Genomic DNA, 71,932 nt, shown 5'->3' on the forward strand with positions numbered 1-71,932 from the left:
TGTGTTTATTATTAGAAGCCTAAATAACTTTGTGGGGTCAGACATTAGTCCTGATAATGGAAACACATTAATCTGTACCTAACCCTGTTTCTGTGAACAGTCTGGTTGTCAAAAAGAAAAAGAATGAAAACCAAAAATAATTCCGTAGTCTTTAAAAAAGGAAAGCAGGCAGAAAGCTTCCAGCAGTGGGGAAGATACCAGCTGAGTCCCTGGTGGGTGGCTTTCTGCGCAGCAGCTCACACTGTTGCAGATGCTTTTGCAGAGCGACCTACCCGAGGTGCCGCACTGGGCACAGAGGTGGCGGGCGGCCCTCCTCACCCTCTCAGCAAGGGGACCGTGCTGTAACTGCCTCATGAAGTGGCGAAACAGCAGCAATTCCAGGCAATGCCTCTTCCAGCTTTCTTAAGGCAAACAGCTGGAGCACCCTGGAGGCCCAACATCTCTGAAGGAGGTGTCTCTGGAATGCTGCAAACCCCACACTCCAACCCCGCAGTGGCTGCTGGAGAGTTCAAGGCTGGCTGTGCTTGTCCCTGTGCTCGGTGGGCAAACCACCACCTTGCCCAAATCCAGATTTATTGCTCACTGAGCAGCCCAGGAGCAGACTTAACAATCAGTTGGGACTGCATGTATATATTATACTACTTTTCTTTCATCCTTGCGTGAGAGGAACACCTCAGCACACACTGCTGCATGTGGTACTGATGAATGTGCTGGATAACTGAAGCAAAAGATGCTGGCCAGCATCTGGCAGTGCAAACAGCCAAGCTGGAAAGGAGTAGGAGGGACAGTGCCTGAAAGCCACTTCTCAAATCTCTGCAATTTTTCTCCTCAAGCTGAAGGGGAGAGGGCAGGGTTCAACACAACACTGGAATGAGTCTAAATTTGATTGATTTTGCTGTCTTGCTTACATAACCCACCTAATCCTGCCTTCCAGCTCAGTAAATCACAGCCCGCAGCCCTCTTAGGCATCAACCCAGAGGATTGTGATGAAAAGCAAATCTCATTACCCATCAGCAGTGCAAGTGATAGAGAATGGAAAGCAAAGAGAATTATAACATTGCCACCTAGATTAAATCAGGTTTATCTTCATTTTTATCCAGCATTAATTCTTAGAGACACAAAAAACATCATGTCAGGGTGGAGAATGAGGTAGGAATTGGACTACAGGATTTTCCGTGATTAGAGGAGCCTGGATCTCATGCTGAAGGCGTGGGATTAGGGAGTCAGGGGCCATGTTTATTCCAGCATCCCCAGTTAAACCCACAAATGAGTACTCAGGATTTACAAGGAGATATTGAACTCTCCGGAAGAGCGCTCTCACTGACATATCCTGGCCAGTAATAGCAATGTGAGGCACTGCTTAGAAATCTACTCTTACTTATTGACCTAAACAGGAGCTGAGCTCTTCTGACAATTTATCCCAGTTGGGAGACTGAGCATCTGGGACATCTGACCTTGCACACTCTCCCTTGGTATCAGGGAGGTGCAGTTTTGCCTTTGAACCTTTATATCCAAAAATGAGGGCAGTGCTACAAATATTCAGGAGGGGCAGTGGTGGCCCCTATTTCAGTCATTGGCACTTTGAAAAAGGTTAGGGTTTTACATGAGTAATGTTGGTCTTGTTTCTTCAGACAGTTGTTTTTTTCTTAAGGTAAATTTGGAGATGGGAATAAGGTATGGTCAATGGGCATGTGGGGAGGAAGGGGAAGGGTGAGCAGAAGGAGGCACTGGTGTGGTGGTTGCTTGCAGGAGCCTTTACACCTCAGAGTGTTTGGGGAAGCGGTGCTAGCTAGGATATCTGCTGTCCTCCAACTCCGTGCACCTGGAAAACTGCTCTCCTGGGGGAAGGGCTGAGCTAGGTGTTCAAACCAGCCCCACAGACTTCAAGGATGAAGTAAAGAAGGATATCCTATTGAGACAGCACCATCTTTCCTAGGCTACCCTTCCCCAAGAGCTTAATCCAGCCCTGGGCAGAGCAGGGACACAGGATCATTGCTCCAGCCTGCAAATGACAGATGGAGGCGATCCTGGCGGGGCGCGCACGGCCCCATCTCTCTTCAACCAGCTCTGATTAGGAACCTTGTGTTTTGCAGCAGTAGCAGAACAATCGCAATCAGGAAGGCCACATGAAATCAACTTCTATTTAATTATTCATTGCATATCTCTATGCTGTACTGAGGAAATCATTCCAAACCCTATAGTACCCATCTACTTTCAGCTGCCTTCCTGAAGGTAAGCATGTGACTCTGGTTTCGATTGCTACTGTAAATATACAATTATTTATAAACTACCTCACAGGGACCATATGGTCCCCTTTTGAATAAAAATGCACAGACAGAGCTGAAAAAAAATCTGTGAAAGAGATGCATAGTAAATTGATAACGTAGCGTACCATCTGCTTCCATGTGCGAGCGATGTTACAACAAACTGCAGGAGGCACAGCTAAGACAACTGTAGAGATCCAACTCCTTCGTGGTGTTTGCAGATCTGCTGCTGGTCTTCTGCCTAGTATCAATTTTGTGTTGTCGTTTGCTGCGGCAATATACCAGCAAAGCCATATTGGCTATCTTCTACATCCTTAGGACTAACAATCCTCTGTGATTTCCCCCGCATATGACTATGCAGTGAGCACCCCTGCATTTGATTTCAATTGCTTTGAGTTTTGCTAGGCTTATGAAACACATTGAGATTGACCAATCAACTGGGCTAAAGTTAAAATGCTTTTGACGAGGTTTATTCTGTAAACCAGCAAGAAAACTGAAGTAGAACTACTCATTTACTGAAATATTTTCCAAACAGAATTGAAACTTATTACAGATTTGCTTGGATGATGTCAGAGTAATGTTTGTGTTAATTCCCAGTTATTACAAAGGAACTGTGAAAGCTGCATAGATCTGGTTTTTATTATTGTAACTGCAATATTAGGGTGCCATAAGCACAGGTGTCAAAAGGGACTGTCGTTGATGCCACTCAGGTTATGGCACAGCAGCACAAACACTTAAATGGGTCACTTGCGCTGCAGGGAGAGGGTAGCTCAGTACCAGCAAACAGGCAGAGCAGGTCATTATGGGTGTGAGCATGTTGCCCCTGTGCTTTGCTCTGTTCAGCGTTACAGAAGCCAGGCTGCTGGACATCCCTTGAAAGCACAAAGGCAATGGCTGAAAAATTATGGGTTTATTATGGCAAGAAAAGGATGGGGTGGATGACCAGTGGGACAGCCAGTCCTAGCACCAACCCCGTGAGTTTTGGAACAGTTCAGCAAGCCTGCCTGGCACACGTGGTGAGCTACTTTTGCTCTCATGTGGTTTGGGAACTTGGCCAGGGGCCAAGAAGCCAGCTCTGCGCCTCCTGCCTGGCCCCTAAGAGCAGGCAAAAAGTGTGGGTCCCCGGGTCACCCTGGTGCATGCGGAAGGGGAGCCTCAGGTGTGAGCTGCCCCTGTGAAAATCCAGCTGTGGCTACACTGCCGGGACAAGGGCGAGAGGGAGGCATGTGAAAATGCTCAGGATCTTTGTAAGAGCTCGAGAAAGGTAGTTTTCAATAAAATGCAAGGGGAATGCACATTTTAAGAATATAAACAATGCACATTTTCTGAATTGCTGTAAAAATGTAACAATATTATTAATAATACTATTACTAATATTATTAAGATGCATACAAATTGCTCAGGTTTTGACGTTGAAATTCCAACCACAGGGCGGCAGCTGAGTCAAACAGAAAAGAACAGAACTGTTAAAAAGGGAGTAATAAAGAAACTGAGCTGCCTTATTCCTGTCCTCCTCAAGGCCCTCAAATGCAGAATGGCAGGGGAAGGGGCCTTCTGGCCAACATCTCCTTGCTAGCAAGCTCGGAGGAGGTGTTGGGTCGCTTGTGGGCACTTTCTTCCTTTGCAGCTTGTTTTGTGCCTCTCTGCAGAATACATTGAACAGAGACTTCACCATCTTGACTGGCTGTGCACTGGGGGCAGTGTGAGCCTTTCTCCTGAGAAACAGCAGTATAAAATGCTGAGAGAGTAGTCATTAGTAAAAATGAAAGCATGGCTCATCAAGGGGCCTGTATTTTCCCACAAAGCTTTCTGACCCTCTCTCAGTCTTTCCTTACCTCAAGCAGTATTAAGGTTATATGTGCAACCTTTTCCTCTTACTCCCTTTCTAGGCTTCCCAGGAGGCATGCAGCTCACTGGAGCATCTCTTTACAGGGTCTACCAAACTCCTTTGGGTTTAAAGTGGCCAAGATGGAAGAGAGTCCTTCCAAAACCACCAGGCACCCAGTGCCTTGCAGATTGGTTAAGGCTGTCACAAGAAATGTGAGCTGGGCTGCTCAGTGACACAGGCACATTAGTGTTGTAGTATGACTATTTTTTTTCAGATGTCAAAGCAAAACACGCAGTATATGTCTTGTGCCAGACCTAACCCTATGAAAAATGCTGTGAGTACCAGTGAGGCTTGTGGTTGCCTCTTGTTTCCTTGCTGGGTGAGGTAGATTTGTTCCACAGGTCATCGGGAGCTTGTACACTGGAGTAACACCTCAGTTTTTGCATGTTCAGATATAAAATGACGGTGCAGGAGGAAACGCTTTTGGTGACCCAGTTTCACCAGAGCTGAAAGCAGATGTATTTTCTATAGCAGGCAGTACTGATGCAAACCCTATTGGTTTAGTTCTAAACTGCTGGTGTCCATGCTGATTTGCCTCTTGATTTTGGATACAAATGATAAATTTGTGTCAGGGATTAGTATGCGTGTGTAGTCCACAAGGAGAAAATCATATAGCTAATGGTATTTTTGTGCAGCTGACAATTGAGATGAGGAAAAAGAGGAGCAATAGCGAAAGACACACTTAGAAACGTGAATGCATACGCAAAGTGATGTTTCCTCAAGAACAGAGGAGACTCAGGTGTCCAGTTGTGCAGTTCTCAGTAGCCATCACTAGCCATGTTGGCTACCTTATCACAGCTTGGGCCTCGTGTTAGATGGGGTTTCACTGAGCTTTACAGCTGCACTTGCCTTAAATGTTTGGGGGTTTTTTTGTGCTTAGTTGAGATTTACAGTAATATTGCCCTGAAAGACCTGGAGCTCCTACAACTCTTCCATTGCTGTAGTTTTCATTCCTTAAAATGTTTTCCTCAGCAGTGCAACATTGGCATCCTTTGCTATTTATTTTCATGGGTTTTTGTTGATTCTCCATATCTTTTACAGAGTTGTTTTAGATAATTTTTCATCTCCTACCAATGTTGGAACCAAGAAAATAGAAATCCTATATCAGCAATAAAAGATACAAAGGCTTGAAGCTTACCTAGCATTTCCCTTGCCCCCTCCATCCCCACAAAGCAATTCACATATAACTTAGTATCTTAGTAAAGACCCATTAAGGCAGTTCTTCAGATTATGAAAGTCTAAGACGTTTTATCAGATTATATAAACCTAAGGCTAATTGCATTGACCACAGTGGCCTCAACTGTTTCACAGCAGGCTGTGAACCTTGGAAAGTCTGTGGAAGTGATACCTGAGAATAGCTCTGTGTATCTGATAGTAGATTAGTCTGGCCCTTTTCAGTAGCGTTCCACCAGCAGTGGTGGCTGCTAGTGACTTTTGTGAAATAAGCTCTGTACCAGCCCAAGATCTTTGTGGCTAAATATCTCTGCTGGTAAAACTGAGCACTCTGACATCCTTGTTAGCAGCTATTTAGCTCTCAATTCTTCAAAAATGTACAGCGTTTGTAGGTGGGTGCTATGTAGCTGAGCTGGTCTATTGTAACTAGATGGTGAGTTTTTGGCCTTTGGCTCATCCAGATCTTCCTGCAAGGTCCCTGGGACCAAAAATTTGCTGGGCAGACCGGTGGCAAGGACACATGGAATCTCTTTTGCAGCTTTGAGCCATAGGACATCCCAAAGTTAGTACTTCCCCAGCAAGGTGACAGAGGTGTTACCAGCTGTCTGCTGGTACAATACTGCCTTTGGGAGAGCACTCATGGAGGTCCACTGGGCACCTATAAAGTAGTGGGGCTGGAAACACTGCATGTTCTTCTTGTGGGCAAATGCCCTTGCCATGTCTGTCCCCTTGTGAAAAGTGCACCTCTTGTTGCTGGCTTTAATGAATCCTGCTCTTTGTGGGTGTTGTTTTCATTGCTTAGCTGTGCTAACCGCAGCGTGTTCTCAGAGGTAGGTGGGTAGGGAAAGCGTGTTGCAAGAGGTGTTTTCTAGCAATTAGTTTTGACCTATTTTGTTTACTGGCATTTGGACTGTTTGTAAATACCAAAATAAAGAAAAAATCTTTCCAATTTTAGGCAACTGTCCTGAGCCCTGAGAGTGGTGTTCAGAGGAAGTATGGGTTATTTCTGCAGTAAACAGGACTAATGGTCTCTTGTGCTTGGTAGAGGGTTGTAATGTAAATATAGACATGTTCTTACTTGAATGAACTGATTTATAATTGTCCTGTCTTTTAGGATAGTGAGAGTGTCACCAGCGAAGTCAAGGTGTTGGTGATGAGTTTGCCTGGTGCGTTGTAGTGCCACCCGACTTGCTCAGTGCTTTAGTTGCCTGCCTGGGGTTTGCAAACTTTATGAGGTGCATCTTCTGCCTGGTGGGCTCATGCTCTGGTCAGCCATGAGAAGGAACTTCCTCCTCATGGCTGAACAGAGCATGAGTCCCACCAAGAGCTGAGTTTGCCCAGGTGTAATCTGGAGCAGGCAGAAACATGCTGGAGCACTGGATGAAAGCAGATAATTAGGTGGCACGTGTATGTCTGAGCACTCTTCCTGCTCCCTAGAGAGTATTCTCCATCTTAGTGGGCACTGGCAGCCCTGTACAGAAGATTTCAGGCCATTCTTTATTCCTTGGTCCCGAGCAGAGGTGAGAAAATCATCCCCTCTCTGGATTAGTTTGGTCCTAAACAGTGCCGTCTGTGATCATATTTTACACTAGGAAATCAGCATGCCATGTGAAGATGACACGTCTGCTTTTGTAGTGATACTGAGTGTGTGTTGAAACCCTCAGCACAGCTAGGACTCTTATTCAGGCGTTTTTGTCAACCCAGATTTATTGTTTTCACTACCAGAACTCTTTAAGAAAACAAACAATTTCTGCATCTCAGTACCCACAGTCCTGCATTTTATTCCATTAACTGCGGGGACTGTGGATTCTGGTTAAAATAATCTGCCTTGGGAAAGCGGAGAAGTTGACCCGGTTTGTTCTGCCCGGAAAGATGCCAATTAGTGCTCAACTCAAGTCAAAATTTAACAAAGGCTTGAATGTTCCTGTGGCTGTTGCTCAACAAGATTGTTTATCAATTTACAGGGAGGCCACGCTGCCTTTTCAAAGTGCTGCTGGAGGCCTGCCAGCAATAGTAACAGAGACTGTGCTCATTGTTTAAATGCCACTGGATGTGAGAATGGCAGACTGATGCCTGTTTTCCTTTCATTTTATGACGATCTAATTGCAAGAGATATATAAGCCCTCGTTATGTCAGGGAAGTTGTTTCTCCAGCATCTGGTACTTCTCTGATTATCTACAAATGGTATCTGAAAATTAATAGGAGATCCAGCTCGCACGTAAGAAATACTAGTGGGAACCATTGCCTGCACAAAGCCCGAGGAGACTTCAGAGTCTGCAAGAACTGGCTTTGTCAGTGAACGTATAATTTTCTCTTTTTTTTTCTTTTCTTTTTAACATCCTAGTAAATTACAGGCTTTGGTTATGGTTTGAAGAAATGTGTTCTACAAATGTTGTAGCATCTGTATGCTGCTGTTTTTACTGCAGCTGTTGTACAGGTCATTAATCTGATCTCACGTCGTAAAAATTTCTCCACCCTCTTCATGAGTTTCTTTGTTATCATAACACTTTCCAACACCTTGGCGCCTAACTCTGCTATGCTCCCTTATAATTATGCAGGGCAGAACAACTGCTTTTTTATCCTCGATGAGCTTGGCTCCTGCAGTGGTGTTGCCGAGCCCCGTGCTTGCCGCATCTCTGCGGTAGGCTGCACATCCAGGAACACTCAGGGAGCTCCAGAGGGCTGGTCCTGGTGGCTGAGGAGATATTTGGCCAACAAACCCTCTCCTCTCATCCTCTTCAGCCGCTCACCAGCACCAGCTCATGGCATGAGCCCACAGAGGGGAAGGGGCAGCTGCCAGTGGTCCCTCATCTAATACTTAGTTTTCACCTCTCTGATCACTGTCAGACATCTCTAGAGGCATAAAGGTTGTTGCCATCCAGTGCTGTAGAAGGGGACTGGTTGAGAAAACCCCTCCTAAGTGAGGTGCAGGGAGCTGGCAGCTCTGCCTGGGCTGTGAGACAGATCTGCAACAGGCAGTAATGGGGATGGTCCAGCTGTTGCAAAGCTTACATGGAGTGAGCACTGCTGGGAAAACAGTGGGTTTTGGGAAGAGTCGCTTTAGGGAACTTAGCTGAGCATGGGTCCCCAAAGGTGTCCAGGAAGAGCTCATGGGAGCATGTCATGGGCACGATCAGCACCTGGTACATTCAAGGGTGTAGTCTGAAGTAATGACCTCCACCAAAAACTAGGTGAATTTCACCCGCTTTTCATACCTGGCAAGAGGACAGTGCTTAAGGCTTGCTGAACACTGGGCAAACACTCTCCCGAGGGGACGTAGCAAGCAGGAGGAGGGAGATCTGGTTACCTCTGGGGAAAGGAGCTGAGGTTTTAAGCCATGTGGCATTTTCCAAGGAGGGTATGTGGTTCTTGGCTCCCGGGTACATTCTGGCTCCCACCAATAGTACAATTCCCTCTGTTTTTCCAGGGCAGCAGCCTCTGTGGGCCCATAGCACAGAGATCTCAAAGAGGGCAGCAGGCAGCCAGGCACCACCGTCAGCCTCACAAGGTGACTTTGCTCTGCAGATTGGCTCTCAGACAGGGCTGGCCAGTGCCACCCCAGCCTGTTACAGTCTGCTTTCCTAGCCCTATTGTCTAAGCCTTGGCCAAACTACACCTTTTTCCAAGAATCCCAATAACCTTATGTTTTTCAAGCAGTGAGCCATGGCAAGGCTGAGGCACACTAAGCCAGCAGCACCATCCCTTGCCAGTGCCATGGCATTTAGTAGTGTAACACCAACAACGTTAAAAGACTCCATTTTCTGTAACTGAAAGAGAAATGCATGGCACTTAATATTTCTAAAATACAGATGCAAGGCTGCCTGAAAACTTCTAACTGCACTGGGGGGTCTATGTTAAGGACTCAGTATTTCAGCCAGAGTTTGCTAACACATCTGACTGCAAAGTAAATGGTGCTGCTGTCCTGCGTGGGTCTGAGAACAAGGTGTAAGAAGTGACACCCATGTTCAGTTTATCAGGGGTCTGTGATTAGAAAGGTTTAGAAATGGACTTACCACTCATCCGTGCTCCTATGATCTCTACTTTCTCCACACATTGTAAAGTTGGTGTGAGTGCTTACTGCCAGCTCTTGGCACAGAGGGGAATGAGACATCTTAACAGTGGCCTGATTTGGGCTTCAGCCTGAAGACTAACTGCAATTTCACATAAACTTAAGTCAAACTAAGATCCCACTTGAACCAAATGGGGGGGTCCCTTCCCTCAGGCAGAGCTTGCCCTAGGTAATTTTCCTTTTTTTTCCACCCCCAAGTGGGGACTGGTCAGATGAACGCAGAGATCTGGCTACCCTTGGGGACACATGAAGACCAAGGTAGAAGTCTGTGCCTGGAAAGGCGGTTGGTGTTTCTTTGGCCGTGTGGCTTAAGGTGAGCTTCAGGTAAAGCTGTCAGACTGCACTGCAGAAGGCAACAGATGTTTGTTGTCTCTGCAAGCAAGGAAGAAAAGAAATACAGCTTCTCCTCTTTTTCTTCTGCTCCCTAGCCCATGTTCCTGTGTTTTAAGGTATGGCTCTGAGATGATTATGGCGTCTGAACTCAAACTCAACTCTAATAGCAGCCCTTAAAGCTAAACTGCCTGACTTGACTCTGAAACAGACTGGTGAGCACTTTGACAGTCTTCAGGGGCAGGCAGAAACAAGCACTGGGCTTGAGAAATGCAGTCATCTTCAGCAATGCCAGTCTGTGGTGACCATATGCCCCGGCTTCAGGTCCCTCTAAGACTCTATCAGAAACTTTACGTTAATGCTCCATAGCCATGTATTGATGTTTTACTCTATATACTCTACCGAGACTGATGTAGTTGGCCTTGCAAGAGCTGCATGCCCTGAGATCAGTGAAAATACTTGTGTAAGGGCAGGGAGCACATGCTGTTTAAGGCATTATAACGTTACACAGTCATCCATCTGAAAGAATGAGTATGGCCCCGATGTCAGTTTAGATTACAATTTTAATGTTTCAAAACTACAGAGGTAACAGATTATAGAACTTAATACATTTTTTAAATTTTTTTTTTATTTACACACAAAACTCGAAAAACTGCATCGTTTATTTGGATATGAGCAGCACAAAGTATGGTGATGTTAGGAGGAGCAAAATATTATCAATGACTCACTTCAACAATCTATTAGAGACAAGCTCGTATCAAGCTTACATCATTCAAACAGCATTATTTATATTGGATCTAGGTGACCCTGAACATACCTTGGGACACTAAAAACAGGCTTCTATAAACAAGTTAAAGTTCAAGTCTTGTGGAAAAATACCTTTACAGTTTATATTTTGTTGGCTATAACACTGAAAAGAAAACATACACTTGTATTAATTTGAAAAACTCTGTAGAAGTGACTGCATATAGGTTTTTTCCTCAAATTTGTGCTCACAGTGAAAGCAAACAGTATTTCAAGCTTCATTTTCATCCAAGACCATAAAGTAAACATGGAGAAAAACCCCCATTATTTTTAGATGCATTTCTCAACCTCTGTTTTTCAGCAATCCTCAAAAAAACATGTTTCCGTGCTTTACCAGGGAGAAAGTCTACACAAGGCTCTTGACGGAGGCACTCTTAGGACATACACAACCCTCCCCTCCCATCATCCTCATCCCTGGACACACAGTTATCCCACGACCAAAATACTGGCCTCTGCCAGCTCATGGGGTGGGATGTGCAAGCAGCCCCCGGCTGGGGATGTTCTCATCAGCCTCAGGTGCTAGTGTTTTGGTTGCACGATAGCAGCATGCCTGGGTCTGCGGCAGAGAAGCAGCCGCAGGACTCTGCAGGAAGGGAGCGGGCCAGGAACGGCATGCATTGCTCCGGTTGCTGCCCACTCCTGGCTTGCAGCACTTTTTTTTCTGAACTACAGGCATTTCTGGTGGCTGAAAATGGAAATGCAGAAGTCCTGCCCTGACTTCTGTTTGTACTAGTTGGGTAAACACATGCCCGGAAACAACATGGCATAATGCTGGGTCAAATTGCTGGCTGCAGTTTGCTCTGGTTTCTGTAAAATGCCTTTTCAGCACTGTACTACCACCTGACCTCAGCTGGGGAGGTAAGAGGTACCTGAGTACCCAAGGGGCCCTTTACAAGGGACATATTTTACCCAGCAGGAAGACTGGCTAACTTGCTGTTGAGAAAACAGGGAATTGTGCTGGAATTAATCCTAGTAATTTCATTGGATCTTTTATTTATTTTTCTCTTGTTACATTAGCTATATAATTATAATTTCCAGTTTAGGATTTAACTTGTGACCTCTTGGGAGAAAGGAAAGGATATACATTTTGCTAATTCAGAAGCGAAATTATTTGTATTTCTATTAAAATTATTCTTAATATGCAGAGTCTATCTCAACAGTTCTATATCATAGGGGATAAACAACTGCAAAAATATACAGCATCCTATTTATTTACAATATATGTACATTAAAAATGAAATTTCCTACAATACAACACAACTGCATAGTTTTGTCTTCAGAAACGTAGGCATGTGTACAATTTGAATTCTAGACCTTCCCAGCCCTGTACTTTTTATTAATTCATTATCTTTTTATTTTTCACAGTTTGCTACAGAAATCCTTACATTAAATACAAATAAAACATTCTTTGTGTAAGTTATAGGAAATAAGGATTTTCCTGATGCCAGTGGCATCAGGGAATTGTTTAAGAAAGCACCCTGACGCCAGGCGCTAAAGCCGACTCATGGAGCTGCTGATGGAGCTGAGTACATTCTGCTGTGCCTTTCTCCTACAGGCACTGGGGTGGGACTGCAGGACTGGAGGTGGGACACCACCACACGGAAAGAGTTTTGTTTTGACCAAGATGCTCTTTAGCCTTAATGTAAGGTTCAAGCAAAGAAATGTATTAGCTTAAAGATAAGCTAGATATACTATTAATTGTTACAGTTAATGTCAGAGAGATCTGTGGTGCTTGTGCATTGTAAGGCAGATGTACAGTCACAATCCATATATCACCCAATCTGCATTTGCACGTGTGACCTATTGCAAGCGGAGCCCAAGCTATGGGCCAGCGTGTGGCTCAGGAAAGCAGCCCTCGGGAGCGGATGGGCATCCCCATCCCTGAACTCGCAGGATGAGACCGGCTGTTCTGCCTGGGCCTGCACGTGGGCCGGGCACCACTTGATCTTTGTCAGCCCTACAGGAGGTCTGTGCTGGTGCACCGATTTGTCATTGGCCCTCTGGCCAGAAGCAAGCATCACCCAGAGAGGTCACTGCTCCCGAGGTACTGTTCCCAAATAACAATTTACTGTGTTGCATTTACTAGATGTGTTTGCCATCAGGCAGAGAAGGGCAGCTGTGTTCTGCAACCGTAAGGGTGCTTTAAGCTCATGACTATTTTCTTTGCAATGTGCTGTGGACTAGGAGAGGCAGCAAGGCCATCTTTTAAGTATAGGATTAACTTGTACAATCTTATTAGGAGCCCCTGCTTCTAATCAGTCCTTCCTTGTCCCTCACCACTCTATTGTTGCTATTACGCAAATGTAATTATTGTAGTAGTTATTAAGAGCAATTTTGCATCCAGACTATGACATTTGCAGTTCTCACAATAGTGATAAACTCTCTATGAAAAGAAAGCATGCTACCACCTACTAAGTAGATACGGTTCTCTGGATCCTATTAATTTAACAATAAACTCCTACAGCATTTCACTGTGCTCTTAAAATCCTAACTAAATGTGGGACTTGTACATCGTTGGCTACAAGTTCACTATTTCAAATGAACTGAATAACAGCAGTACATTTTACAGATAACCTCATACAAATATTGTCATCCATCACTGATGTTGACAGTTACAGCAGGGTCTATTGCATTCTGTTAAGAATGTATAAACCTGATGAGAAAACAAAAAGAACGTTATTTCACGTTCATTACCACAGACATCAATAAACACATGATTCTTTTCCATAAATATCTATAAATATGATGCCAGTACATCAATCTAAGCAGAATTCTGCCCCCCCCCCCTTTTTTTTCCTCCAGAGACACAGAAACAAAGTCTGTTTAAAGACTCAATATTTTGGGTATCTATTTTTCAGTAGCTAAGATATGCTTTGATGGTCCAGTACCTCCGAGTAATTTCCATGTAGTACCATGGAGTAATTTCACTCCATGCACACACCCAGCTCATTCTTCTCCCTATTTATCCAGTAAAACTCTAGTATACAAATAAACTGGGGAAAAGAAGGAGGCAGAATAGCAAAGAGGAGAGAGAGGGACAGTGATGGAGGAGATTTAGGAAGATGCAAGGAGCAATCAATCACCCAACAGTCCTTCAAGTCGAAGGAAGCTCGGTGCCAAAACTCAGTGGCTGGTATTTTAAACATTAGACTACAGGCTATTTGGGGGAGTGGGAGGGAGATGTCGCAGTTGTAACCTTGTGGGGACCCTGTGCAGCAGATCAGAACTCTAGCTCCTACCTGGGTATTTGAAAGTTTCTCCCAGGATCTCCTCTCTGTGAATCCCCTGATGCACAGAGCTGCTCTGCTCATAAATCAGTAGTAGAAGGATAAAGCGGGAAGGAAAGCAGGAGAGCCCTGGAGCATCTTGAGAATAACACTGTGCAGCATTCTCAGGTCTGAGTTAGGTTTTTTGGGATGAGATCCAGAGAGATTATAAGGCACCTCAGAACCTGAAATGTGACCCCAGCAAGCTGACTCAGAAAACAGAGTAAGATGCTGGGCTCCTGCTGCAGTGACCAGGGACAACTGGGTGCCTGTGAAAGGGGAACCACAAACTTACACCCCAGCTGGGAAGATGCCTGGAATGAGCTGTGAGGAGATAGGATCGAAGCATGGGTTTTTCTGTCCAGAGCTTGACTAACACCTGGGCTTGTAGGCTATGGTACGGACTTCCTCTCTGTGAATCAGGGCAGGGATGAGTCCCATAAAGAGATGTTGCAGAGAAAAATGGTGACCTGCACCATCACAGGCAAGGGTTTGAGACCAGCCGCCAGAAAGCATGAGGTACCTCAGCCCAGGGATCACAGGTAGCTCAGCAGTTCATGTGTTAAATGCTGTTTGGGAGACAGGACGCTACACCGGAGACCTTGCTGGGGGCCTGTGCTGCAAGGAGTAAAAGTCTGAAGGGCCAGGAGGAGGACAGACTAAGGGAACCCCACTCTGCACTCTAGCAGGTCACTTTGTCTGGAGGGAGGAGGCTTCCAATTTTGTTCTCGCTGCTAGGCTACTCCAAGGACTTGGGCAGCCTATGGAGTCTACTCTGCCTTATTTCTGGATCACAGTGGAGATTTGGCAGAGCCAGGTACCTCACTGCCTAGGCTGAGATACAGGTCTAGAAATCTGGATTTAGTAGGTGTAGTTTCTGCAGCGTGAACGCTCTGCATCTTGATGCCCAGTTTCCAAGGAAGGTCCCAAACTAACCTCTCTGGATATTACCCTTAGAAACCAGCTTTCAAGGTCCTGAGAAGCGCTCTGTGGTCTCAACTCTCAGTGACTTCTAGCCTTGTAGGACAAGGCAATGGCAACGGAGGCAATTCAATAGCTCACAGAAATCCCAAGATCCTGAATTCTCCACCCCTAAGCTTAAAAAGAGCAAACTGCAATGGCAGGTTCCCCACAGCTGATGACAGTCTCCTTCCACACTTACAACAGGAGTCGGCAATGAACCAGCTACTGGGAACAAGAGGGTCACCGCATACTGACAGGTACGGCTCGAGCACACCCAGGGCAACGTTCAGCCCTTGGGCGTGAAGCAGGGCTCCCTTTAGCCATCGTTTTTTTCAGTGGGATCTGGGTTCATATATTGAGACACTTTTTAGCTTACGTGGTGAATGACACAAAGCGGACATGTTTATGCTGCTGGCAGTGCACTAATAAAAGATGTCTGCTCAGGATGGTTAACAATCACCTGCTTAGTATTTGAGTCTCTACAAGTAGTTCTCTACACCAGCTATAAGGCATTAGGCAAATGCTTATTTTGTGGACAACAGATGCAAATTACAGTGTTTCTGCTAGTAGTAATTGAACGTCTTTAACTGATACGGAGAATGGATGAGAAATGTAAATGAAATGTTTTAAATATAAAAAGTGTTTCTGTTTGTTTAACAGAATATTGCAGATTTCAATTTCCGTTAGCAATCCAGTAGTTTGGCAGGGTGAGTCAAATCCTGCTCCCGCTGCTGTCAAAAACTCTGCTGACTTCAGTGGGAGGAGGGTAAGACAAAAGAGAGGAGTCAGTCCCTGCAAGGTATGTACAAATGAATCCCAGAATGCAAAAGGCGTGAGGTATGATTAAATGTGTAGGTTTTCATAAAACTGGAGCTTGCCATTTTTTTTTCTGAGAGAAGTGGGGCATTAGTAAACAGTTAATGCCAAGGAATATCCTGTGGATATCTCTGAACATCTGCCTCTGTTCAGGCTCCAGTACTCAAGGTTTGGGGTCAAGTCTAGTTCTGGTCAGGCTCCAGTTAAAGTGTGCCAGGGGAATGGTGGCTGGTGGTGGCAGCTGTCTTTCTTCTGCTCCCTGCACCCTATCACAAAGACACACAGGTCTGTTCCCCCAAGCCACAAAACGGCCAAGCCCCTACCAGAACATCAGAGAGAAGCAACAGATTTAGGACCTACACTTATACAATGCTCATTTACACTCCCATGGTGCCTTCTGTGCCTGTATCCAGAATGTTAGACTTAACCCAATGAGGCAAATGGTGCACAAAACAGCAACAGAAAAAACAAACAAACTGGATGCGTACAATTGGAGGGCAGAATTTTGGCTAAAAGGCAGGGAGGAAGGGTGTGAACTGACATCACTCCAGCTGGGATTGATAACAAGAGGCACCGCTGCCCTAAAGGAGCAGAGCTTATGGTTGAAGGGTTAAAGATATTAATGGAACAATGCAATTCATGGGTGGAAGAGGGGAAACAAATTAATTGTGATTAATTTCTATAAACAATGCTCTATATAGTCTCACAGACAATTAACACAGATCTGATCTGATAACTCAGTATCAGGAGACAGAGTGATATGCCTTTTGGAAAAATGGGTCTGTTTTCTGCAAGAAAATACACCCATAATAGTATTTTCAATACTGGATAATCATTATTTGGATTTGATTTGAGTAAACTCACAAAAGAAGGATTAGATAACAGAATGGATGGTTGCGATTTTGGTGTGTAGCAGACGGGGGTGTCTTCTTTTCAGAGGGAGGTGAACTTCAGTGGCCTTCAGCACTGCCTCCTGATTGTACCCAGTCATAGATGACCAAGGGAATGCTCACTAGGGAAAACATTATCCCCAGTGCCAAGAAAAGAGAAGCCTGGAACAAAAAGGAGAGAAATTAATGAATAAAAAGAAAGACAATTAATTCAAGTATGTTAACTTCTCCTCTTAAGGAGATTTACAAGGTGATGTATCAAAGTTATCAGCTAAAATGGGATAGCACTTCTGGTAAAGACAAGACCCATAGATAATTAAACAGATTAGCGTCACTAATAATTACTCACTGAACACCAAAACCAATTTTTTTCTCCTTTCAATTCACCACTTAAACACCAATCATCCCTAAAGAGGATTAAGTGAGTCTGTTTTTAGGACCAATTGGCTTTGCTCTTTTCAAAGCCTCATGGAAATAAGTATACTCTTCCCATCAGATACGTGCCCATCGAAGTTCAGCCCTTTCATCTCAGGGCCGATGGAAGGAGCCACAAGTGAAACACTGGCTTCTTGCCTGCCTGCTCAGAGCAGGCAGGTCTGACCTTACAATGCTTCCAGTGCATGCCCCGTTAGACTGTGAATACACAGAAGCCTCGTGTCTTTTCATCTGCAGCTCTTTCTGGGTCTCACAGGAAATCTTTCCAAGGCCCATGCCCCTCTGCTCATGCATGCCAAAGGGCTAACATTTTGGCTGGCTGCTTCTGGTGGAAGCACCCAAAGTCTGAACTGGGTCCATTAAAACCATGACGAATACTGCAAACGGAGCACGTTGCATGTTTTCTGGATCAACACACTGAAACAGAGAAAGCCTGATGGGCTGAAAGGGCTGCCAAAAAGGGGTGGAGGGGTACCCGCAACCTGCTGACAGCTATGGCTGCTGCAGAGCTGCCGCTTGCCAGCCAGGGGAAGAGCCCCTCGCCCCACAGAGAAGGGCCCCTCAGAACACAAGGTGCCCTGCGTGGTACAGGGCTTACTCTGGGAGACCCCCAAGGTAAGCAAAGGAGAAAGGCAAGCAGCTGCCAGCTGACTGAAGCAAGGATGGAAAGTAATGTAAAGCAGCTCACACATATGTTCAGATTAGGTATGCTTTCCACCTAGCACATTACGAGGAATGACAAGACGAAAGCGTTGCATTGACAGGAAAGGAATGCATACCCAAATCCTCTGAGTCAACTTTGATCCATCCTGCTGTGTAATTTTTAAATACAACGATGAAGGAAGAATGAAAATCAGCATATTGGCAGAAGTGACCCCTGCAAAATTAGAATAAATGAGTTTTGTTAGTTGGCAGCAACAGCTAATTATTGTGTTGCTGATTAGCAACAAGTCTTTTATTAGTAGTACAAAACCAGGATACTGTACCTACAACTCCAAAAATATCCTTCATGGTTGGGATAAAAATGACTAACAGGTTGATGATAACCAAAAGAACAAAGGTAACCAAAACATGATGGCATAAGTCAAATTTTGTTTTCCTAGCCAGTTCAAATAATGATGAACGCACCTGTAGAAAGAGAGAGAGAGTTCTCTGTCAGGGACATTGAGGATATGGTTTCGTGGTGGACTTGGCAGTGATAGGTTAGCGGTTGGACTCGATGATATTAAGGGTCTTTTCCAACCTTAATGATTCTATGATTCTATGAGACAATTCAAAGCTTCCCATGTTTATTTTAACCAGTTCTTCACGCAACAACAAGCATCGCATAGATCTGTCAGAAAGTTTGGGGTCTCTGGTTAATGCCCTTTGAAATAAATCTTAAAATTAATTTGACATTCCAAAGCCGTAGGTATACATGCATCTGCAGTAGGATATTCCTCCCTTTTTGACACGGCTTTGGGGGTCCTTCTGCACTTAAAAATGAACTTCTCTGAGCCTGCTCCAGTGAAGTCATGTGAAGTAAGAGAGGGCCCTTGTAGATTCAGTTTAAAACAGATTTAAGACCAAAAGTTAATAATCTATTTTCTGCAGCGAGAAGTTCTCCAGAAGTTAGTGGGAGGCTGGTGTGGGAAAAGACTGATCCAAGCTCAAGCTCCTTTTTGTAGCTGCAACACCACTGCCATGGCACCTCCTGTACTGTGGTTTGAAGAAACGTGTCATGTACAGCCATTAAGAACTTCCAAACTGTGGGGAGCTTTTTACTTACAGTGAAAAACAGCACTGGCACCGTGAGTATCACTGCAACGATCACAGCCAAGCGCACGGTCAGGATAAGGATGTCATCTTTGCTCTGGTACTTGTGAAGCAGATCTGACTGCACATTGTCTATGGAAAAGACAATAAGGTAAGTGTTCTGGCAAACGGGCAATCTGTTCACAAAAATCATTGCTTAACAGCCTTCTTGAACAACAAGTGATTTATCTGCAAACAAAAGAGTATGGAATGAAACATTCTTGAGTTAAAACAGCACTTTGAACCAAATCCTAATGATCCCATTATTCCAGATTAATCCTTTGGAGGCCTGATTTAGGAATGCATCCTAATTCAAGACAGCACATGCCTAAGTCTAAGGTAATTTTCACTGTAGAAAAGGCAACAGTGAGACACACAAAAGCTTGCTTACATATATACATATATATAAAAAAGTGAAGTGAAATAAGCTATTTCTAATTGGTTCCGTGGGCTTTTTTTTTTTAAAGTTTCAAGTGATATAAAAAACCCACATGCACTGCAACGGCTGAACTTAATATAAACTACAGGGTTTTGAGATTACTTAGTCTAAACAGCAAATAAACTTCCAGTGAAAAGCAGTGCCCTTGTTCTCAACCAAGAACAAAGCCTATCTTGGGTCAGCTCTCAGTGGGACGCTCTGACATTTGCACTCACATCTCTCGGCAGCTCCTCTGAGCCCTGCCCCGATGTTTTTTTCTCTTGAACCTGTCCCCCTGCCACCCCCAGCAGTGCCTGCATCTTGGCCCCGCGCCGACCGCAGCAGCCAAGACAAATTAGGGTGCCTAATGGGGGGGCGCTGGTGATATTTTAATACAACCTCCTGCAAAAATGTTTCCTTTAAGCTGTCCTAAATAGTGCACAGTGGCACTGCATGTGCTAACCAACAAGAAAGCCAAGTTGCTGAGGGACCTATGTGTTTTCTTTGTAACTTTTAAATATCTAGGAGCAATAACCTAAGGGGGTGGCTGTTAAACAAGCCACAAAACCATACTCACTGCCCCTGTTTAGGTTCATGTTTTGTTTCTGCCTGCATATCTTAGAAAGCTGGTGGTAAAACTTAACAGCCCTTAAATGAAGTCCTTAAAGGCAACTCAGCAGCCATGCCAAGTTTAACATCTTTTGCACTTGGTAAAATCTCATGTATTCCTAGAGACAGAGGGATCTGTCCTACAGCGAAATGCCTGCACTCCCCCCTGGACACCCTTCTGGGGAGAGACCACAGGTCAAGACCACCTATGCAGTACTTGAATCCCCACCAGGAGAAAGAAAACGCTCTCCCACCTCCCTGCAGATTAGGAGTGGGGTTTTCAAGCCGGGCACATGCACAGCTTCTGCAACACAGAGCTTACTCTGCTCCTGCAAGCACAGACTGCAACTTCTGTACCGCTCACGGACTGCAGCCAGGTAGGAAGTGAAGGGCAAGGCTTACAGTTGAAGGTCTGTTTTCCTTTCAGCTAGATACACCACAGAGCCCAACCACAGTGTGACCTTTTAGGGGAAGAAAAACACCTCTTTTCTGTAATTCTGCAATGTAAATATAGTCATCACTGCAACACTTTTGAGAATACAGCAAACAGACAAGTACTATCAGTGTAAAGAAGAAATGGTCACAATAAAAATGGTGTTCTTATCCAGGTAAGGGTAGAGAAGAGGGTTAGAAAACTGTAAATGAACACATGAAAGGTAAGGTCTTGTCGGTCTCAAGGGGAAGAAGGATCAAAGTGGAGCAATTTTATATTCCCTCGGTGTCTTTTCTGCTCTGTGTCATGGCACTGACCCTTGCAGAAGCCCCAGTGGAGCTGCACAGCTTCCACCCACGGGCTCTCGGTGCTGAGGAGCAGGGACGCCTGATGTGGGGAGAGGCACACAAGACACCCCAGGGATTCCTCCACCGTTCCCCCTCAGGAGGGCCAGAAGGACGCAGCCCCTACCTCCTCCATGGACTCCAGACCCTCGTCCTTGAGGGGCGTGGGAGATGCCCAGAGAGGAGCGCCACGGATCTGCCTCCTCAGATCCCTGGGGCAATCACATCAGAATCTCCTCCCTGCCAAAGTGAAGGGGTCCGTGCTGATTTACACCCACTTGCTCCCTGGGGCTGCTAATTTGATGCGTTTCTATGAAAATGTGTTAGATGGGAGCAGTTGGATGAGAACGGCTATGGCTGTTGTCACTTGCAGCATATTTGCAGTTTTATTGGGAAAATTAGAACAGATGGCCTCAAGTTACTTCAACGCATGCAGACTCAAGGCCTCATAATCAGAACGAGAGCCTGAGAAAACAAATACGAGATGGGTACACCTTTTAAAAAATGCCACGTTTCATATTTAGTTATTTTCTTTCTCTTGCAACACGTGGCTCACAAGGAACGGTACCATGAATAAGGAGATTGTAACAGAAAGGTCACTTGGAATAGGGTAGAGAAGACTGATGACCTTTTGTGGCTCTGAGGTAAAAAGCAAACATCAGTTTTGTCATCTGTCTTGTAACCTCTTAAAGGTCCACGGAAAAAATGCTACTTTTCAACATTCCCATTATACTGGAACATGGGAGTAGCTTCCTGAGCAACATTTGTATTTTATCCTACTTTACTTAATAATTGTGCCTTTAGAGCATACATGTTGTATTGTTAAAGGATACAACATAATTTTTTTTTTTCTTCTTTAAGTGAATTGATATGGATGAAAAGAGACAGGGTGCAAATCTCAAATGCTGAAATAACCATCCTTTGGTGGCGGAGCTGGGACAACACTCGAAGCTTCCCCACATTCGCTGCCAATTTGTTTAACCAAGACCTGATGGGGTCAGCTTTAGGGACACAGGGAAAACATTCAGCACTTCACCTCTATGATGAAAGCATCAGTAAGAAAATGCAAAAGCTGTGATGGCTGATTTGATACCCATTTCCTAGGACCTGCTTTCAAATCTGTTTCATTTTATACAGATATGCATACTTCAGTCATTACCAATGTATGCAACATCAGGTTGCATACATTTTTTGAATGAACATCAGGTTGCATACATTTTTGGAATGAAAAATCTTAGTGTGGACCAGCTAATCCCAATTCTGTTAAACAAATCTCTCCTTCATATTTGAATACACCTTGTGTAAAAACTACTTTCACTTGTGCTTTTCACCCACAGGGGAAAGGAGGAAAGGATGTGTACCTTCGATATGTAAATTTTAAGGAAAATGATTTGGAAAAGTATTTTAATATAAGTGGATGGGACTTTTCTTTCCAGCTGGGATACACTATTGATTTCGCATGTATTTCCTTTCTATTTTGATCAGTAAAGAACTGCATACTTACCGTAGAAAGTCAAATAGCCAAATATGGCAGTCAAAAAGTACATCAGAAACATGGCAAAAAATGAGATATTTGAAACCAACTGCATTTTTTTCTGTGAACGGCTGGAGAAAGAAGAAAAGAACACATAAAAATGGTTGGGCTGTATTTTTCAATAGCTGTTTAAAAATGTATTAAGTCTTTGCATAAACAGTAATTCTGGGGAGACTCATGAATGCATTTTAGTTTAAAACAGGAATTCATTGACAGCTGCACAAGGAAAAGAAGGACTGGGGAAACAGACCCTACTTGGGGCTTAAGTCAAGAAATGGTGGGACTGCCCGGTGGCTCTGCTCCCCGGCCATACCTGCCTAAACAGAGTAAAGGGTGAAGACAAGTGGAGAGGGATGGCCTTTAACACTTTAGTAATTAAATTTAAAGGCCAAAATAAAGAGAGAGTAAAATTATACACAGGGAAAAAAAACCATTTTGAATGTTTGCAGAGAAACATTTGTGTCCCTGTGGGTAGAAAATAATGAATCTATGCAGACCACTGTAGACCTGTAAAATAGGTTAAGTGTAAACACTTAAATTTACATATTTGTTCTGAAATATTGACAGGCTGGTACCTAAAGTTAGGCTTTTAAATCCACACGGGGATGCCCTATATAAGCACCTGGGAACCTGCTGGAGTCCCTTGACACTTAAAGCACCCAGCAAGTGACCGGGACCTGAGGGCGCCCATGGGTCTGACTGACCCCAACCTCTCCCCTGGGGCACCCCCCATGGCCTGGGACCCCATTGCAGCCCCCAAGGCCGCCAGCAATGCCGCAGCAGGGCTGGTCTCCAGCTCCCCACAGCCCTGCACAGCCAGAGGTGTCAGCGAGACAGCTGTACCGGCAAAGGTCTTTTAGTACAGGCAAGGCTGAAAGTATTTTTTTTTCCTGGTACTGCAACATATTTTTAGTTGCATTGGAACAAATGCCATTAGCTGAACACACGCCTCTCTCCTATGCCAAATAACAACCGGCACAACTTAGCTCTCCCCAGGCTGCCATGTACTTTCAGAGAAAACTCCCAAAGTATTGCATTATCCTCAGCCTCCCTCACCCCCACCCCAGCGGCATGCCTGGGAAGCCAGATTTCCTTAGCTGCCAGCCACGCTTGTTGGCTTGTTGGGTGTTACTAAAGCGCATCTCCTCCAAACAGCATGAATGACTCAGAGCGCCTCTGCGCTAACATTTTCCATGCAAAGCAGTTCAAAACAGTTAACTGAGGAAAAAAAAAGAGAAAGGCTTACTCTTTAAGTTCGCTGTAAATTGGGAGGACTGACGGGTGGCACACAAACGCAAAAGCAATGGTGGGCAAAGCGTAAACGGTCTGTTCGGAGAGAATTTTAGAAAAGAAGTTAAGAAGAAGTATTTGCCCCAGCAGTGTGAAGAAACAATCCATGTTCAACTACCTCAGTTCGCAACTCTCTGGACTCTTCAGCTGAATATTGAGAGCCTTCAAAGAAGGCAGAAGACCTGTCAGCACATATTTAATGAAATATGGAGAGCAGTGCTCTTCCAATGGGAGGACAAAGTCTTCGTGTTGGTCATGTGAGTACAGTCCCGACTCTGCTCACAGAGCGCAGCGCTGAACACCACATGGCTACTGGTTTTGCTCTCTGGGATGAGTTTCCCTGCCCAGCTACTGCCACCATTACTAGCACACCATCACACATAAAAGGGATGTATGGTGGGGTCACCGCTACGCTACCCTGCCTTGGCATGGAGAGGGGTGCGCACCCGTGGTGCTAAGGCTGAAGTCCTGAAGAGGAAGCCCATATCCAGACTGTAAGAAAAGAGAAGAGGAATGCAGAACTTACAAATAAATGGATATTTCAAGGTACCAGACTGAGTCCCTTCATCTCCCAGACCAACAAAAGGGCTAGGAGGGCTGTGGAGGGATCGTGCTTTTCCTTGGGGAAAGAGAGAGACCGTTACGTCACCAGGAAGCGCAGGAGGCCTCTGGGGGGGGACCTCACCCCTTCTTCACCAAAAACTGAGGTTTCAGTCCTCAGCATACAGCCAAAGTTCACAAATTATCTCAGAGCCCAAGCGCTTCCATTCTCCCCAGGGAATGGTTATGAGCAGAGATCACATGAAAAACAAGTCCTCCTGCAAGGACAAAATGAGTCTATCCCTACATGTGGCTCTCCCTGGCCCTCTGAGATCTGCTTGCACTGGCCACAGGCATCCCCTTCGCACCGAAGCCATCCTTCGGTATGCCCAGGCCCGACAGATTCAGTAAATAGACTTGTTGCTCTCCATCGGTCCTTCCTCACCCAGGCCTGTGCTGCCTCCTCTCCCTCACTCACAGCATGCTACCGTTGTGGAGTCTCCATCTGTGGAGATGTTCAGAAGTTGCCTGGGCATGATGCTGGGCAACTGGCTCTAGGTGGCCCTGCTTGAGCAGAGGGGTTGGACCAGATGACTTCCAGAGGTCCCTTCCAATCTCAGCCATCCTCTGATTCTGTGAAACTGTCTGTCCTCTCATCTACCAAAGTTGCTAAACTGATTGGCAAACTGCGGGCCCCGAGGGCAAATCTCTAGAGTTCAGCTCAGCCTGCCTAGTTCAGCTGGATCGATCCTTCTGATGTGCCTCCATCAGCTCTGTGTCAGCAAGTGCTGACACTTTCTGCAGGAAAAAAAGACTGCCCTTCCATGCTGTCTAAAATACACCTACATCTAAGCTGCTATCACCCACCAAGTTAGTTAAATCTTTGTTAGTTGCATGGGATCTGGGCTGATGGCTACTCCCAACTAAAGAAAAGTGCTTGGATTAGTTTCTTCAGCTGAAGCTGGTAGGATGAATTTTAAAAAAATTTAATTTTTGCATGCGTATGCTATACATGCGCATTCCCTGTGAATGCAACTGTGACACCCTGAGGACCCTGCCCTGCTGGATAAGATGCTGTTTAAGAGCACTGTGCCCCAGCACAGCTGACAGGAGCAATCCTCCTGCACCCACAGCTACAGCCAGTTGCTCTTTTGCATATTCTTGGCACAACTTTTTCTGCAGCTGTGTGGCGATGGAGGAGAGCATCCAGCTGAAAGGCAATCAAATTTTTGCTGGATTAGCTTTTAACTGTATCCTTTTGCCGAACCAGTTCACCATATGGCTACAGAAGCACGTACCCTGTCACAAAGAAGTAGTTTGTGTGCAGAAGGATAGAGGGATTACTTCTAGGCTTTGGATGCAGGAATGGCTTACTCAGCCTCTGCTGAACTACAGCCTAAAGGCGCAGTTGCAGCACGGATACTAAGAAGCAGTGGAAAAGAAAACTCTCCCAAGGAAAGCGTTTGTTGTCCAATGGTAGCTCTGGCTCACAGCCTTAGCACATCTACTACCGGGACAGAGCAAGAGCGCAAGGAGGTACATTCAACATGGCATCTCCATAAGACTTGGCAAGGAGACCCATTGTGTGTTCACCGTTGGAGCACGAGTGGAAGGATGGAGAGTCAGGCCCTACGTGGTGCTGATTGGATTAAGGACACAGGGTGTGGATGCATATAGTATGTGAATTGAAAATAAGTATTATAAAAAGAAACATACCTTGGAATTAAAGATAACATACTTTGGCTTACACATATGTTCATGTGCTGAGCTATTTGATAGGTTAGGGGATGTTGCATTTAGATCCGATACGACACAGGGAATTTGAAACTTCTTGTAAATAACCTAGAATGAGAGAAGAAGAAAATTAATTGCTAAAAGAATCATAAAAAGCAAATTAAAACATCAGAGAAATTGTGAATATCCTATCAAGTGACTCTCATCCAACAAAGAATGCAAGCTGAACTTACCACTATCAGGAAAAATACCATGCAGCTTAATGAAAATCCACTGGTATAGCCAAGGTAGCCTGAAAGAAATTAAAAGGAAATCTCATACAAATAATTTATTAGCCATATCTTTGTTTTTACTTCTTTCTGCTGCTTCATGAAAAGTTTAAATGCAACATACATTTAATAGGTATTGTGAGCTTCGGGGCAGGACAACAGCATATCGTAGTGGTGTGGGAGTCTCCCATATCGCAAGTTTCCCGCCTTTCAGACAGACCTGAGCTTTGCTCTGACTGGTTTGACTTCCCGAGAGTCACCATTATGGCAATTTAACTAATTTTACTTTTGAAAGGGGCTGTGATAATTGAAAAAAACCTGACAATGTGTAACTGCAATCAGAATGTGACCCAGATTTCCCGATATAAGCCACATCAGCTAAGTATGGGTTATTTTCTCAAAAGAAAGATCCCAACAGGACTTCAGTGCCAAAACTTGTTACGTGGTTTTAAAAAAATACACTGTGTACCTACAGGCATCTCTGTGGACTTAAACACATTTGAGAATGCATCCTTTATACACACCTTACTTCTAAGTCCAATATCTCCAATTAACCTCCCTGCTAAAAGTGTCAACGCTGATAGAAAAATAAGTCATTTTTTGTCGTCTCACAATTTGTGAACTTATTTTTACAGGCTACACATAAAATAGAATTGCCTTACGAAATGAAGACCCTCTGAACTATAATTTTAAAAATCAATTTCCACAATTGTATGGATTAAACTGGTTTATACCGAGTTCAACTGCTGTGACAATTTAGGCCTGCTTGTTCTAAGATGTCCAAAACACAGCTTATTCCTGGACCAGGGACGCTGCTTAGATTACATTGAGAACACTTTTTTTTTTAAATTATGGTTGAGTTGCCACTGTGGCTGTCAGTGGCATGATGTCTGGGCTCCTTTATTTTATTTCCACAATGGCATTTGCATCTTACCTAAGTTCTTAAGGAGACATAAAGGGAGGATTATAAGAAACGTCACTGTGACAACAAGAAACCGCCCATCCACGTACCATTCCCTGTATAAAACATAAAAAAAAAATCCACCATGAGCACACCTTAATTAAACCCTCTCTCATTTTCCTCACACTCAGTCATCCTCTTTGATGGCTGCAGTTACAGAACTATCTTTGGTCTCCTTACCCTAAAGCTCCTAGAAAAAGAGAGATGGGGGCCACACCTGAACTTTGTAGACTCATTAAGTATCCAGCACTTAAAACATGGTACTGCTCTGCCTCAGATATGGCAGATTTTCATAGTCACTAGAAAGAATATCACCTTACTGCTGAGATCAGCGAGGGGACTAAGAGGCAGAACAATACCCTCCATAACCTGATATTAGCCACCCCGCTAGGATGAGGCAAGATCATACAAAGGGTCACACATACAGCACAGTGGGGTGGGGGGGACCATGATTTGTTTACTAAACCACTCGGGCATGTGCCTGGGGTGGCAAACCAAGCTCCTGCGGGCTGGCATGCACCAGCCAGCCCATTGCTGTATCTTCTTCTGGCAAAGTGCTTTGAATTCTGCTGGAAAGCAAGAAGGGGTAGAAGGGAGAGCATTAGTGACATTCTGTGTGACCTATTTCCACTGCTCTGTCCAATTTAGTATGAAAGCCTGAGGAATGGGATCTCTACCTTCTTCTCGTGCACAACAGCACATCATATAACCCAGTGCAAAGGCTATTTACTACTGTAAATAAATGCCACCCCTCTATTAAAGAGGTTGCTAAATGCCAAGGAGTGATAAATGACAGAAATCTAAGTACAATATTCTGCTGTTGTCATATGCTAGTACTGAAGAATTTCATACTTGGGACAGTGCTTCAGGGGGAAAATCCTGTAAGATGCTAAGAACACAGGGAAATACATAATATCTTAAACTTGCATTGTTCCCAATATCTTAAAGTGTTGCCCAACACTGTAAAAGATTTGATCCTATGATATAGGAATTTTGATTTATATAAATCACAATTCTGCATGAAATTCTGATGTGTAAAGAGAGTAACTGCTGATGATTTAACCTTTCATTTCCTGTCCATCTCCTTTTCCTTTCCAAAGCTGTCTTGGTTTTCATTAACTTCCTGAGATATTCCTGTGAAAATCTACTTTGACAAACCTAAAGAGCACCCAATACTTACAGGCTTTTATAAACATATGCTTGAACTTAGCTAGACAAGATTAAATTCCATAATCTAATTACCAAAATGAATTCAACTTACGAAAAAGATTCTTCTTTTCCCATTAGAAACTTTATGGCAGAAGGCAGCTCATTTTTGACTATGAAGAGATAGCTCAACATTGCTGGAAGAAGAAGAAAGTCAGTTTAGAAAATGGGTAAGGTATTTTGTGCAATAAGTACAGCAGAGCTTCCTGAACCTTTTCCCACATCAGCCTCTCGTGATAGAAGACCCCAAACTATAACTGGCTGTGAACTACTGATCATTCAGCAATCCAGCATTTTTAAAGGGCTGCATGCAAAGTGTTAGCCACAGCTGTATTGAGGAGCATGAAGATCCCAAGGTATCACTGAAAGAATGAGGAACCTGACTGGTTTGTAGCCATAACATAATTAAGATGTTCCTGGGTTTTGTTTTTCAATACCCCTCATCTCCTTTACCTCCAACATTCTGGAGAGATGTAGATCCAAAGACAATCATTTTCCCTGGGGTACTGAAGACCTGCTCACCCAGTTTTTCATACACCATGCAGCCTGCATGAAAAAAAAAATAGGAGAAAGGTAACAAATACAGCAGTGAAAGCTGTTGAATTGGAACACTTCTTGTTTCTTTTCAGCTAATCACCCATCTGTGCAGCCATATCTGCCCTTTGCAAGTAAATAGAGAGTTTCCTTATAATTACTAGGGCTGAAACTTATGTGGGGTTATTTGCTTGACATCTGTAAATGTTATCATTGGCTACCGGTCACTTTTGAAATTGAAGCTGTTAATGAGGTTATTACACCCCTTTGATGAATCTGTCTATACCCCTAGTGACATGTCAAGTTCTGGTATCCCCATCCTGACGTATTAGGTTTGTGCCTGCAATGGGAGTGATGTATAAAGCCTCTTTCCAGACAAAACTTGGTACAGCAGGATTCACAAGTCAGCACTGGCAGCCTGGCTTCCACAGATAATTTTTAAAATCTGGCTTCAGAGATTGTTACCCAAGGAAGGAGACTCTTGGTCTTCAGAGCACAGTGACATTTAACACTGTAGGTAACTGCTAATTTCTGTCTTACATATATTATATATAATAAACATATTGTGCTTACAGATACACTATCTGTGGAGGAACTGTTCCCTTTTATTATCTTCTAGGAAACCTCCTACTACACCACAAAGGTTATCAGGAATTTCACCCTAACTATTAAGGAGAAACTGTATTTCCAGGTAAGCTTCACCATGGGCAAAGATTCATTATATTTCATTTGCTATTGATTTTGTAACGTAAAGAAAGTAAATGAGCTGTTCCTTCTAGCTCACTGAAGACAACACTTCACAGTAGCAGAATTCACTCTTTGTTGTAAGTTTTTCTCTTTACAGTGATGGTCAGATGCAGTTCTCCATTGCCATGGCATAAATTCTTGTTAATTTTGGGCTTCTGACCCAAAAAGCATTAGGCCTTTCTCTTGTGTTGGCAAAGTGATAGAAAATCCATCTTACACAAAACACCTGGCCTTATTTGAGCACTTTTCACCTCTTGTTCATTACAATTCTACTGAAATGGTATAATAACATCTTAAATTACCTGTTTCCTTTGAACACACCAACAGGAGATATATTGAATAAATAGATAGCAGCGTCACTGAAACCAAAAGCAGCCTATGAAAGAAAGGAGAATAAAGCTTACTGTAAGAGCTGAGCTCTAACAGTGCAATATTTCATATCAGGTCATATTCCCAGTGACTCTGAGGTAATTTTTATACTCTTCTGACAAAGCAAAAAATCCTAAACATACATGTGGTTCACATGCTTTTTGCAGTTCCACCACATGGAGGTATAAATCCCTGCATGCAGAGGGATGCAAACAAATAAATTTAGCAGAGCTGCAGAGCGCAGCCTGATGGCAAGTTACACCCCCCCCCCAAAACTGAAAGAAGCAAGAATATAGATGTCTTTTCAGGTAGGAACTAAGATTTAATCAGAGCAGAGATGAGGCAGGTATGTCTCTCAGAACCCATTTTAAAGGTTTTTTTTTCTGGAAGCAGAGTAAAAAATTTAAAGGGAAGTCCTCTAGTTAAAGACTGCCGTACCAAATGGAAGTATTTTTACCAGGACAAGTTTCATATGCTACCAAGGGGGTGCCCAAATGGCTTTTTATGTGCCTCCCAGTGCCCAAGGAGGGGGAAGGGGAGAGAAGTTAAGGCTCAACTGGCTTCCCTTGGGAATAAAGGCAGAAACCAACGGCTTATACTTTGTCCAGGTGGGGACTGGTGTTCCCTCACTGATGTCATTCCTGGTCTGTCATGATCCCTGATTTGACTTCACACAGAAGAATTGCAGGAAGTAATGACCAAACTGTTTGTGTAGGGAACTTGCTGGCACAAATGGTAATTAGTCAGTGGTGGGGGCTAAGTGCATAAAACCACATTTGCTCATTGCTCTGTGTCTTTAAGCCAAGCACCATGTGTGCCTTCCCCTCCAACACTCTGACACACAAAGACCTGATGATGTTTTCATGATGTGTGTGAAGAGCATTCAGACAATCTGTTGGCAATTCCTTTCTTTATTATGACAACTACCCTGAGGACACTGAGAAAAACAAGCCTAAAATTTAACAGAAAACAAGCTGCTGCCATAGATAGGCAACAACACATCTTTTTCATAGGAATACATAGAAAGAACAGGATGAGAAGTCTCCTCCCCCCACTTTTTTATTATTTTAGAGTAGAACTACTTTAGTGCCATATAATGACCCACAAGTTTCTTGGGGACAGACGAGCAGGAAGAAACATAAAGAGGTGACAGGAGGAACTGCTCTATTGCCAACAAAGTATGATGGCTGACAATAACAACGCACCCGTTGTATAGCCCAAAGGGTGTTTCTCCTCAAGGAGGTGGAGAAGGGAAGGGAGATTGTACTGGCTGAGGTCACTCTGCTCCATTTTTTACAGATTTGCTAAGCCCTGCTCCTGCCCGTGTTCCCCGCAGAGCCGCTACGCCCCTGTCTGCCTGGAGGCATGGTGCTCACAGCCCCCCGTGCTCGGCTGCTGGGCTGACTCACTCCCAGCCCCAAATGGCTCTGGCTCTTCATGCCAGCATCAAGTCTGTTTTAATATTAAAAGCTCCTGTTTTTCAGGCACTGAGCTCATGGAGTCTTTGCAGCAGTAAAAATAACACTCCCAAGCAGCCAGGTATTTATCTGATCTGTTGTCCTTAGTTCCCCATAGGGTTCTTACAGAGACACTTGGCATTTTCATTAGCGCTGTATGAAAAACTTGTTTGTGTTAGGACTGTGGTATGGACAGGGATATTCGTGCCAGAACCACCCCTTGGAAAGGAATGAAAATGTCCATGCCACTCACTCTGCACAAATTCAAAACAGCAGCAGGGGAGCTTGCACTGCAGTCCCAAAATCACTCCCCTAATTTTTATTTTGCCTGCTCTTAAAGAAGTGCTGGCAGCTATGCAAGCAAGCAGCACATGCAAAAGTCACCTCCCCCCAACAAATCCAGAATAAACAGTTTAGGGCAGGTGACTGATGCAGCGCTGGGAAGAGCAAACTGTTCCTGTGATGCCATTTCTGTTTGCTCCCAGCTGCCACGTTACCAGGGCAGCTGAAACATGTGCTGTCCCCAGCCCTCTGGGGAGTCCCAGGCCTTGAGGCCAGAAGACCTGTGAGGCTTGTGCAGTCACCTGCCTTATTGCCCAGAACAGCTCTGAACCCTCATAAGGTATTGGGTGCAGAAGCGCGTGGCAGAGCATGGGGTTTGCCACTGTATGGCCTCTCAGAGGGCTGGTCTGCCAGCTTGCCCTAAACCTCTGGAGGAGTTAGGCTTTGTGACTGCTTCCAGTTTATCCTAGCAGAAGTGGCCACAGAAAGCAGTGTGAAACTTCAGTTGTAATCTCATACTGTACCTCATCTAACAAGCCCTGTGCATCTGCAGGGTTTTTCAGATTACATGCAGTGCCAGGCTAAAGGCGGCTGAAGGCACCTTGCACTTGGCCAGCTCGTACGTCTCTGCAACGCAATCCATCGCTCCGGTGCAGGGTCTCCGGGATGAACCCACAAGCAGGGTGAGATAGCGATGAGTGCTCCTGCCATCCCTAGGTGGCCTGGCCCATCTCTGACTTCCCAAGCGTATTGTGCCACCTTTCTGCACCAAGGTTTTCTCCCCTTTTGCATACAGGAAAGGATGCTCTATGGTCTAGGCTATAGTTATCAACAGCACTGGGATTAAGTTCCTCTCAGTTCCTTCCTCAGTTGTTTTGCCTATAACACGTGACACTTTGCTACGGCACTAAGCCATGCAAATAGCATGTGAGAATATGCCATGTTTATTTTGCATGTATTATATTACGCCAAGAATGTAGCATCTGAACTGATCCAGGTGTGGACAGCAGTGCACATTTCACACTGCAGGAGCATAAATGTTGCAAGAGTGGAATCAGGCTGGGTCTGCGTTGTTAGCGCTGAAAATGCTCCTTTAATTTTTCCGCCTCTGCTTTCTGCTTTTCAGAGGTGATGCGTGCCAATACTGTATAAAGCAACCTAGAAACTTTCCAGAATTGTGCTGGTCAAGACCAATGAATTTAAGTGTTTTCTCATGTGCAAAAAGCAATTAAACTATTAGTAATAGGACTTGATCTTTCATCACTTGTAAAGCAGAAATGGTTCTAAGATCTACCTGTGATAGTGACAGCAGAACTATACATTTATGAGAAAAATGCACTGAATGAGAGTGTGAGGAAAAAATATAACACTAATGGACTAGGTTTAACTCTTGAGACTACTGCATGATAAAAGAACACTTAAAGCAGTTCAACTTTCAGGCATAACTACAGATACCACATTAGGATCCTGTACCTCCAGGCTTCAAAGGGGAAAGCTTTGCTAACCTGGTCAGTTAGGTCCTGCTAGCGTCCTTACCTTTGATCTCAGCAGGCTGGTCTATCTCCAGGCCAACAGATCTAAAGGCATTATAAAGCTAACAAAACCAAATATCCACTTTTAAATACACACAGTTAATTCTGTAGAGAATAACGCTGTTATTTAGTGTATAAAATCTCTATATTCAGGTTTGGCAGTTTTTCGTACAATGTGGTAGTACATCTCTACACACTCACTACTCGGGCTGAGATGAGCCCAGTCACCATCACACATTGTTAGAAGTTTCTCTGATGTTCACATCACTGGTCTGATCTACTTCGCTTGAAAGAAACTGCCTTTTTACAACCTTTAGAGCAAACACATTTCATATTTCATTTAACTCTCATGGAAAACCGCTGAAAGAATAAGAAGAGGATGAGATTACAGAAAACTAAAGAAGTAAGGAGAAACTGAGGGTGGTCCTTGGCTGAGACACTATTATTGCAGAAGAGGTAACATGGCTGAAGAGAGGTAACTTATTTTTTTTCTGGTTACAGGAGTTTTTGCAACCACCAGTCTGTGCCCTCAGAGGTGTGCTTGTCAGAACACGGGTGGAGTATCACATACAGGTTAGAGTACTGCATTAAAACAGCAGCAAAAATAAAACAAACTCAGTCCCTCTGCATAAGAAACACCTAAATTAGAGTCCAGCTACTTTATAGCCGAGCTTAGCGACAACACAATTATGAGACTTTGTACATTCTTAATGCAAATGGATTAATTCCTTGGATTATTCCTGGATTTTACTCAACCACAGCAAACTGTAAGACAGCAGCATGGTGGTTGTATCCTGGCACAAAACCCCAGAGCAGATGGCTATACGTACCACTTTGGCCATCCACTCTGCTATATACAGGGCTCATGTTATATATTTCCCAAAAACCTAAGAAATAATAAGAGTTCTAGATTTCTAGATTTGACATTCAATAAATGACACCTCTTCAGAGTAATCTGTAAACTCAGTAACCATGTTGAACGGTTCTCAAAGATTTTAAATTATTGTATTTCTTCCCTCAATGAACATTTGTCACTGAAATCTGCACACAATTCCCAACTGATTTCTTAACAATCACTTTTCACAATGTAACATCTCATACTGCGATCCAGAATAACACAGAATAACATTGTGTCTTACTCATTCACTGGCACCGTTTCATTTTTAAACTATAAAATTCTCCTTTACAAAATGCCTCTTTTTTTGCTGGAGTTAAGTACTCTACCTCAACTCTTTTTCTTTATACTAAAATCTTGGCTGTATTTATGTTGGCTCTCAAGGACTCTCACTTAAGAAACTGAAGAAACTGTGGGAGTGAGATGAAAATATTACATGTAACATATAAAGGAATATAAATATTCTTTTTCTTGTTTAAAAAAAAAAAAAAGTAGCTATTGCACCATGCTCTGATGAAAGCTCTGGCTATCCTGTGACACAAGTAAGAACTAGGTACTATCCCACTGCAACTGTTACTACTGAATATTTCTGATGTATATGTAGCTTGTGGACCATAGGAAAAATCCCTGGCTAGGCTCAGGTCAGTAGTAAATAACATGGACTTAATTTGCTCTACCATTACAAGTAGTGGCTTTTCCCCCCAAAAAAATTTGACTGAGAAAAAATGTCTGAAACTTGTAGCTAATGTTTTCAGGCTTGAATGCCGTACTTGATTACAGGTGGACTATAAATCCCTCAGCTTGCTGGCAGTGCACACCTTTAAACGCAGTGAAACTACAGGGGGGTCAGCTACTCACCCCGTGAATACTTACAGAAAAAGGAGAATTCCTGTGTTGGCCAAGGCAAAAGCAAGACCCAAAATCCCACTGCCCATAATTGCATTGCTGAGGTTGAAGACAGACATCCCCAGCGAAGTAGTTCCTGGGATCTGGAGAAGTAGAGACAGACATGTCAGCAAGGGCTTGGAACAGGGCAGGGAAATGCATCTATGCTTCAAACTCCACATTTTGTGATATATCAGGTATAAGTAACTACTGCTGTGGAAACAACAATAAAAATTGGTTTGAAAAGCGTCGATGAACCCTGTCACAGCTACACTCTCATCGCTGTCCTAAGATTTTGTAAATTTATATAAATGGTATTGGCAATACAGAACTGATAACTACACTTCCAGTTTTAAACCCCATCTTTCACTGCCCCTGTGAAACATCCTATGCCTAATTTATACATCATAAGACCATAAGGAACCACCAGAACTTCTTGCCTTACAAAGGCCAGAGGGATTCCCTGGCCTCAACTAGAGCAAAATTCTTGGGTTTTTTGGTTTTGGGGTTTTTTAAGTGCTAAGCACAGGCAGTTCCTCCTGGAACCTCCATTTCAGTTATAATTGTGTGTGCCCGGCACTTTTGAATACCATGGCTAATGGCCCTTCACATGCACAACATATAGTCCATTCTGAGAGGGGAAAAAACTGGCAAGAGAGACTTACATATTCATCGCATTTCTTCTTTTCCAAGTGGCTGTTTGTGAGACTTCTTCTGCTTTCTCGGTCCGAAATAAACTTGCTGAAAGAAGTCAGAGGATTTATTTCCAGCATTTAGAAAAAGTGAACACATTAATTCCATGACCAGCATGGGATTATAAAGTACGCAATATATGAAAACCATATGCAAAAAGAGGTCAAACTCATAACTATTTAATGAGCCAGATTATGCTTCACTGATACCAGTGCACATTGGGCACCAATAAAGGCGACACTAGCACAAGATCAGAATAAATGTATATAGAGAGAAAGGTCTTTCAGGAGATTTAGCAAAGAAGCGGCACCAATTTTGTGGATGGGCAAGTACTTTGTTTGCACAGGCACTAAGAGGAGATACTTCTCCAGGTGTCCTGCAGAGGTGCATGTGACTGGCACCCCCTGCTCCCAACCCCTACTAATGTGGGTAGCATAACTAACACCATTTTATGAGGCAAGCAGCCATTCCCTGTGACTGAGTGCGTCATGTATTCATTCCCTTTCAGGCCCTGAAGGTCCTCTGAACCAAGTGGACGCATCAAACAGATTCCTTCTTCCCCTCCCTATGAGCCTCAAGACGCCCGGGCGCCAGGCCAATTAACTCCCTTCCTTGCCAGCCCTGAAGGTCCCAGGCACCAGGTGCACCAGGTGGTGGTGATGACCCCACCACAGAGCAGGGAAGTCTAACAGCACCCAGAACGCTGTCCATAAAATCAAGCAGTTACAGGACTTAAGGGGTGAACCTGGACTGGAGCTGCTGATGGGCAGCAAGACCCTGCACCCCCAGTGGCCAGGGACACCCCCATCATCCTCTGCTTCCTCCTAGGCCTGAGGGAGTGACTCATCTTCTTTTATATGATTTTTCAAGTCTAGGTTATGATCATTATATTGATACCACAAACCATTTGATCTGATCTGCAGAGGGTCCAGGTGATTAGAAATTATAAGTTAAGTTGTATTATAAATTCTGTATTATGCTACTTATAGATTGTACTACATTGCTTCTGCTTGTAGGAATCCTGTGCTGTTCTAATCATAGACTCTGTGCTCTACTAATCATAATATCCTGTTAAGAAAATAAAGCTTTAATTGTAAGTACAATCTAGAGCTGTCATGGTTCTGCCAAGGATCCCTAAAGACCCTGTCCGTCCCCTCAGTGTTGGGTGACACTGCAGCACCCTGCAACACCCTAAATTGCCACCGTAGGGTTGGTATGGCTGGAGTTGAGGAAGAGGTGCTGCACGCAGCCAGCACTGCCTGGACCGTCCCGAACCAGCCGACGCGCTCTGATGGTGCACTGTTCTGGGCTACCGGATTTTCATGTAAGCGTCTTTCAAAACTCAACACTGAATTCACCACGCTTCAAAAGTTAAACACTTCTGTGCAGGGAAACATGGAATAAACAGCTTTTCTTTCTCAGCACCATTGATATATCCACATTTAGGAACTTACTGTCACCAAAACATTTGCCTCCTGCGGCTGCGTCAGTATCCTTGGGATTTACAACACTCCTGATTTGGATGAGCTGTTATTTTCTCCAATGTCCTCACTTCTGCAAACATTCTAGTTTGTGTAGAACATTCTTTCAGCTTTTCATCTTTTGAAGGTTTATGCACAATTAAGTCCCTGGCATCTTCGTTAATCCACAGATGATTCTTAGGCTGCACTGCCTAATGCATCAGCCACTGTACGTGTTACATACCTAACCAGGGGCTGTCACCAAGTGACAGAGACCCTTTTTGCTGTAGGTAAATTAAGGTGTCTCTTCTTAAATTAAAACATACAAACAATGCACTGAACACAAAGACCAGCACTGCTGGTCCTTTCCCACGGCTGGGAACATCTACTGGCCGGGGATGTATTTATCAAACTGTGCATCATTTGAGTACATCCAAAGGTATTCAGGCTGGTGATATAACCGTGAGCTCGTACAGACAGAGCTCTCTCAACGTTCTCTACTACCCGGGTTGTGGCCTAATTACTAGCAATATAGGGTAGCGCAGCTTGTAAGCGTATGCCAAAATCATGTCGTTGTAATGCTGCTGACTTGGCTTCCACAGCTGACACACTGGGCCCTCTGTCTTTAACATTTTGTGTACTACATACACATTTTGAGTTCATCCCGTAAATCCAGGCATAGCTGGTAAAACGTAGGTAGCATTTTTTGCCAGTTTTGTTGCAACTTTGACTCCTACCCACTGGTCTGCTTTGACTTCCTTCATATCAATAAAAACCAACCACAGGCTTCTCCAATATTTTTTAAACTACTACCTTCAGTAACTAATTTGCTGCAAAATACAGACAATGTGCCAGGTTTACCAGCCCTAACACAGTTGGAATAGATGGCTGAACTTCCCCCACTGTTTTAAGAAGTGAAAAACAACCACTTCTAAGATAGACTGATCCAAAATTAACTTTCCAAAGCTCACCACGTAGATATTTCATCCTCATGGAATAGAATCTCAACCTGATTCAGAAACATGTCCTTTTTTTTCTAATGTCTGTTTAAAGCCCATCTCTTGAACGCGGGCAGCAGTGTGTGAACGGTTGGAAAAGACATTCCAGCTCTCTCTCGAAACACCCCGCAGGCAATTTGTACAGGCTGGAGCACAGAGAAGAGTTTTGTCTCTTTTGGATTTCTAAGTGCTGCTGGGAACATCTGTGGACTTTGCCTTCTTCTGTCAATTACGGAGATCATGTGTCATTTTAGATTTTATCAGAGTTATGATAGAAGTAACTAGTCTGCTCCCCCAACCTCTCATCCCTCTGTAGCCAGTCTCCCCTTAATAATAACAAAAATAACAATTTTGTAGATACTATTATTATTGCCACCTGGTATTAAATTTTGATGAAACTTATTCTTAAAGAACTAACACATGGTAAAGACAACACTTGAGTAATATTGCTTGAATATAAAGCCACCATTGGACTTTTCATTAGAACACTTTTCACAGAGTGAACAGCTTCTGCAGAACTGGTATCTTCTGTGGCCAACAAACACATTATTTCCTTCTGGATGGGAGTTTAAGAAAACTAATCTGATTTGATAAATTGACCTGAAGTACTTTCTTTTGATTTAGTCCTACATTAAAATGGACTGGGCTTGTCCAGCCTCTCATCTCCTATTATAAGCTGGGATCCTCATCCGCCCCACGTTTACCATGTCACACTTCACATTTTTCTCTATTTATGCTGCGTGATGTGTACGGGAGGGCAAAGCCAGACATGAGAATGTGGCCACTGGGCTCCCAAATCATACCTTCTATGAGGTACATAGCACTGTGCTCAGCTTTTTATGGGGGGCTTCCTAGCACCTGCCTCCCAGCCCCAGGACAGCTTCCCCAGAAAGCTCAGCAGCAATGCAGTGGTGGGGGGATGTGGGGTCTGCCTGATCTGCAGGCTGTGCCGCATTTGCTATTGCAGGCAGATCAACCTGCAAGTCCAGGCAAGAAGGGTGCCTCAGGACCATGCTCAGTAGGTGGTACAGACATACCGTATGACAGCCTAAGTTTTCCATAAATGGAATGTATTACTGAACTTAACTTAAAAAAAAAACCCAACAGAAAAAAACCAAAAAACTAGGGGGAAGGTAAACCAATGGATTCAACAGAAACAAATTTTCCTAAGATTTTGCTATTTATAAACATTCTTTCATTTCAGGGTCTTTTTTTTTTTTTCCCTACAGCGTCTAAAGGGTACATATCTTAGAATACTGGAATTTCTAGTTAAACTGTGACATGCATCTGCTCTGCTTAATAGATGTGCTCAGAAAACGAGCTATTCATTGTCACAGAATGTTGTATGTTTGACCTTTATAAATATGACACGAATGAAGTGAAACGACTGTTTACTCCAGCCAGCCTCCCCCAGCCCTCCCAAGGACGAGAGGCCACTGTGACAGGTGCTGTGGAAATGCGCAGTAGGACCGTCTGTACCATCAAAGCCTTGTGACTCCCTGACAAGCATGAAATCCATTTGCGCTGTTTGTTGTCTTCATTTCAAATGCTTTACCCATAATTAAAAGACGTAACATGTTCTTATATGTTTCTGCTTTCCTGTTGTGCTTCCTACATCACAGCTGAGTATGAGCAGCTTATACAAAACTTTTCAGACACGTTAATAAAATATTCTGGCCAAGAAATAGTCAGCTGATCCGTGCGGTGCATAAAGCCTCATAGTTGGCTTGGAAAGAATTTCTTAATCTAATTCTTCTCCTATTTCGATTTAGTGCAAAGTAGAAACCTAGTCTTAGTGATAAGGTGGTTTTAAAAGGACCATGTTTAACTATGGTTTCCAAATTTAATTTATTAAAGGACTTAAACGAGAAACGTTTGATTAAGGTGATATCCCCGAGCTAGCCATTTTGGCTAAGCAGAGTTAGCCAAAAACCATTTAGCCATCTCAGATATGGTTAATTTAATTATGTTTAAAGTGATATTTGACAATGCCTTAAACATTTTTAGGGAAAGCTAGTTTTGCCAAGATGACAGAACTTTATCCTTAGGCAGCTTCTTAAACTGAGCCCTAGCTTGAGCAATGGCAAAGATTTCCAGGGCAAGCAGGAACAAGAAATGTAGAAGAAACCTTGGTCTGGCTTACATTATGAAACTTGTACCAGATCTGGGTATACCTACTAACAACCTTGTTAACTGAACAAGGGGTGCTGATAACTTACTACTAGCTGTAAACCAAGACAGACATTCAGCCAGCAGCTTCCTGAGAGCGCCGTCGTAGTTACAGGTAAGCAGTAGGTCATCTAAATATTGGTCTACAGTTATGTGAAGAGCTGGCAAAGTTTTATAGCTAAGATATATGGTCAAGAGACACCAAATCCATGTCTGGATTTGATGCAAGTCTCTTTATTGACATTCCCAGAAGAAATTCAACACCTGCATACAAAGAAAAAACCCTCCCAATACAGCCCCTTACAAACAGCCTCCCCTCCCTACATAAAACTCCCTACCTACAGGCCAGAAAAGGCTGGAAATCCAAAGGAAACTAGAGAATTCTTTTCCAAGATCAAGAAAGTTTACAGCCAGACCTGGAATCAGCTTCTCCCTTGTGTGCCTTCTCTAAAAGACCCTTAAAAAAAATCTGTTCTACACTGAGTGTGAAAAATGCATTGGGAGGAAAAAAAAAGTTCGGAAAGAAATACAGGCTGCAAACCCACCAGGTTGAAACAACAACAACAAAAAAAGTTAGCTGGAAATTACAAATCTAATCTAAAGCTCAAGTGAAGTCAACAGAAAAAGTCCCACTGATTTTGATGGACTTTGGAGTTTCACAAGGCCTTACACCACGTGCCAGGCAGCACAAAATTATTTCTTCTGTTCACCTGTTAACCTCTTATTCCATGGAGACAGGGCATTTGCCAAAATAGTCATAGGAAAGGAACAACCACATCCTTTCAGGATGTGTTTAGTGTGGGATACAGAGCAGGGTCTGCCTGCTGGCTCATCACCCTTGTCACCGTGGAGGTGCTTGCACAGGGCAGTGGCCACAGGTGGCTCAGCCACAGCCCCAGGAGACGCTGGAGGGGCTGCGCCAGCACCAACGTGCTGCTGTGTTGGAAGCTGCGGTCAGTGTGAGCTGCCTTGAAACTCCTGTTTTAGACAGGAAGGGGTACACAAACACACTAGGATATATAGGGAAAAATACTCGTGTACGGGATGCATGAGTAAGTAGCTATCCCGCGAGCACCCCAGCAGAGGCATAAGACAACCATAACGGGCTACATCCTACAAGCAAATGATGCTCTGCAGAGGAAAAAAGCTGTTCAGAAGGGAATGGAAAATTGTGGAATATGTTCATCTGCCCTCAGAGCCAGAACAGTAATCACAAATTCTGCCTCTGAGTTTCTGATGCTCTTCCCTCACCCCACTTTTCTTCTTCCCTTTGCAGGCAGTCTGGATCCAAACCAGACCTTGCCAGGCTTACTGCGCCCTAACTCCACAAAGCACATTGTGACTGCTGAGGATCAGGCACATACGGCACACGATCTTTCCCCACCCTCCATAAACATTCACTGAAAAATGAAGTGCTAACAGGGTTTTTCCCCATAACAGTTACTGGTGGCACCAGCCAAAGTGCTCGGGAGGCTCAGCCAGCCCAGTACAGCCCTGCTCCTCTCAAAGTTATAAATCCTCAGCAGGCTCCAGGGAGTGAATTTACCACTGTCATCCCCTGAGCTCCTTGCCTTACGAAGTGAGCCAGCAGGAAAGCAAGCAGGTTCATACTGGAACTGTTTTGTTTTGGCAAAGTTGGAGGTTTTTTTTTTCTTGCTATTGCTGCCTCTTTTTTTTTTTTTTTTTTTTTTTTTTTAACAGAAGTGGTTTGCGTTTTGTTTTGGCACTTTCCATCAAAGCAGTTGCATCAGAAAATTCCTGGCCAACTCTAATCTTCATCAGTGCAGCTATGCTGCTGTGGTTGCACCGCTACAAGGTGCAGCTGCTGACTGCCCCAGGACTTCCCCTGGGCAGGTGGCGGGGGGGCAGGCTGGCACCCTCCCGCTGCGGGAAGCTCGCCCACGCCGCCAGCCAGGGCCCCTCGCTCGGTCCCAGGGTATGGCCGGCTGGTTTTGCTACGTGCATGGTACGGCCGATGCCAGGTGCTTACGCCTGCACCCGCCACCAAGCTCCCTGTCCTCCCGTACGGCCATGAGAGCCACACAACACTACCCTCACTTCGGATAAACCAGCTCTTAATTTTGTTTTTACACTAGAAAGTGAGTTTCTCTGGGTAGCCAGAGAAGCTGCTGCCAAAACGAAGAAAGGGCAAAAGAGGAGGTTTTTAAAGACCATAAACAGAGGCAGCAGCAGACCAGCAGTAAAGGAGCAGGATGATGTGCCGGCAGAGGCTTCCCAGCAGCACCAGTGCAGGGCAGGGCACTCCACCTCAGTTTGCAATATTTGAACAGAAAGTTTGATCAAAAAACAGCTCCTTGTTTTACAGCTCACAAAACCCAAAAAGGGTCTGTCAGCAGGTCTTTGCTCTAAACAGGACGGCTCAGCACACCTGTCGGAGGCTGGTAGGAAGGCCTGATAGAACCGCTCCCGGGTGGAACGGGTCACCCTTTGAAAGGACTGCACAGCTTATAGGAAAAACCTATGGCCTAATTTAAACAATTGTAATGATTTTTGCCAATATTGATAGAGATGCATTTTTAAAACTTGACATGTGTTCGGTATTTGTCTCTGTTTTACTGGCTCCTTGCCATCCTTGCTTCAGGGAACAACAGCGCAGCCCAGTTTACCTTGCTGAATGGCAAAGGTTGACCGGGACTACGTTTGCTCCAACAACACCAGCTGAAAATCCCCAGGATCCTGGGTGCATGAAGGTGGCCAGGCAGGCTAAAACTGTCATAATCAGAGATCAGAGGTCAACAAAGTGATAACAAAATTATGCATTTGGTCTAATTGTATTAGTTATTATTACTTCTTTGCTGTGTGCAAGCAGACATTTCAAAATGTTGGCTTTTTGCTACATTGTATGTTTGTGCATTTTATTAGACTAATTTGAAAGATTCAAAACGACGAATAAATTGCCACTCTGTTTGCTTTATCTGCTGTTGCAGCCCATGCCCAACAGATGTCACATATGAAATTCAAATTACATCTTCAAATAGAGCATGACTTGGTAATGAATAATTCAAGACGTATACTGAAAATTAGAATGCTGTTTTTAAACAGTGTGTTTCTTAGCACAGACAGCGTCAGTGGAAAAATACTCACCTATTTATCTGGCCATTTTCCACCTCTGTGAAATCATTTGAATCATTGCTGATGTTATCATCTTCAGGGACAGTCATATTCTGCAGTTCAGTCAGTTCTAATCCAGCTTTGAAAGGCATCCTGGGTGAGGAACTGTACGTATCCAAGTGTTTCTCCAAATATTAGTGTTTGGTTGGTATCTTGTGAGTAAACTGTAGCCACAGTGTCAGCAGCCTAAACAAAACACAAGAAAAAAACCCAAGGTGTATACCACCAACAGCAGGCAACATCACCAGAAGAAAAGAGCGAAACCTGGACAAGAGGGATGGCCCTTACTGACAAATTACGTATTGTTAGAAGGACCTCAGGATATAACCTAAATGCATTGCAGAACAGTAGTAACCTTATACACCCTAATGAGATCAACTTCGCTAACCTTACAAATTTACCCGTCTCACAACCGACTGCTGAAGACAGTACTTGTATTTGTAAACTACTGAGCAAACCAATCCTATTTGTTCCGGGAAGAAAAGATTAACCACCTACAAATTAAGGAATAAAAATTATTTGCTTGTCCAGGTCCTATTTTAATATTCGGTATTCATCCTCTGTACATTCTCCATGTTGCCTCTTACTTAAAAATATAAAATAGGTTGCGTCTGTCCATCCACTGCTGTGAGTGGAAGAAACAGAGGGATAGAGTTATTCCAGTACTCTGTTCTACTAATACCTGTATTCCACATATTTGAATATGTTAAGGTTTTTTGGTAAAGAGGAAGTGCAAAAGGTACTTTGTGTATGGTTAAACTTATTCTGAATGAGGACAGAAACAGACAAAAACAAATCCCTAAGCTCACGTATCAAAGGAAGAGTAATGTGTATCTTGTGTCAAGCAGTTATTATCTAGAGATCAGGTGATCTCTCCTCTGATAGATGTGTTGCTTAAAAGCACCAAGAATAACACCAAAGGCAGATCAGACAAGTCTGCTACAGTGACATATTTCCTCATCAGCAATGCAAATCAACTGAAAGACCAATATTTTCCAGAGTCCGACCGCTCTCAGCTGAGCTGCAACACCAGCGTAGCGCTGAGGCAACAGGATGTTATTCACAGCCAAGCTCCTGCACCACAACTCTCAATTCCCATTTTGTGAATGAATTTTCTGCAGTACTGCCAAACAACGATTCACCCTGGGGTACATGGTGAACGCTCAAATGCCAGATTAATTTAGGCATATTTTAAAATTCTCAGGGCTACCTCACAACCTTCAAACTGCTCTCATGCAACCAAAGAAGCAGGAGCATTCTCGGCTCTTGCAGGGCAGTGTCGAGGCAGGAGGATGTAGTTCACTTGTTCAGTTATGATATCTGCCTGTTTCAAATTAAGTTTACAGGATCCAATACTTGTGGTTTATACTACATCCCCACCACACAGAAAAGGGCTTTGCAAATGAGCATTTTTTTCCCCCTTTAAATGCTCTCCCAGAAATGTAATTTTATCTTGAAGTTACGTGTGCTCTTAATAATTCCTCAAGAGCCCAAACTGTCCAAATTTTAGGTGCAAAGTTTAAAGGCGAGCCTCGAGGCTTACAGTAGGGCAGGATCCACTCTTTTCTACTGAAGGAGCAATGAAGCACATGGTTACGGTGGCAGACAGGGCCTGGTACAGCCTGGTGCAAGAATGGGGGGGAGCGATGTGAGCTGGGTCCTTTTCAACTCCTCTGCAGAAGAGATTTCCACTACAGATAACAGGGAGCAATCGCTTGGGTATTAAAATATTGGCACAATAGAAAAAAGAAATGGATTTAGGCTGCTGATAAATAAATGCCGACTGGCAAGCAGAGGGTGGTTTTAGCAGTGACATTCTGGAACAGTCTTCCTGGAGGCTGCAGGGATAAAATAGTCTACCTATTTTGGAAAAGAAGGATGATCTTTTTATAAAAGGATAAAGCCACAGGAGACGGCGACTGCTGAGGTGGCAAGGACTGAGCACGCTGAATCCTGAAGCTTCTTGTGACCATGAGTTCCTAAAATAAACAATTCCTTAATAGACATGACAACCTCTGTATCGAGGTCTGTATCCCCTGGCATTTAAAAACCCATGTAAAGGTTCATTTAAGTTTCAAGCAGAGCAGCTTTCCCTTTGGGCGCTGTTTTGCATCATGGTCCCCCAGGAGGATTTTCAGAACTGCCTTGACATTGCCTATGCTTATTAAATTCCCCATTAAGTATTTCAAAAGCAGGTGCTGAAGTTAGCACTCCTGTGAGGTAAACAGCGTGCTGGAGAGCAGACTTCACAGCTCACTGACGTGCAGCTCCTGCTTTGCCGTTCTGCTCCTCTGTAGCTGAAACACGGCAAGGCCAGACTGGCAGGAAAACGGCTCACTGATTTATTTACAAGGAATCTTTGTGGTGCAAACAACTATTTCTTCTTTTAACCAAAATTCTGATGCTACGAAAAACTGATTGAAGGAAGATGCAGCAAAACCTTAGTGCAATCAGTACCAGCTAAAGCACCAGCAACCATTTCAGCAGATTCCAGGTTTTAGGCACATGAGCTGCTCCTGAAGCTGCACGACAGCCGGCACATCTTTGAATCTGCCTCAGGTTCTTGCTAGGTTAAGTGTTTTATTGAAAAAACACCACAACAATCCCCTGAAACCAACAAATTGTTGAGTGAGATAATGCATTGCACTTCCAAGTATGAGAAAACCTGATCTCAGCGCCAAAACACAAGGAGGGTGAAGCAAGAACGGTGGGGTTGGGGACTGAAAATTTCACTGCCACAGCATGAACTCTTTGCGAATCTTTGGCAAAGAATAACCACCTCATCCTTAGCACTTCCATCTGTAAAACTAAGATGATAATAGCAACAATAACACTCAGTTTGGGAAGTGCTTACAGATTCAGAGAGAAAGGGTGATAGACGTGTGATACCTGGAAAAAAACACTATGCAAATTGCAGTCTTTTTGCAAAGGTAACTTTACCGTAGATACATATGGAGCAACCCTTTTGTCATTGCAAATCACTCTAGGCACCCTCCACAGTCAGTGCAGTACAGGTGGTCACATGAATTTCACCCCCAAATCACCTATTTTAAATTTCATGTTCACGGATGTGACAAATAGCAGAGCCTAAGTAAAACCTACAGTTCCTAAGGGTAGCCTTCACATCAGCCAGCTTTATTCCCTACATGTTGAGTGTCCGCTCCAGGCTTGTCAATTGGCCTCTACAGCAGGGCCTGGTGCTGCCAGAGGACAATCCATCCCGGCTCACGGGAGGGTCTGCAGCCACGCTGAGCTGCTCTCTGCAAATGCAGTAGCTTTGCTCCCAAAGGGAGCTTCGACACTGGGATGGCCAAGCTAAGCAAGTCGCCACCTCAGGTGTAGATGCCAATAATGCTGTGAAAAGGAAAAAAAAACAACAACCCAACATTGCTTTGACTAATAAAAATTCACTATATGTTGATGCTGAGCTACTGGAAGCAGCATGGTAATATTGTTACTTCTATGGCCTTTTCATTCAAGAAATGTCATGAAATAAATGCAAATAAAAATGGTGTGTTGGCAAAAGTTCCTAGACTGAGCTTTATTCTTAATTGACATTGAAAGGCAGTAAATAATCATCTGAAGAGTGACTGCAGCAATCCCAATCACTTCCAGTCACTGTGCCTACTACTCTGCCCAGCCTTAAACCTCCCCAAAAGAAAACTTCCAGAGACTTCCCATCAAACCTCTCTCTCCAGACATACACATAGTAAATCAGTAAGAAGAAAGAAGAATTTTTCTCCTGCTTCAAACTTTTCTACTTGGGTGGGCAAACACTCCTCCCTGAAGCAGGAATCACCCCGAGAAAAAAACAGGAAAGAGCTAATGACCCTTCCAAAGGAACCTCAAAGGTTTTTGTTTGGTAGCTGATCCAGCCCCTCCATTTAGTAGAAAAAGCACTGCTCTGGCCTAGGAACTTGGCTTTTTCTTTAAACATCCCATGACATGTCTTGTAAAGCCCATTATGGATAATTTATTCACTGTGTGCTCCTTGCAGAATATGGGAAAGATTACGGCTGGTCACAGACTTCAGAAGGAGGACTGTGAGATGACACAAGAAGATAAAATGAGTTTATTTTTCTCAAGGACACTGAGACCTTCGCAAGCCATTAAAACACATTCCAAGAACTGGGATAATTTTCTCTGTTGCCTTCTGAAACATGACTACAGAAAAATAATCCCTGCAATTCCAGTTTTTTTGACTGTTAAAATTCCACAACAGCAGTAATGGGCTCAAAAAGTTTGTATTTGAAATAATATGGTAATACAGACAATCTAACTTTATTTCTTCTGCTGGCTTAAGTGTGAATCCTTTCTGGGCAGTACCTGGAAGAGGTGTAGTCTCAGAAAACACTTCGCTAGACATTGTGTTTTTAACAGTAACATCATCACTCCTGGCAGTAACAGTGATGGCTTAATTCACAGGCCATTTTTTTTCATATCCTATAAATGACATTCAAAAAGCGCCACCCTAAGCCACATGGTTGCCCAAAAGCTGACCCAGTATGTGAGAGGTGTTCGGGTAAGCTGTCGGGTTGGACAACATCTCACCTGTCTCTGGGTATGGTTTTTGTCACCTTTGCACACTCACTGGGCACTTCTTTTACTGAGCACTACCTGCAAAGAAACAGTCTCGGGGATAGCAAATACGCGAGACACGCTAAGCAATCTTAACTATGGAATTGCAAATAATTTGCTTAAAAGCTGAAGTATGAATCAACTTTCTCCTGAAAGGACATTTTGCAAAGAACTCCTCCTGGTCAGTTATGAGTCATCAGAATCCAGCACTTGAGCTTCAGACAAGCTGGTTTTATTTCTGCAAGGCCTGAGATGTGATATGTCTTTCTTTGCTTATGCTTTTGAAAGTTCTTTCAAAGAAGAGCAATGTGACCAGTAAGGCTCCATGGATATAAATAATTAAACACTGAGCCTGAAACTCTGTGTATGGACTATTCACTTCAATGACAAAAAGCAGTAGTAGGCTTTACATGTTACAATATCACGTTGGGAGGCGGGGAAGCAACTATCTCCTTTTTGTTCAGCATTAGTGAACAAAATTAGTTAGTGGGGAAGCAACTATCTCCTTTTTGTTCAGCATTAGTGACACCTGAAATGTAGAACATAAAGCTCCCAATTTACTCCTCACCCACAGGAAGGACAAAACGGAGAGATTAGAGAAGAGCCAACGAGATAACAAAGAGCTTGAAAATTAAAGACTGGCTCACATCCACTGAGTAAACATCTGCAGTGCTTGAAATGTCATTGCCTCCAGCACCGCGGTCCTGCCCATCTGCAGCAGGCTGTAGCAGCTGTAGCAGCTGCGGAAGGAAGCGGGTTCACCCCAGCCCTGCCAGCGGCCCAGCTCCGGTGGGTTCGGGGGTGCCAAGGAGAGCCACCGAGGTGCTGGCACTCACCCGCCCTGCAGTGCCGCCAGGCTGGTGCAGTGTGGCGGCTGGAAGGCCTTCCAGCTGCTGAAGCTGTTTTCTTGGAGGCTGCAAGCCATCACCTTTCATTTCCAGGCCCCTTCTCTCTCACACAGCCCCCACGGCGCGAGGGATGGAAACAGTTAAAAGATAACGTTGGGGGAGGGGAGGAAACAAGTGGCAGAAGACTTGAGAAGGAAGCTCAGAAAAGGATGCTGTAAAACAGAATAATGAGCACAAATGTGGATTCTCAGCCTTTCTCTAGGTACTGCGTGACCTTGTGCTGCAACAGGAAAACATTCCTGCTCTGCCCCATTGCTCTCCACGCTGCCCTTCCACGCTGCCATAGAGAAAGGGAAGACAGTCCCAAATTAAGTCTCGACAGGCTACTCAGCTGATCAAAGGCAGGCAAATAAGAAATCATAAAATCCCAGTCTGATTCACCCAGTGATTCATTACTTTAGGCAAAACACTTAAAGATGAGCCATAAAGGAAAATGGTTTTAAGTACATTTTTGTTTTGAGCCCTTCCCAGTCAATTTAGGGAAGGCATTTGGCAGAGGAATATAGGCACATTTTTTCCTAATTATATTTCTCTGTGAAATCCTCTCAACAGTCTCAGTTTTGCTGAAGAGATCCCAGAACGCACCACCACAAATAAACGAACTCTTGTCTTCTACAGAAAGTGGAAGTGCTGTAGGAGTAGGGCTTTATGGGTTACGGCAAAGAAACAGACTAGAACATGTGCACACTAGAACAGAAACTACATCTAGAAACATCCAGATGAATTTGTGAGGGCTAAATAGCAGCTCTGAAAATCTTCTTTAAAATAAATTTTGTACTACAGAAAGAAAGAACTCTTTGCATAAGTTCACATGCAACTCACTCTTCCTTCCACCCCAGTAATTTCTTTACTTCGATTTTCTTGACTGTAAGAGACTCAGAGCGACATTTACCTGATAAGCTTACACAACTATTATGAGAGTTAACTGGAAAAGGGCTGTGAAACACTTCCAACATGAAAAAGCTGCCATTCTTCCAAGAGTGGCCGCTCAAACTTCTTCGGTCGGATTAAGGTCACAGCAGTAAATACCTATTAGAAAGGAAACTGAATTCACGCTTAGATTATTTAAATATTCCCACATCTCATTCGCCTTCACGATACAAACCTTTAAAGCGGCGGTTACTGTCATGCTATGTGCTACGTGTGTTTCTACAGAAATGAGACATTTGAGAAAAAGAGAGGGAAGAGCACGGGAGGAAGGAGAGTCCCATTTCTGCTCAGTCACTATGCTTCCGCTGGTAAAGAACAAACCCCTAAACCAGAAAACCCTGACGAAATGTAGGACAGAGACCCAGGATGAGGAGCCTGCAAGCAGTCTGGCTGAGAGCGCCCTGTCTCCCCTTCCATCCTTTAAAACCCTTGTAAAAAGTAGGATTTGGACATGGAGGACAATTGCTCCTCCATGTTCCTTGGCAGTCTGCAGAAAGCCTCGAACAATTTGGAAGATGATCCTCTGCACAGGGGTATGTGGAGCGTGGCGCTCGCTGCTAACAGGGCTCCCGTCCTCACCCAGGCTGGAGAGCCCTGTTCATCCAACTACTGCATAAACAGTCTCAAGTGACAAGCGGGAGGATGCTGCAATGTGCTTCAGTGAAGTGCTCTCTCTATGGTGCCTCTTAAAAAGAAAAAAAAACCCAAAACCCCAAAACAACAAACCCTTCCAAAAAGGCAAAGTCAAATAAGAGTCATTCAGTATGACGGTGAAGCAGATACCATTTTAGTCAGTGAATTTCCACTGAGCCACAGCAGAAGGTCTCTGCTCTCCCAGAATATGGCAATTCCTAGATTTCAGAGAGGTTTTGCCAGTCGATTTCAACGCGGTTTCGGCAGTTTCAGCATGGGCTCCTAGCTGGAAAAGGGCAGTTATTGATACTCTGTATCCTTCAGCAACAGATGGAATTTCCTTTTAGATGTTTTTTAAACCAAGTTGGTACTTTGGTGGCAAAGGAAGTAGAAGTTAGGTGGAAGGATGCTCGCTCTTTCTCCCCCTGTAGCTGTTTTTACTTCTGATCTAAGGCGGTTAGTCTCATCATGTCTTTTTTTTTTTTCTTCCAGAATGTATTTTATCAATTAACAAGGATATTTTTCTAACCCTTTACTTTTAGAACAAGGGCTGGTACATGTTATTTTGCCTTTCGAGCGCGAGTAAATCCCAAACAAGCCTAAAGGTGAAGGAAGCACCACAAAGCACAGGCTACTACCGTTTAGAATAGAGGTTAGTAGAAATGCCCCAAAGCAGTCCGTGGGACACTGAACAGCCTGAGGACATGTGGCGGGTTCAGCTGGTGGTGGCACGATCAGACTATAGCTTCTTCGCCTTCCATAAAACCAGCTGCCAAACACGGGGTTTATTTCAGTCCTTCTAATGTCACATAAACAAAGCCCGGGTTTACACGTCTCCTCTTTCACAGAGAGACACGTCCTAGCTACAGGTTGCGTTACAAACTCTGCAAAACAATGGAACAAACCCTCTGCCATGAGAGCAAGCTGGACGTATAGGCGCGTGAGCAAATGCATACCCAGGCATTCAAACCTGCTCTTTTTTTTTTTTTGTTCTGGTCTTCGGCTCTTTACAAGCGACCAGCTTAGCTGTTACTATGTATTTACGGGCAAACACACGCACGCACACACGCGTGCGCGCCGTGGGCCCAGCCTGCATTTTCCGAATACCATAAAACCCTACGACAGCGCTGGATTTAAGCGAAAGGCAGGAACGTTTCCCAGCAAGGCAGGAGCAGACCCGCGGCCGCGCATCTTGCGGGGGCTGCGGCACACACGGCCCAGCCATCACGCTTCCCAGGGTGAAATTAATTTTTTATTATTTTTTTTTTTGGGGGGTGGGGAGGGGGCTGCCAGCAAAAGCTTGTAGCTGCCGGTTTGTTTTGGGTTTTTTGTTTATTTTAGTTTTTTTTTTTTGTTTCTTTCAAAGGCACGCCGCAGCGGCTGGCGACGGCAGCATCCCGGCGGGCAGCCCCCCCGCCCCCGGCACCCGCGGGGAGATGCCGCATGGCCGGCTCCGCGTCCCGCCCGCCCCGCCGCAACGCTGCCGCTGGGCTCCCCCAGCTCCTCCCCGCCAATTTTTAGGGTTTGAAATCCTCCTGGCCCGGGGGTGAGGGGGCACGTTTGGCCGGGGGGGAGGGGGTGTGGGGGGGGAGGGGGTGCGCACACTGCGGAGACAAAGCGCGGAGACAAAGGCTGCGCGGGGAGCCGCGTCCCCCGCGTCCCCCGTCCCCACCCTATTGCATCAGCTGCCTACCTTCTGGAGCCGCGGGGATCCCCCGGGGTACCGTCCACCGGCGAGAGCCGTCCGGAGCACCCCGACAAATAATTTTACGGCGATGAGAATAAAATGAAATTAAAAAAAAAAAAAATCAAGAAAAAGGGGCGAGGACGGGAGGGGAAATTAAATTGGCGAAAGGAAGGAGGCGAGGAAGACACCGCTCCTCCTCCCGCCGCGGGTGTGTGCATGTGGAGGTGGGCGGGAGCGCGCCGGGCGCGCCGCCGCGCTGGGGCTGGGGCAGGGGCCGCACCGCCAGGTGCTGCGGGGTGCGGATGCCCCGCGGAACCCCCGCGGCGCCGCCCCCCCCCCCCCCCCGGGGGCCGCCCGCTCGCACGTGGGCGCGGGCGGGGGACCCGCGGGGCTCCCCGGCACCCCCCGCTCCCCGGCCGCCTCTCCGTTCAGCGCCTTGCTTTCTTTTTTTGTTTTTTTTTTTTAATAATTTTTTAATTTACTCTTTCTACAACGAAAGCAACCATTTTTTCTACCTCGGCGTGCCCACAGGAGAACCCCTCCGGGCAGGCAGGCCCGATTTTTGTAGCGTTTTCCCTGAAATGGCCACGGAAGGTCTGGCATCGTTATGTTACCCGATTTCCTGTTTCGTCAGCGACATATATATGCTGAAAATGCTGCCATTGTGAGAGGTCAGAGCATTTCCCACTGGTGCAAGACTCACTTTCCAGATGCAAAGGGGGGTTTGTTGGCTGTAGCTTGTTATTTCTATACTGATCTCTAGAAAGCACTGTATGAGCTTATTAACTTGGAAAAAAAAAACTTTTTAAAAACAAACGTGAAGGAAAATGGCATTGAAGCTGACAGATTCGTGACCGCAGTCCTTGGTTTCACCCCATGCAACGCGTGGCTTGCACGGTGTATCACAAGGCAAAGAGTGAAAGGATGCTGGAGCATGTGGGTTTGGGGGCTCTCCATGGAGGGGAACGGCTGCTGGGAAGCGTTCATGGTAGGTCTGCCAGCACCTTCCTGAGGTGTTTGCTCTGGAAGTTCCCCTCCTGGGTCTCCTAAATGTCAGGCCAAAAAGGCAGATGACACACATGAAGAACAGTGGTTTTCAAATTACCATCTTTGCATGTACAAGTTGGATTCCCCTTTTGGTGCTTGTACTGCGTTTTTCTTTTTTCACTAGGGTACTTCTTTGAATGTGAAGCGCTATGCAAACAGTAATTTAATTAACACCCATCGCACCCCGCTAGGACGAGAGCGGTATCATCCCAGTAATGAGAGGGAGGCCAGAGGAAAAGCTAGCTGCCCAAGGTCGTTAAGCCAAGAGCTGCTCTTTCAACACTTCCTTGTGTGAATAAACCTCTCTGAGGCTCACACCAGCAGCCTCATAGAAATTTCAGATTAATAAGGATGTGGGGACGACTTCTAAGTCAGGGGCTTGACTCCCCATCCACCCTGTGTGCAAGGCACCGTGCCCAGAAGCAGAGAAGAAAGCATTTGCAATTCGCTCTTAATCAGACTTATTTCTCTTAAACTGACAATCAACCTCCCCCCCAAATTACTAGATAAAAATATGTATTATGTAGTGGATGTGGTCAGGTGGTATTGCTGTAGGGAATAAGAAGAAACTCTACTTTGTTTCTTTCGAGCAAAAGGTGTGTCATGCTGGCTCTCAGGTGAATGGTTATTGATCTGATGCGTCCTGTTGCCACCGTTCATTTTATACCTGTAGAGGCTGGCATTTTCTACCTTACAGATAATTTGATTCTTACCTTGTCATACATAGTCTTAGAACCAAGGTAATTCTTTTTCATAACATTTGGAAAAAATCTTTTTAGCATACCTTAACACAGCTCCACAAAAATTATAGCACTTCTCAGAAATGATAACTATTTGGCTTTGCACTTTTCCTATGTCGTATTTCTCCACTGTCAATATCTTTCTGATTTTTTGGCACTGTTGGTTCTGTTTGTCTTGATATTCTATGAAACCTTGATGCTTGTGATCAGCTTCTTCTAGTTCCAGCTTTTATGATTTCTTGTAACCTGTTTCATGCCGGTTTTCATGCTGTTCAATCCTTATCAACCTTATTCACTCCTCCTGGGCCTTTCTCTTTATCCTTTTCACTTATAACCTCCTTCCTATATCTGGCTTCAGATATACCAAAGATTCAGGAATTTGCTTTTATATTTCAAGTCCATCGTTTTTCTTTCTCTTGTCTTTCTAGAACTGGCAATTCTCCTCTTGGATGCCTTTCAATGCAATTTCATCTAGTCAAAATGGATCCTCTTCTCTTTCCTCTGAAATAGCCCTGAGCCTTTAGGTTGGTGAGTCTGTGATAACACCACTCCCATCCTTCTTTTGTTCAGACCTGCAACTTCCAAATGTTCTTTAGATTATATTTTGGCTGCCTAAAATGCATCAACAGCCACATTCATTTTCAGAACTATACTTCGAAGTGCAATGTTCTTCCAGAGTCTGCAAAATTCCCTTCTGCACTGTCCTTCAAAAATTTATGCTTATTGACTAACTTAAACTGTCTAATGGAAACTGCAGGTATGCAACAAAAAATATACCTTTATAAAAAAGTAAATTTTAATCAAGAGACAGAAAATACTTCTTTGGTTGGCTAAATTATCACATGTGTGATCATTTGGCAACCTTCTCCATGCACAGTTTCTGAGTGCTGTTTGATTTGGGGTGCGTTTTAGTGAAAGTGGGGCTTTGTTGGCTTCTTTGTTGTCTTTTGCTTCCAAAATGCAGTGAAGCCTACAAGAGATTCCAAACACAATTCTTGCACCTGGCACAAAGCCGATGATAGAGGTTCATTAATTTTGGATGACTACCTGTTCAAATATTTTACCCCATGGCAAATATATGGCTACAGCCCAGGGGAAAGCAGTTGCTCGAGTCAGAGGTAGCTGTGACTGGGGTGGGGGATTCAGGGCTGACGTGATGAGCCTGAGAGGAGGAGCTGGAGGTGCTTACAGAGTCCTCTTCACCTCTATTTTAGTACATCCGTCATTGGCATGTTTGAACTTACGTGTTAGTGCTTGTGTGAAAGAGAGGGGAATAAAAGAGAACAGATCAGAAACGGAAACCCTGCCGAAGGGGAAAAATCCTGTGTTTTGCAGAAAAGCTACTTGCTGCCAGAGGGTGACCTTGAACATCTCTGAAGTCTAACTGGCCTTTAAAATGGCCAAGAGTGAATAGGAAGCACAGGGTGTAGGCAATGGCTATTTTTGCACCTCAGTGCTACATCTACGTCTTGTGCTAGTTGAAATAAAAAGCACATAGTCTTTTGGGGCTTTTTTTGCTTGGTTTTGGTTTTTTGGAATGAACACTTTGTGTCCGTTTGCTGCAGAGAACCCAGGAGCTTAGGTCTGATGAGGCAGCCTCTAAGCTACAGGGCTACTCACAGGAGGGGGCAGTACTGGTCCTCTTTTACGAACTAGCTAGACCATGAGATCCCCATCCCACCAAGGCTTGCGCTCTCAAAAAGCATTGTAGATGTGTCACAGGGAGGAACAAAGTGCTGGTACCTACTTGGGCTGAGGGTGGTTCAAACCCAAACACACCGCGGGGCCCACTGAGGCGGGTGAACTCTTCCAGGGCGATACAGCGAGCTATTGCACTGCCCGGTGCAACTTTCTTCTTGGAAGTAAAGTAAAATTTTCAACAAATACAGTTTCTCTAGTCTGCGATGCCATCATTTGCTATCAGACAAAAATAAGGGTTTCTTGGAAATCTACTGCCATGTTAAAATCCTGCTGGTGCTAGCAGGGTCCCAACATTGATTCTGTGACATTAGTTGGAGGTTGTTGGGAAGGATATTTTGCCTAGCAGCTGAGCAAGTAAAAACATTATTGACTATGATGTGCAATGTACTATCTGTACATGACTGGTCTTGCACGATACTCTGAAAAGAACTGCCCACACTTGTCACAGATTTCATGACTACTGATAGCATCAACTGTGTTTAAACATGTGTTCAGCCGCCTCCAACTCTGCATGTTGAGACAATCAGTTTTCGAGGGCTGCAAAATCTTGCATGCATGTCTGTGACTCTGTGATCATGAGATGGTATAATTTGTTAGTCTCCTGGGCAAACTGTGGTATACAACTACAATGACTAATCCTGGTTTAATAGGAGTTGTCCACTGCTCTTCCTCTTCAGATTCAGGAATTCATGCAACGAACCAGGTAGTTAAGCTTTTTATCCTCGCCTTCTGACCATCTGCTCTAACTCTTTTATTTGGTCAGAACAAGTGTTTTTCTGGAATACAAAGGTTTTAAACTTCTTGCATGAGGCTGAGGAAATAGCAGCGACTAAAACAGAGGTCTGCAAGTATGAGAAATGTCTGTAGTAATAGTAAAAGCTTAATTTAAACACACTTTAAAAGTATGTGTAACAAAATGCTCTTTTGTTTAATCGCTTTTAAGGTGTTGCTTCTTACCATCAATTTATAGTGCTATAGACCATAAAAATTTGATCTTTCTGAAACAAGTAAATTCAGACTTTGTTGTAACCATGAGGCCAAGCTGTGTTATAACACAAGGAGGAGATCCTCTCTCCTTTTCCCCAGAAAAGAATATTTTTTTCCGTTCCATTTGTATAGAGTAACTTTAGAGGCTTGCTCAGCATTGTGAGGGATAGTACCTGTTATGTCAGGTTGCCAGAAAAGGTCCTGGCAACTTGCAGCTCCTGGTTCCAGCATAAGGCATAGCTATGGAAGATGGGATGTGTCTAGAAACATGAAATAAATGATAACTGTTATTAACTAAATTATACTAAAGAGAATTTATTTAATCTGGGACTGGCCTGCTAGCGCACAGCCCAGTAATTGAATTCTCCTCTGTTAAAAAAGATAGATTAGAAGATACATACATAAAATCAAAGAATATGAAAGTTTTCAGAGTTTGGGTGCCAAATATTATATATCTAAATCCATATCATTATTTAGAAGCCTTCAAAATTGCTAAGCATCTCTCACTGCTGCTTAAATCCGTGGGATTTGAGGCAACTCAGTATCTTTAGAAGTCAGAGTGCTCATTTACCTGACTATATATGAAATTAGATGCTAACCTGTAAGTATCCAGGCTGTACATACTGACCTTATTGTAATCCAACAATAATGTATCCTGGAGAAGTTATGGGATTATGAAACACTGTGAAATGAGTGAATTTGAAAAAAAGGAGTGAATTCTTATTCTTAACAAGTCTTATTTTTGACAATTCCCATATAATATGACACAAGCTTTTCAGGATGGTGGTAAAATGATTAACTCTTTACATCACCACAGTAAACAACCAACCAATAAAATTTAGCTTTACACACAAGAAATTCATACGCACGGAGTAGAGGCCTAGGTTAAAATTAAGACCTTTAACAACATCTTGATGGCTAACATTTTTTTAAAAGAATAAATCAAAATAAAGCCATTGACATGCCCAAGGGCATGTCAGGAAATATGGCTGAAATACAGCAGAAATAGTGAGCATATTTAAAAGTTGAGGTTACTAACGCATCCCTAAGGCTGGGCAGGTGCCTCATGTGGTGCCTGGTACCCATCCCACTGTTCCTCTGGTATTTGCATTAGCTTCTGCAATTCTTTAAAGTGCAAACAAATTCCATTTTCATTAAACCTAAATGAAATCAATGAAAGCAAAATTTAATCCATAATTTACAAGGCTTTGGCTATCGTGTATTCCGTGAAAGTCCTTCCCTGGAGACTGTGACAGTGCTGTGGGCCAAAGCAATGCTCTGTGCATGCATGTTCAGTGGTTATTAAATGTGCATGCATTTAATAATGTGTTTATGCAGGAGTCAAGTTCTGCAAAAAAAATTAAACTGGTAAGACTGAGCTAGCTGGAACTTCATGTTATAAATGTAGCAAAACATCCTGACGTGCTCGAGACAGGGAATTCTCTAGCACTGCTGGTGTGGTTGCTTCCCCCTGAGCCTCCCTTGCAGCACGGAGCTGGTCAACCCCAGTCGCACCTCCCTGACATGCTATTGAACTCAAGCTGCAAATAAGGAAAAAAAAGGCAAATAGCAGACAAAAATATCCAAGTAACAGCTCTACTAGCAGTCATGCTTAAAAACATTCTGACATACCTATGTGGTAACCTATTTCTCTCTCTGGTTTTGGGCTTCATATAGCAGCTGTCATTACAGTAATGAAGTGATTATATCTGCTCTGTTGCCTAATTACAGGACTAGAAGTGGCATGCATTCCTGCAGTCTAGTTAAGTACTCCATATCTGAATCCTCTGATTTCAAGGATAGTCTTTGGGAAATTAGAGGATATAATTTTTTTTTTTTAAAGTGCACTTGATTGAAGTGAGTAGTCTATCGTATTGTAAAATTATTGATTATGACAAGTACTTTGAACTTACACAGTGTTTTTCATCTCAGAGTCTCCTGGTATTTTGCTACAAGGGGCAAGTATCCCATTACAGACTGAAAACTTGGAGGAAAAATGAGAGAATACATTATGTATTGAGGATTCTCGTCAAATGGTGGAGCAAAACTAGCTAGTTCAAGACTAGCTACCCTTTCTTTTCATGTGCTTGAGGGCATCCTACAAGCAAAAGACCTTTTGTTGCATTTCTCTAGGATGGAAAAGTCTTGTGTGCAGGTCCTGGTGCTATAGATTTTGGGTACAAAACGAGACTGCTCACAGCCTCCAGCTGTGATCAGCACCTGCAAGTTTTCTTCCGAGAGCAGCTCCCCTCTCTTTATACAATAACCAGGAAGTTCTGTATGGTCATATCAATGATAGGAGCACAGTATTACAAGATAAAAGACATCTTAAAAGACTTTAAGTGTCTGTCTTAATTATCAGTATATGTTTCTACAGAGGTAGGTCTGCCTTAATGCCAGCTCCTGACACCTTTGGAGATGGAAAGCTGAACCTGCTCCCTACCAGCATCTATTTTATTGGTTTCTAGCAGCTGTATATTTGCCCACCTAAAATGCGTTGCAGAGTTGAGGTCTTACATCCCTCTCATCCCTTACATCCCTTACATACCTGGGCTTACATCCTTATAGCGTCCTATCTGGGATGCTCAGTGTGACCAGAAGTTGAATGTCCGAGTGGATACCACCTGCCTTGTCCGACAGCCTCTTCTGGTACATGGAGGTTAGCGGAAGGTGCTGTTCACTTAGCAATACATAAACTAATTGTGTACATTCTTGCAGCAAAAAAAGATAACGATTACCAGGAACGTACACAACCCAAACATTGGTAGAGGCTCTTCACACCAGAAAAGGGATTCAGTAGTTTTGATTCCCACTGCTTTATCTCATCTACAAGTCCCTCCTGTTTTGCATCTGTTTCACATTGCTTAGTCAGAAGATGAAGAAAACAGGTAACATTGTAACAGAGCTGTATTGGAGAAAAAAGTAAAATAAAATTTCTAAGACCCATGTAAAAGTCTAAAAGTCGGTTTAAAAGAAAGTATCATGAGGTCAGGGGTAGTAGAAAAAATTCTTACAAAATCAGAGTGTGACACATGCTTTACCAGCAGACCTGGCGTATAAAGCTCTGGATAACCGGAGCACAGGAGATGTATTAAAATAGATAGTATATACATTTTTATATGCTACTATTTTATAGCTAAAATTTACATATATAGAGTGTATATTCTATGTTAGCAGATGTCTACTATATCTCTTACAATAAATAAATCTTCTAAAACCATGCAAATGGGTTTAGAACTTGTATTTGATGCATTAACTTGTCTGTAGTTTGTTAGAGCATTCTTAGTCCAAAATGGCCATTAGAAAACCCTGTCTTCCTAAAGCCTTGCCTTGGCAGCAAATCATAGCCTGATCCTGCAGATTTTGTGCACTCATATACCGAAGTCTTGGCAACGTTATTAGGGACTAGCGTACGTGAAGCTGCCTGACCCAATATGTTTTTACTGTGGCTTAATGCTGTTGTAAAAGGAAGGAGTAAGTGCATTTTATAAACGTGTTCTGAAATATTCATGTTCATCGCAAATGCTATCTGGTTCAGGTTGTGGATGCTTTTCTAAAAGATTGTAATCTAAAAATGCTACTTTTCAGAAAGAGTTGTGGTGCCGGTTTCACACAGTCCATCACCCTGCTTCGTTCCCCGAGCGCGGGGGGCTGCAGAAAGTCACGTCTTCAGCAATTTCAGGCACCGTTAGGGCTGACTGGGAGCTCGTTGAAGTCAGTGAAGACAGACAGGTACATAAAACATAGCCTGTGCTGAAGCACTTCCCCAAATTTTGTCCCAAATGGGGACTCCAGGACGTAATGATGTAAATAATTTCTCAGAAGTTACATGGGTCTGCTCTGGGGGAAGGAGCAGCCCAGGGAGAAGCGTGCCTCCCTCATAGGCTGTGGTTGCACACACATCTCTTTTGCTTGGAGCTAGGCCGGGGCACACATCCAGGTTAGGAACAACACCCTCCCAAGCCTTGAGCCTTGAGCTCAGAAGGGACAGTGCAGAGGCAGAAACAGGCACAGGTGGCTTTTCTCTGAAGCCTGAGCTAGTGTTTTAAACTCATGTGAGTCGTCTGCCTGCAACCCGACTTCCCACCGCTGGACAACAGACTTTTTCTTCCACCCCTTCAGTGTCCCCTTCCCAGACTGGGGGCTCAAGAGTCCCCAGTGTGCTGCTGTTTCCTTTCACCAGAGCATGTCCCTTTCTGGGACCCTGGCAGCCTTAGCTGCCAACAAGAGGTGGCAGGGGCAGGACTGGAGTGACTGGGACGGGAGCAGGGTCACAGCATTGTAAGAACTGGTGAGGGTTGCCCGAAAATACAGGGGAAGGTGCTGGCGATGCACACCTCCAGTAAGACTGGTATATGCCAGACCAGAGGGAGCACTGGAGCTCATACCAGCTCCCCACAGCAGGGACCACAGCCCTAAGGAACTGCATGGCTCTCCAGGTTATAAAACTACATTTATTCCTGCATCCCAGGTGTATAGAACAGTTCTGCATTTTTCCTTGGGTTTTGCACTTTTTGGTTCTGCACTAAAATCTGTGGTTTGGTGCAAAGGTGAGAGGTGTGAAAAACCTGGATGTCAAGTGGCCGATTCGCCAGTGGTGACAGGCAAAAAGTAGCTGAGCTCAGCCTCAGACTCCCCTCCTTTCTTCTCAGCTGAGACAGGACAAATCCAGCCCTACACCTCTCCCCCAGCCACCTAATGCTTGGAGCGCACCTGGCATAGGAAATGTCAAGATTTTGACTGTGGCTTTAAGAAACCCAAATCAGGACCTTAAATGAAAGAGCGATTAGACTTTGGGGTGTGCCCACTGCCTGCAGTGAGAAAAACCCAAACAAAACCAGCAGCCCATGCTACAGGGAATTATGAAACTTAAAATATGGTGTATCAGAACTTGTTTCACTTGCATAATTCTGTTTGAAAATATTCTGGGTTTAACCAGGGGAGTGACTGAGAGTGAATTGCTGGGAACCTTACCCCACTCACAGTAGATATTCAGCAGGCAGAGAGGCTGTGTCCATAAATGATCAAGAAGCTCTTGAAGCTTACAGCATTATGCAGTTATTACAATCTGAGCACTTTTTAAGCAGAGCAAATATTTGCTTTCAATTTCACGGCTAGCTGTTGCTGGCAACGTACGCAGCCTCTATGGGCACAAGCATTCACTTGCTCCTTGTTTGCATTTTGGTTTTCACACAGGAGGAGGGTTTGGTGCCAGCATGTAGTGTTCCATATATAAAACTATTTGCTTTTCTCTGACGTTCAGCTAGTTTGAAATGGCTACTGATGCTTTTCATTTAATATCTCGTGTATTAAACAAACACGTGCCACTCACAACAAACACTGCTGCTCATGACTCATTAAGTTGTGTTTCCTAACCAGGTAATCAATTGCTTGAAAATGCTGTGACAACAGAGTTGATGAGCTGTGTAATGTGAAGAGGACAGTAACACAACCAAAGGCTGCCGTCTTCAGGCCTTTTGCACGCAGCAGTGCTGCACTGGGACTTCTAAAAATGGAGGGATTTTTCCTCGTCATTTTAAAATCCTGTTTGGAAAATTTCCAGATTAAAAGTAATGTTTTTTTTTTTTCCCCTGCCTTTTTTCTTACCTTTTTTTTTTCCTTTATTAAGGCTAGGTAATATAATAGATAACATTATATCATGTTATGTCATGGAAAGGATGGAGCACCTGTGTCATTAGTTAAGGACAGACAAACATCTCTTTTTCCACTAGCTTCAGGGCATAACACATTGCTAATTAAGATACCCCACTGCCAGCTCACCTGCCTTGCCTAGTGCACTGGGGCTGCAGAGCTGATGCAGATCCAGACTTTGTTTCCAGTACATGTGATAGAATGCAGGGACAGCAAGCACACACTGTGCCCTTCCTCATCTTGGTGACAATACGCAAATTGTAGATATTCCATTTGGGGCTATTTGAGTATTGATATTTATTTGTGTGCTCTCGTAGAGTTTTGGAGTCCATGCTGAACATTTGGAGAGTGAAATAAAGCTTCTAAAAATAACTTTTCAATTTAGTGTTGAACTGCTCTTGGAAAATATTAGGCTACTAACAAAAATGACCACCCTCCCCCCTATTTATCCAGTCTAAAAATACTGTGTCATACAGAAGTCACTCATATTTCATTTGCAAGACTATAATTTTCCCTAAGAAATTATTTCTTACTGTGAAAGTGTTTATTTTCTCCTATGCCAATGACACAAGGCTATTAATATCATTACATTAATGCTTGAACTGTTCATATCGTTGTCATGCTGCTACAGTAAGACTTGCCCTCTGGTTTCTAGTAATTTGGATTATTGTGTGTTAGCACATCATGCAGAATGACAATGACCCGGGACACAGTTCGTGCAGATGGAGTGCACTAACAGACGCTGGCAAGCCGAGGTTTGTACGCTGAGCAAAGCAAACTTTTGAGCACACACAACCTTCTTCAGGTAAGATGTAGAAGCAAACTTCAAAGCTTGGCAGAAGTAGAGGGAAGCTGCTCTAAACCAGTTCGGGTATATGTAAGTTAGGCCACCTGACAGAAAATGTAGCTGGTACTTGCGCAGCAAAGAGGAGAGCTTTGATAAATTAATCTCCTGAAGTGCGTGTGGGGGTAATGCATCACCTGCCTGACATGAGGGTGGGAAAGGAGCAGACTGTAATGTGCAGTGGAACTTAGTTTCATGCTGCTTGTATTCCAGGCCTGCACAACAGCTTGTGCTCCTGCAAGCTTTTTTCTTTTTTTAATTTCTTTTTGTTGTTGTTGTTGTTTTTTAAATTAGACCAGTTCATCTAATAAAAGATGTAATCTCTACCTACAAAACTTGTATTGTTTATGTTCTTACACCTTTTTGGCTACAATAATGCTACATCTTTCGATATAAATATACACTGAACACAACTTACTTCGATACATGAGCATAGTCTCATTTTTCATTTTACGGCGTGTGAAGGAGATAGTATGTTCTTGTGACAAAGTTCATTAAATCATGATTCTTATGGGACACTCCAGGTTTTATAATGGACTTTTCTGAGAAAGGGTTCCTCTGCTACACTGCAGTTTTTCCGCAGTCCTATTTAATATGTATAGAAAAGTTTCAATGTTAGTTCTTTGACACCCATGTTGAAAATTCTTTAGTTTATTTCTGTCTTCCACATCAGTTTTGGCATGCCTTTGGTTTGGGATATATAGTTTGTCTCTTTTTCTTTTTGCTGTTCAGGGAGATAGGTGTACAACTTTAGGACAAGCAGGAAGTGCTTTATCTTTAATAGAAATGTGTTACGACATATAATGCTTTTACTGATCCATTGTGGTGTTGTCCTCAGATACGCTTTCCTTGCAGAGCTTTTTTCAGAGCCCAGAGTTAAAGAAATGAGCAGCTGAAGTTCTGATAATCCCAAGCTAAATCTAAGTCACGCTCATAAGTCTAAATATAAAACTAATAGCAAGATGTGATCAGGGTTTGCATACGTCAGCTTCATTTGCAAAATCATATTCTGACAGGAAATGGAAAACAAGAAAATCATCCTCAAGAGGATCCTAATAACTCTGAAATTTGAATATTTTTATCTTTTTTTGGTTGATCCTCTTTAAGGATTAACAGAGTGTGTCAGGACAGTGCTTCCTACTCAGGAAACGTAACAGACAGAAAATAGTGGCAAAGGGTCTTATATCACAGCAGAATGAAAAAAATGTTTGTAACAAGAGGAGAATGAAAAGTGAATTTAAAGGAAATAGTTGCTTTTTCGTAACTCAACTACTTAACAGCATCAGGCAGGAATTGTCCTAATTTTTTCCAAGGTATGGAATTGGTCTCTAATTAGTCAGCAGGAAGGAAACACAGCAATATTGTTCTGTGTGCTGTCATATGACCTCACCCAACGGATAACCCTGCGCGAGGGGCGCCGGGAAGCCGGGGCATGGCCGCTGCCCTCCTGCTCGGCGGCCATTTTGTGTGCGCACAGCGTGGCAGTGGCTGCAGGGTAACACCTGTATTTGAATGAGATCTTCACACAGCAGCCACGTTGAGGCGGTTCTCTTCATCTTCCTAATTCTCCTGCTGAGAAGCCTCCTTCCAAAAGTGGCCATGTCTTCCCTGAAATACCTTCAGGTCCGTTATCTGAGAAATACCTCAAAACTTTTACCACGAAAGGGCATCTGTGAGATTCCTTCACTGATGCAGCTGGACCAATGTCTGGGAATGTTTATAAGAGCCCATAAAACCGAAAAGGTGGGTTGTTCAAAGGCTAAGTACCTGGTAAATGCACCCCAGAAGCACAGCTTGTTTCACCACCATTGGCCTGCCTGGCCATGCCGATGCCATGCCCTCTCTTCTGGGTGCCATGCCCAGTGCTGTGAAATACACGCAGGCATTTCAGCCTTGAAATGGAAAATATCACGAGAACAGTTTTGGTAACGATCCAGGCACAATTTGTAATAGGATTAGGTATCAGCAGCGGGCCTGGGAGTTGGGGTAACTCTTCTCATGCCACAGGGCTTTTCCCCATTGCCTTTCTCAGCATGTGCCCAAACTACTTGCTTGTTTCAGTGCAAAGTTTGAGCTCCATGTTCTTTTTAGGGTTTCCAAATTAATTCCATATAGGAGGACTTGAGTACGAAAATAACTTGTTTTAGGCTCGAGTCCAAAACTACTTTAAAATAAGTGTTAAAGTTAGTGGGACCATTCAAGCTGCTTAAAGCATGTGCTTAATTTGGATCCCCAGAGCCCCAATCACAGTGCAGTTAATGCAAACTTTGCCTTTAAGTTCTGGTTCTCTTTCAAGTACTGCTGGTCCTCTCCAGCACCTTCATTGCGCTTGGAGCACAAATGCTTATGTTCCAGCAAAAAATGCAATCCTGGGATTTTAGTAATAATGCTGTCAGGTTTGAAGATGGTTTTAACAAGCCCCAGCCTCTCTTCTGCATAGAAAAGTTAATTAGAAGATGAGTGAGCACCTTCACTGGGTTTTGGAGGGGATTTGCAGCTCTGTTTGTGTTATGGCCTCAATTAATCCTTGTTAACTTTGTGGTAGGTTTAAAAAAAGTGAGCTGAGGTAAATATGTGACAGCTAGTACCAACATTACGTGCTATCACCACCGTTAAGACTAAAATCTCATCCAAGCAAAGAATTTATCCATTTTTGTGTCTTCAAAATAAATGAAAAGCTTGACAACAGCAACATAACCCAAATTAATTATTCAAAATCTAAACATCTTTCAATTTCTGTGTTGCTATACTCTGTAAAATAATTCACCACTGTCATCTGCCTTTGGTGCAGCCAGCTATAAAGAAAAATGAAAATGCCCTCACATTCCATTAAAACACTTCTTCACTTTGTTATTCTTTTCAGAAGGCAAAGTTATCCTTCCTCGAAACACGGGCATAGTTCAGACCATCTATTTTGTTCTGCAAAGGCTGTTTTTAAATCCCTAAGAACAAAGATATTTCCTGTGAGTCAAGGCAAATTTCCCCCTTCAAACATGAATATTGCCATTAGTCTCTTGGCCAGAAGAAAATGCTTGCCCTCTTTTCCTTCCTAGCTGGTTCCTGGGAAATTGCATCAAACCTACTCTTTTCTGTTGATTTATTTTCAGGAAGTGAAGTTACTAACAACCTTGTTTGTGACTTTGCAATTTTTACATGACCCTTGTGTTTCAGAGTATTTAAATTGACTGTGAGTAGAAAAGAGTACAGCAATGCTGGTATGTTTTGATATAGAGTGACAATCCCAGGGTTCCTCAAGACTATAGACCAGGCTGACCATTTCCCTAGGGAATGAGTAAGTTTTACATCTTACATTTGTAGCACAAAAGCTCATCACTGCAAAAGCTTTCCATTAGAAGAGAGAATGTTTTTCTGGAGAGGAGCACACCATGCCTGTGTGTTTGTCTGTGGCTGTTTAGAAGAAGGAGGAATGATCTACCTGCAGTTTGCCTGTAAAGGCTGTTGCGGGGCTGCACTGGCTGTTGCATGGGCCATGGCTGCTACACCAGCCATTGCTGCCCACCACTTCTTGGCTGCCATGGGATGCTTTGCTGTGCCAGGACTCAGTGCTCCTTTGTTTTCCAGGATGAGTTTGTTCTTTGTCAACCCGAAAACCAGGACAGGGAAAGGTTTATGTATCTTTGGCTAAGAGTCAGAAAAAAGTGAAGTCTGAAAAATATTACTCATCCTTTTTTGGCTTATTTCTAAACATTACGCACTCTGAAAACCCATGTTTAGATGGTGATCTGGACCTCCATGCTAAGCAAATGAGCTATCTCCTTGATTTCACTAAGCATATAAATGCTAGTAATTGCTCACAGTTTGTAGGAAAGGGTTCTGGTTTATAGGGATGTATTTCATTGCTTGTGTTAATGTGCCGGTGAGATAGAAAATAGCCTTGTGGGCACTAAGTAACAAGAGTTAAGTGATGACTCAGGTTTCCCTTGGAGACTGTCAACATGTACGGTTTTCTCCAATCTTTTTTCACATGATTTCAAAATAATTTCAAATGATTATGTATATTTATTAATTGAGCTGCTTTACAGGCTGGGCTGGCTCATGTCCAGTTCTTCATACATTTTGTTATATGTACCTTGTCCAGGATTATTTCCACAAAGTCCCTTCCTGTTCAGGTAAAGCAAAGAGGCAAACAAATAACCATGAAATCACTCTGGCATTTCTGATGTTTTGCGCAGACATTCTTCTCATCTCCCTTCTCATTTATCAGTGGGTCTGCTCCTCGCAATCATGAAATTATTCTGTTCCTCTGTTTCTCACCAGGCCTCTTTTTCCTCCTGTGTTTCTTCTGGCTTGCTTTCCTCCCCTGTGGCTTGCAGCTTCAGCGAGCCCCATTGCCAGTTCCAAAAATGCAGCCATTGCCTGCATCTCCACTCATGCTTGCAAGAGCCCTCGGTGACACCACCCTGCTTGGGAGCACGCTGGGGAAGGTGAGAAGAAGATCTGGGGGGCCAGCAGCTCCCATCGCAATGGGCACTTGGCCAGCGGTGGTGCCTACTTGCCCTGCGCAGGATAACCAGCTGCCGGCAACTCTCACTCCCATGTTTCAGGCACCTGAGGAAGCCTGGGAAGGTGGGAGCTGCCCGAGGCAGGGAGCTTTGGCCATGCCTTTGGCTAAGCATCCCTTTCATTAGCATGCACTCAAGTTTTTCTCTCAGACACCTTTCTCTTTTGGTCAGTGCAGCCAACTTGGTGGCCTGCCCCCTGCTTTACTCCTGTAGCATCTTTCTGCATCTGCCAGCTCCCTGGGAGGCTGCAAGGTGAGTGGGCTCACGCACATAATGCTGGCTAAAGGAAACAAAGCACAAACACTGAAGATTTGCAAGCCAGGTCAGTGTGCAGGTAAGTGTAGCAGGTAAGCATGGCTGAGCTGCAGTGGGAGGTTGCAAAGCAAACTTCGTGCAGTTACATTTCAATTACACTCTCTGGTGACGAAGGCAAACCATAGTTTAGTAACATTAATGCATCAGTTGGCTGTTGTACTCACTGCTTCTTTATCACTGAGTCTTAAAAAAATTCCCCCTCTTTTGTACTTTTATAAAATCCCACTATAGAACTATATGGTAGTCTATTTGCTAGACTGGGCGTTGGACTTCCTCTTTGAAATCAGTTCATCTTTACAGTCTATGAGAAGGGCATATGGGAAACTCTACAAAACGAATGAAAAGCAAAGATATTTCTTTTGGGGAATAAAGAAGTGCTAAGAAGTTTGCAAAACCTTATGAGAGTTTGAAAAGTGAATGGGTTTGGGTGTCTGTGGTGGAGGGGAGAAGGAAAAGCTACAACGTCTGAAGAAGAGCAAAAGAAATGAAAGCGGGAAAGATTTTGCAGAGGAACTTCCATAGTTTTATCTCTGTGTTATTGGACTGTGTATAATAGCTCACTGTGCGCAGACAGGGAAAGCACCATGGCTAGTCACTACAGCAAGGGAAAAGTCTGAATCACATGGGCAACTTGACTCAGATAAAGCAGAACCGACAGAAACAAAATAATTTGCTACAGTACCTTAGGTTCCATGTGTTTAAATTTTCTCAGTGTGTATAAAAATAAGAAGGCAATCAAAGCAGCTGTTCCAAGTAGTTATTGATGCTATTGATGAAATCCAAAGGATTTCATGGTTCTCCAAAATTTCTGGATGACAAAGATAGGGTCTGATTCTTTCCCACACTTATCCATACACAAGTAAGAAAGGAAACACTTCAGGGGTTTAGTTTTGGTCAAGTTGCTACTAGAAAATGCAGAAGAGAAGACTGCTGTTCCTTGCCAAACTAAAATTTGCAGGGGAGAACAGATTCTAGCAGTTAGCCGTGCTCAGACATAATAACCGTCATAGGACTTCTCCACTGGGACTTGGAGGTAAGCAGTGTGTTGATCTGAGATATAGATCATTTAAATAGGCTAAGAAATTTAACCACAAGATGGAAACTGGCTCTGTTAAGTGCAGGAGTAGTGAGGTGCTGCATTGGACCTACCACGATGGCTGCTGGAAATCTGTGGCAGCAAAAAACCAAAAACATTTGTTTTACGTTAAACTACTGAGTCAGTTTTGAAACACAGCTCATACGCCAGTGTCACCCAGCTGGTGACATGGCCTGTATTTAATTTGGTAGTTTAGAGGAGCTCGCCACAGAACTCAGGGCTGGATCCTGGGAAAGGAAAGGCTGCTGCATTTACACCTTATAATCAATTGGGGGTCGAAGTCAGCTGTTTAAGATCTGAAGGAGCCAGCTATGTGAAATATGGCATGCTTGAAATGAATGCTCTCTCAGAAGAAATGGAGATTAAAGGCCAGCTCACTGTGGCTACCAGAGTGAGTAGAGGCTTCAGAAAGTACAATGTGCATAGAGGAATTTGGAGAATCCTAGACCTTTCTGGGACTGAGAAAAACAATGTAGGTGTGGAAATCACTCTTGGTTCTTGTCTAGTTTACTAGAAGGGGGACTTGTGGGCTTCACCTCCCCATTTTACTTTTTGTTGTTTTTCCAGGTAAATCCAAGTAGATTAGAAGAGCCGTTGTACCCTCTGTTCCCAGTGTGGACACACAGACACACACAGAGAGTCACCCCAAACCAGAGTCATCAGGCATGACTCATTTACTTCAAAATGTTTCTTGGGAAACCTGTGGTTTTAATAACCTGATTAGAAGAACATGTCTTATTTGTGCTCGGAAACATCACCAGTAAGGCGAGAGACCCATCTGATCTTTGGCAAGAGGGCAAGTGCCAAAATCTTGCAGAAGTGGGAAGCCTGCAGCCAAGCTGGGCGATGGCAGGAGGCTATGGATGGCTCCCATGGGTGGTTGGTCGGTATTAGTGCAGATTTCATCATTTCCTGCAGTCAAGACATTTTGGCTCCGTCTCTGTGGGTGGGCCGGTGTACGCAGGAGGCTTGCTGCTCCCGGCACTGCTTCTCGGCAGGAAATACTTGCACCCAGAGCTGGCCTCTGGTAACTCTTCAGCAGCTTCTCCTGACAGTTCGGTTTCCTGCGGCTGGTATTCTTATGAACTTTCTCACTTGTTCCCTGGAAAAATGCATCCCTCACATGCCATTTTCATTTGGAGTCCGGTAATCCTTGCAGAGCAACAGCATAGCTGATGCCTCCCCAGTGGGGTCAAAACAGCAAGCACAAATGCAAACATTTTAGTGGCAGCTGTTTTCAAACCAATCTTCTGAAGGTCTCCTGGTTGCCACCATTTTCTGATGGACACAGAGGGAAACTGTTCATGCTCTCCATGGCTACTCTCCATGTATGCACAAAGTTGCAGCTCTGCTGTGGCCTTTTTGATGGCCATCTTAGCGTTTTCCTCAGCCGCGGTCCTGGGGCACACTCCCTGTGTCCTGCCCACAGTGAGAAGCGCCTGCCAGTTTTATTCATCGCCCAAGTCCTCGGTGGGGTCCAGGTGACACAGCTGCAGCCAGGGTGAGGTGCCCAGGGGGCAGCTCCCAGTCCAAGCTGCCTCTCATGAGACTTGTCTGTGTATCTGATCTGTGTAGCAACCTGGGCTCCAGCCCCAATATATGCTCTACCACTGCATTAAATTATTTTACTGAAATCATTTAATGCAGTGCAATTAAATGAAGGAGCAATATTGGCTGTTCAAGTACTGGTACTTATTTTAACAAAAGGCAGGTGCCTGGTTGACCACATTTGCCCCAGCCCAATAACTCCTGAGCATTTGGGAATACCCACAGCACTTCACTTGGCTCCATTTAATTTTGCTGCAATCTGAGCTGTTTGGAGATGATGTAAAGAATACTTTTAAAGATCACCAAAAAGCTACTGATATAAGCTACGCTTCTTTTTCAAGACCCATACTGAATTTCTACGTTATTGTTAGTAGCTATCCGACATGCATTTCCTATCAATTTATGTTCTGCAAATGGGAAACCTTTTTACCCTTTTTAATATATATATATAAATAATAATGAAAATAAAAAGTAGCACTGTCCTGGTTTCACCTGGAATAGAGTTATTTTTCTTCGTAGTAGCTAATATGGGGTTATGTTTTGGATTTGTGCTGAAAACAGTGTTGATAATGCGGAGATGTTTTATTTGTTGCTCAGTAGTGCTCACACTAGTCAAGGACTTTTTCAGCTCCTCATGGTCTGCCAGGGGCGCAAGAAGCTGGGAGGGGACACAGCCAAGACAGCTGACCCCAACTGACCGACGGGATATTCCATGCCATATGACGCCATGCTCAGCATATAAAGCTGGGGAAAGAAGAAGGAAAGGGGGGACATTTGGAGTAATGGCGTTTGTCTTCCCAAGTAACCATTACGTGTGATGGAGCCCTGCTTTCCTGGAGATGGCTGAGAACTTGCCTGCCCATGGGAAGGAGTGAATGGATTCCTTGTTCTGCTTTGCTTCCACGCACAGCTTTTGCTTTACCTATTAAACTGTCCTTATCTCAACCCATGAGTTTTTCTCACAGGTTTTCTCTTCTGATTCTCTCCCCTGTCCCACAAGGGTGGGGAGAGTGAGCGAGCGGCTGTGTGGTGCTTTGTTGCTGACTGGGGCTAAACCACGACAAGCACTTGTTTCTAATTTAAATAACATTTTCAACCATGGTTGATGATGCCACCTGTAACTGTGATTACCTGACTGTTCTCTTACTGGAATACGTTTCTGTTCTTTTAAATGTTACCTAGCTTCAGATATGTCTCCTGACATTTTCCATTACAAGTCACTGCAGCAAGGTGATGTTTTTTATGCATTTGTGTGGAAAAACAATCAGCCTAAATGATTTGGCCCTTTTGAGAATAGAATCGGGGGAAAAGAGGACATTTTCCTGTAGTAAACTAATGAATCATTATTTTCCTGGGAAAAGTTGCCCCACCCATTCTCTGCAGCAAGGCTTTGCGCTCAGCCAAAGGCTGGAGGGACAAGAGGTGCCTGCACTGAGTGTGGAAGTGGGCTTTTCCAGGCCTCCGAAGGAGTCCGTGCTGGAGAGCCAGGGCTGGAGGGATGCTCAGAGAACAAGAAAATAAGGCATGTAGTTAGGGTGGAGATAAGGAGACCAGCTGGGC

General features: G+C 43.9%; 1 protein-coding gene across 4 annotated transcripts; it reads right to left on the bottom strand.

The window, feature by feature from the left end:
* Nucleotides 1-10,269: 10,269 nt before the first annotated feature.
* SLC38A1 (solute carrier family 38 member 1) lies at nt 10,270-52,329 on the bottom strand. 4 transcript variants are annotated; one of them, XM_064448349.1, is made up of 18 exons: nt 51,926-52,329; nt 50,383-50,518; nt 49,562-49,698; nt 43,157-43,369; nt 35,397-35,472; nt 34,720-34,835; nt 29,614-29,687; nt 28,484-28,576; nt 28,086-28,167; nt 26,798-26,880; nt 25,828-25,886; nt 25,577-25,702; nt 23,277-23,356; nt 22,001-22,101; nt 18,667-18,785; nt 17,885-18,026; nt 17,678-17,775; nt 10,270-16,625 (listed from the first exon to the last, which is right to left on the bottom strand). In XM_064448349.1, exons 4-18 carry the CDS (start codon nt 43,273-43,275, stop codon nt 16,524-16,526), a joined length of 1,470 nt encoding a protein of 489 aa, XP_064304419.1. In that variant the 5' UTR covers nt 43,276-43,369; nt 49,562-49,698; nt 50,383-50,518; nt 51,926-52,329; the 3' UTR covers nt 10,270-16,523. The 4 variants fall into 4 exon arrangements, 3 of the variants coding, with proteins under 3 accessions (XP_064304419.1, XP_064304429.1, XP_064304409.1); XR_010372397.1 differs by lacking the exons at nt 49,562-49,698; nt 50,383-50,518 and having other exon boundaries at nt 10,270-13,181; nt 16,438-16,625; nt 51,926-52,327; XM_064448359.1 differs by lacking the exon at nt 50,383-50,518.
* Nucleotides 52,330-71,932: the final 19,603 nt, after the last annotated feature.

This window comes from Phalacrocorax carbo, chromosome 1 (genome assembly GCF_963921805.1).
Source record: "Phalacrocorax carbo chromosome 1, bPhaCar2.1, whole genome shotgun sequence".
Lineage (NCBI taxonomy): Eukaryota > Metazoa > Chordata > Aves > Suliformes > Phalacrocoracidae > Phalacrocorax > Phalacrocorax carbo.

Excerpts from the sequence above, each read along its gene's own strand:
- SLC38A1 (XM_064448359.1), bottom strand. The coding sequence starts at position 43,275 with ATGCCTTTCAAAGCTGGATTAGAACTGACTGAACTGCAGAATATGACT. Across the intron at positions 26,881-28,085 it reads GGAAAAGAAGAATCTTTTTC|GGAATGGTACGTGGATGGGC; the intron begins GTAAGTTGAATT and ends TGTTTTATACAG. Across the intron at positions 25,703-25,827 it reads TGGTATTTTTCCTGATAGTG|GTTATTTACAAGAAGTTTCA; the intron begins GTAAGTTCAGCT and ends CTCTCATTCTAG.